The sequence below is a fragment of the Triticum aestivum genome, chromosome 1D (genome assembly GCF_018294505.1).
Source record: "Triticum aestivum cultivar Chinese Spring chromosome 1D, IWGSC CS RefSeq v2.1, whole genome shotgun sequence".
In the NCBI taxonomy this organism is placed as follows: Eukaryota; Viridiplantae; Streptophyta; class Magnoliopsida; order Poales; family Poaceae; genus Triticum; species Triticum aestivum.
Window position 1 is genome coordinate 252,412,150 of NC_057796.1, and position 72,089 is coordinate 252,484,238.

Genomic DNA, 72,089 nt, shown 5'->3' on the forward strand with positions numbered 1-72,089 from the left:
GAACAAAAGGAGAAGGTTTCTAGGAGCCCTATCTACGAGCGTCGCCGCCGACGCCATCATCAACAGTGGGCCACGGGAGGCCGACGCCAACCCCATCCAGATCTATGGCGGTGACGGGCGTACGCCGCTGCTGCGCTCCGGGCATGGCGAGAGCTCGGGGCACGTAGCTGTCATCGCTCGTCTACGGAGTCTCGTAGGGCTTGGGAGAGTCGCTGGACTCCCAAGCGCTATCGCTGCTGGCGAGGCCAGCGGCGGGCCCGGCTCTTGCCGCTATGTCGTCCCGACGGCCCCCTCCAGGGCAGCACTACAGGCGGCGGCCTTCCTCGTCAAAGACCTTGAAGAACATCATGGAGGTGCCATCGTATTCGAAGTGGATGGCGAGGGCGCCCTCCGCGCGGCAAGCTCGGGCGACCTCGCCCCATCCGCGGATCATGAAGATCTTGCCCGGGGAGACGACCTCAACCTCCGCCCCCGTAGCCGGGGCGTCACACTCGGCGTGCTGCAGCCACAGCTCGAGTGGACCCCTCAGTGGCATCTCGGCGGAGAAGAACGGCGGGAAGCGAATCCAAGAGCGTGGTGGCATTGCCGCCCACACCACAAGTTCATGCAAGGATCCCTCAGCGTGGGTTCCCGGGGCGGCGGCGCGCACCGGCGCGGCACAGCCACCGCGGCCGCGGTGCGATTGACACCGATTGTTGCCTCCTCCTCCGGAGCCCTCTGCCTGGGCGTACAAAGGTAGCGGGTAGCCGGGGGGAGGCCGTTCGTGCCAAGGCCTCGTCACCTCCGGCCTCGCGACGATGTCACGGGAGCGGGCCAGCCTCTTCTTCGGCAGGAGTGGCCCCGGCTCTTCGCGGGGAGCTTTCCCCTTTTCAGCAACAGAGAACCTTCGTATCGGTGCCATGAGTGTCGCGGCAAGGACGAAGAAGAAGAAGCGGGCGGAATGGAGGAAGAGATGAGCAATGGGGGCTCTGCCCCTCACCTCATTTACAGCCAGAGGGAGGCCAACCGCCGGCCTCCATGATTGAAGGTAATGATGGTTTTTCTGCATGCAGCAGGGACTCGTCAAGTCGGGTGGTTGCTGAGGCAGCGTGGGGAAGTAGAGACACCCACGTCCTATCAATCGCTACGCGTCAATCAAGGCCGCAGGCTATTGGGGCCCGCGGTGCTCCGCACTTGCCCCTTGGCTTCGCCCCGAAGCCAAGCCCGAGCGCGCCTTGGGCCCGGGGGCTACTGTCGGCGTTCTGGGAACGGGGGTACCCAGACTTGCCTGCCTGCGGCCTAGGGCGTGGCTCATCCAGCGGCCTGGTACGGCCCATCTTCATCAACAACCACTCAAGACCCTCGCGAGGCGGACGACACAAGACGTCCTCAGGGGCAGCCCCCCTAGGCTGGCTCTAGAGGAGCGGAGATATCAAGGCAAGGGGCACCTCGCGAGGTGCTCGTGATGTGAGCCATGACGACCAAGGCCGGTTGGGTGCCAGCGGGCGCAGAGTACCCGTTGCCTCTTTGGTGCTAAAGGGGCAAGCGCAGGGGAGGAGTCCCGAGGCATCAGGCAAAGGTTTCCATATTGGTGCAACGAGACCAAGACTAGCAGGACGGAGGTCACCACCGAGCCCACGACGGCGTCACCACCAGAGTCTTTGGCAGGCGAAGATGACCTTTTTTCAGGATAACTTGTACTAGTTGTCCCCCTTCAAATTGGCCGTTGTGGGATCCCTTCCCGCCTAATATTTGGGAAGAGGACCTAGGCCTCTATATATAGGACTAGCCACCACCGTGGGAAGCATCTCATCTTGGACTGGATCCATTCCACCAAGGCCACCACACAAGCTCACCGAGCTCAAGAACACCTCTCCTCAGGAGGCTATTCTTCCCTTGTACTTGTTCATCCTCAGCCTGCAAGGCAATCCACCACACCACACTGGAGTAGGGTATTACACCACAACGGTGGCCCGAACCAGTATAAACCCTCGTGTCACTTGTTCTTTGGGTTCAATGAGTTAAGCCTTGAGATCGTTGCGAGATAGAGAGAGCGAGAGAGAGAGAGAGAGAGATCTTCGTGCGCACCCCAGTATTCGAACCTCAAGGGTTTGCTGGAACCCAGAATCCGACAGCCATAGCAAGCATTCAAACTACTTAAAAAACTAAGAATTCAACATGCAAGCACATCTACCGCAACACAAGAGTTACTAATTATTCAAAGTATAAACCACTAAGACAAAAACTAATTGGACAAATGGTGGAGTCACATACCAAGCAACAATCCCCCGAAACAGTTTCGGAAATGGAGCTTCGAGTAAAGAGATCGAAATCTGCGGGTTTGAGCTCAAGAACACGGAAGAGAGAGCAATGGGGATTTTTTTCTGGAGGTGAGTGATGATGTGGGATGAAGAGGTAAGTGAGGGGGCCCACGTGGGGACCACAACCCACTAGGGCACGCCTGGGGGTCCTGGCACGCCCAGGTGGGTTATGCCCACCTGGTGCACCTCCCTCTGGTATTCTTTGCACCAAAAATTCTTAAATATTAAAAAAATCATATAAAAATTTCAGGGCATTATGAGAACTTTTATTTTTGGGTCATTTATTATTGCACAGAAAATTCACAAAAACAGACAAAACATGGCATTTTATTTTATTTAACTAGTAAAAACTTCATACCACTCAAAATGATTTATTAATAAGGTTGATGAGGTCTTATTAACAACCACTTTCGATTAGCATGAAATCGAAGAACTTTCGTAAATCACTAAGTTACCTCAATGGGGATATGAATTTCGCCAACAATAAGCATTTCATATTTCTTTTTGATAGTAGGTAGAGGTATTTCAAAACTTCCAATAGTGATTGTCGGAGATTTTTCAATAACATTAATACCATTCACTTGGAATTGTTTCTTCGGAAAGTGCACCGTATGCTCATTACCATTGATATGAAAAGTGACCTTGCTTTTATTGCATTCAATAACAGCCCCTGCAGTATTCAAGAAGGGTTTACCAAGGATAATCGACATTTTGTCGTCCTCGGGCATCTCAAGTATAACAAAGTGAGTCAAAATAGTAACATTAGCGACAACAACGGGCACATCCTCACAGATACCGATAGGTATGGCAGTTGACTTGTCAGCCATTTGCAAAGATATTTCAGTAGGTGTGATTTTATTCAAGTAAAGTCTTTTATATAAATAGAAAGGCATAACAGTAACACCAGCTCCTAAATCACACAAAGTAGTTTCCACATAATTCTTTTTAATGGAGCAAGGTATAGTTGGTATTCCCGGATCTCCAAGTTTTTTAGGTACTCCATCTTTAAAAGTATAATTAGCAAGCATAGTGGAGATTTCAGCTTCCGGTATTTTTCCCTTATTTGTGATGATGTCTTTCATGTACTTTGCATAAGGAGGCATTTTAAGGATATCAGTGAAGCGAGTATGCAAAAAGACTGGGCTCGGCATTTCAGCAAAGCGCTCGAATTCTTCATCATCTTTCTTTTTAGTTGACTTGGATGGAAAAGGCATAGGTTTTTGAACCCACGGTTCTCTTTCTTTACCGTGTTTCCTAGCCACAAAGTCTCCTTTATCATACCTTTTATTCTTAGGTTGTGGGTTATCAAGATCAACAGGTGGTTCTATCTCAACATCATTATGTGGTTCTTTATCATTATTTGGTTGAGTGTATTCATGAAACTCATCATTATCTTTTTCATTATCACTAGGTGAGTGTTCATTACCAGACTGAGTTTCAGCATCTGAGATAGAAGTTTCGTTTTCATTATCAGGAGGTTTTTCTATTTCAGGTTCACTAGAAGTGTGCAAAGTCCTATCATTTTTCTTCTTCTTTTTCTTTCTAGCAGGACTAGGTGCACTAGTGTTGGCTCTTTGTGAATCTTGTTCAATTCTTTTAGGGTGTCCTTCAGGATAAAGTGGTTCCTGAGTCATTTTACCTCCTCTAGTTGCAACTCTAACAGCAAAGTCAAGCATATTATGATTCATTTCATCAAGTAATTCTTTTTGTGATTCAGCAACTTGTTCTAACTAGGTTTGAACCATAGAAGCATGTTTTCCAACACCTCTAACATCATTTGGGATTCTAAATAACAAGTCACTCAAGCGAGCAATCATATCAGAATTATATTTCAATTGTTTCATCACATTTGCATTGAAGTGATTTTGTTTTCTAATGTAGTTTTCAAACTCATAAAGGCATTGACTAGGATGCATATTGTGAGGATTATCATTTTCATTAAACTTCATGGGAGAATTTACCTCTACCACCTTAGGTAGTGCTGGTGTGTTAAGCCCATGTATTTCTTCAATAGGAGGTAAATTTTTAACATCCTCAGATTTAATACCTTTTTCCTTCATAGATTTCTTTGCCTCTTGCATATCTTCAGGACTGAGATATAATATACCCCTCTTCTTTGGAGTGGGTTTAGGTGATGGTTCAGGAATAGTCCAATCATCATAATTTTTCAATATGTTATTCAATAATTCTTCAGCTTGAGCAATAGTTGGTTCCCTGGAAACACAACCAGCACAACTATCTAGGAAGTCCCTAGAAGCATCGGTTAGTCCATTGTAGAAGATATCAAGTATTTCATTTTTCTTAAGAGGGTGATCAGGCAAAGCATTAAGTAACTGGCAAAGCCTCCCCAAGCTTGTGGGAGACTCTCTTCTTTAGTTTGCACAAAGTTAAATATTTCCTGTAAGGCGGCCTGTTTCTTATGAGCAGGAAAATATTTTTCAGAGAAGTAATAAATCGTATCCTGGGGACTACGCACACAATCAGGAGCAAGAGTATTGTACCAAGCTTTAGCATCACCCTTTAATGAGAACAAAAATAATTTGAGAATAAAGTAGTAGCGAGTTTTCTCATCATGAGTAAAAAGGGTGCCTATATCATTCAACTTAGTAAGATGTGCCACAGCAATTTCAGTTTCACAACCATAGAAAGGAACAGAGTCAACCAAAGTAATTAACTCTGGGTCGATAGAGAATTCATAATCCTTGTCATCAATAAAGATAGGTGAAGTAGCAAACTTAGGATCACATTTCATTCTAGCATTCAGAGATTTTTCTTTATACTTTTGTAGTAATTTCTCTAGATCATCTCTATCATTGCAAGCAAGAATATCTCTAGTTGTTTCTTCACTCATAACATAACCTTCCGGTACCTTAGACAATTCATATCTAGGAAGGCTAGCTCTAGCAGGTATTTTAAGAGTTTCAGTTTCAAGCTCATCATCAGATTCAACAACATCATGTTGTATAACTCTAGCAATTTGTGCACCAAGAAAATCACCAAGTGGCACATCATCATTATCAAAGAAAGGTACTGGCATCATCATCAGCATTATCCATAGCAGAAGTAGCATTATCAATAACTTGCGACATATTAGAATTGATAGCATGTGGTGGTGTTGCAAGTTTACTCATAACAGAAGGTGAATCTAAAGCAGAACTCGATGGCAGTTCCTTAGCCCCTCGTCTTTGAGGGATAAAAACTTAGTCTTTGGATCCTTCAGATTCTTCATAGTGATAATATGATAATAATCCCAAGTGACTCAACAAATATAGCTATGCTCCCCGGGAACGGCGCCAGAAAAAGGTCTTGATAACCCACAAGTATAGGGGATCGCAACAGTTTTCGAGGTAGAGTATTCAACCCAAATTTATAGATTCGACACAAGGGGAGCCAAAGAATATTTGAAGGTATTAGCAGCTGAGTTGTCAATTCAACCACACCTGGAGATTAATTATCCACAGCAAAGTGATTAGTATCAAAGTAGTTTGATAGTTCTGATAGTGGTGATAGTAGCAACAGTAACAGTAATAGTGAAACTAATAATTTTGTAGCAAGTGTAACCGTGATGATAGCAGTAGTAACTTAGCAAGAACAATATAAGATAACTTCGTAGGCATTGGACCGGTGACTTGTTGGGTGATATTCATCATGTAACAGTTATAACCTAGGGCGATACGGCACTAGCTCCAGTTCATCGATATAATGTAGGCATGTATTCTGTAAATAGTCATACGTGCTTTATTAAAAGAACTTGCATGACATCTTTTGTCCTAACCTCCCATGGCCGCAGGGTCCATATTGGAAACTAAGGGATATTAAGGCCTCCTTTTAATAGAGAACCGGAACAAAGCATTAACACATAGTGAATACATGAACTCCTCAAACTACGGTCATCACCGAGAGTGGGCCCGGTTGTTGTCACTCGGATCATAATCATAGTAGTTGACTATAACTTGCAAGATCGGATCTAAAACATGGATATAATGATGAATTTATAAACGGTTCAGATCTGAGTTCATGGCACCCGGGCCCAAAGTGACAAGCATTAAGCATAGCAAAGTCATAGCAACATCAATCTAAGAACATAGTGGATACTAGGGATCAAGCCCTGACAAAACTAACTCGATTACATGATGAATCTCATCCAACTCCTCACCGACCAACGAGCCTACGAAGGAATTACTCACTCCCGGTGGGGAGCATCATGGAATTGGCGATGGAGATTGGTTGGTGATGACGAAGAACGAAGATCCCCCTCTCCGGAGCCCCAAACGGACTCCAGATCTACCCTCCCGAGGAAGAACAGGGCTTGGCGGCGGCTCCGTCTCGTGGATCGCGATAATTCTTTTTTCCTTTTTTTCTGGAATAATGTGATTTTATAGTATCAGGGGGGTCGTCAGCGGGGCCACCAGGTGGGTACAACCCACCTAGGTGCGCCCTGGTGGGTTGTGCCCAACCAAGGGCCCCTCTCTGGTGGGTCTTGGCTCTAGAAATTCTTATTATTGATATAAAAAATCTTCGCAAAGTTTCGTTCCATTCGGAGAACTTATATTTGTGCACAAAAACAACACCATGGAAGTTCTGCTGAAAACAGCGTCAGTGCGGGGTTAGTTTCATTCAAATCATGCAAATTAGAGTCCAAAACAAGAGGAAAAGCGTGAGAAAAAGTAGATATGTTGGAGACGTATCACTCATGTTCTTCTACGGGCTAGATTTCCATGATCTAGTCCCTAACTCCTTCCTGCACAATTTGGCTTTCATAGCCGTCTGTGAGGCCTTCCTGCAGGTCTACCCACACTTCGGCCTTTGGCTGAAGATTTTCAACGTCAAACCGAAGATAGTTGATGGCTAGCAGGCAGACTGCGGGGGAGCGATGATCAGCAAGCTCGCCCAAGTCGAGTGGCTAGAGGGTCTCTTCATAGAGACCATAAAGATCTGGCAGAAAGAGTGGTTTTATATCATAGAGCCCCGCGAAGTAAATTGGGCGGTGACTTTCGAATTCAGATCCCCCCACAAGGCTAATCTCGTGGACCAAGAAGGGCCTCGACTGGGGGTCTCCCACCAAGGTGGAGCTGTTGCAGAAATGGATCTCCAACATGATTAAAGCAGGCGCCAAGCTGACCAACGTGATCCAGGTTATGCTCCATGGCCGCCTCCTACCCTGCCAGCTCCGGGCCACCCCAATATGGTCTCGGAAGCCTGAAGATCCTATCACCGTGCAAAGCTTCTACGACACTACCCACGAGAAGCTGTGGAAGGTGTTGTCAAGCCGCAGAGGCGTGGCCGGGCCAGGAGGAAGACATCGGTCTTGACGCCGCAAACCCTCCAAGGGAGGTAATGAAGTTTTATCCGATGTATGCTTGCGTGATCATACTTCGTACAAATCTAATCCTTATTCTCTCACCTTCATAGGGTTGGCTCGAGAAGGCCAGGCAGATCGACGGTCCGGCCCCACTACCTGAAGACCCAGGTCAGCTCTGCTAGAGGAGATGGTGACTGTGGCACCGTACAAGGTGCTAGAGAAGAAAGAGAAAAAGAGGAAAAATGTAGCAAGGGTGGCCAGAGAAGGCTTCCGCCCAAGAGTACATCCGGACACCAAGTCCGGGGACACCCAAGCTCCCTCCGCTCTCGAGGGGGAGCAGGAAGATGATGGGAAGGAGAGTGACTCCTCCCGTACCAGGAAGAGGGCGACATCGGCAGATGCCGAGGAGGAACAACCTCCTCACGCCTCGAAGAAGTAGTGCAGGCCCAAGTTGGTCCCGCCTGATGATGGTTCGGACTCCGACGAGGAGTCCGCGACGTCGGAGGAGGTTCTGGAGAGGAATCGAAGGGTCAAGCCCCCCCTGACGAAAGGTACAAATATGAAGACTCCTTAGGTACTTGTTTTATTAGTCTATTGCTGTTGAGAGAATGCGCTTTACGTCGCAGCCCACCGTGCGATCTTACCACCGCCCTTACCTCGGAGGGGACCTCTCCGCCAGCCGAACTAGCAGAGAGTGGGACGACATCACACTCCCCGCCTCCTCCAGTCATCAGAGAGACTAGAGAGGCGCTGTCCGACCCCTCCCGGCCAGGATGCGGGAGGCGGTGGCGACGATGTTATGGCCGAGGTTAACACCTCGGTCACTGAAGACCAGGAGGGGGAATCCCTCCTGATGAAAAAGAGAGGGAGCTCAGTCAATCCGAGCACTCTTAAAAGACGGTTTCGGAGCCCCCAAGGCCCCTGGAGGCGTCCATTCCGCCTTCGACCGAAGGGGGAGCAGGGGCCCCGCTTCCAGCGCCGGACACCGGAGATCGGGTTGCGGCTGGGTGGCCGGACGTGATGGAGGAGGCCGTGAATAGATCCTCCATCATCGCGGAACACCGCACCTTGATGGGCGGGGTTTTGCAAAGTATTTTATCTATTAACGACGGACTGAAGGAAGACTTTAACGTCCTCCTGACGGGCTTCAAGGTAAGCCATGTAATGTGCTTTCAAAAGAGCAAATTTTATGAACAAAGTTTGAGAAGCCCTCGTATATAGCAGCCCCCGAGACTCTGTCAGGATTGAAAAACCTGGCAGAGGATCGAAAATCATTGAACCGGGAGTCTGAATGAGGTGATCATTTTATTTTTATAGGCTTCAGCATTGGTGGCGGCTACCAATGCCGCGGAGCTGGACGAGATGAATCAGAAGCTCAAAAGCTCCGATGAGGAGCTCGACCTCGTCAACAAGCGGTTTGACGAAGCGCAAGGTGAGGGAGTCCTGGATTAGGGGGTCCTCGGATAGCCGGACTATATACTTTAGCCGGACTATTGGACTAAGAAGATACAAGATTGAAGACTTCGTCCCGTGTCTGGATGGGACTCTCCTTGGCGTGGAAGGCAAGGTTGGCGATACAGATATGTAGATCTCCTCCCTTGTAACCGACTCTGTGTAACCCTAGCCCCCTCCGGTGTCTATATAAACCGGAGGGTTTAGTCCGTAGGACAACAACAATCATACCATAGGCTAGCTTCTAGGGTTTAGCCTCTATGATCTCGTGGTAGATCAACTCTTGTAATACTCATATCATCAAGATCAATCAAGCAGGAAGTAGGGTATTACCTCCATCGAGAGGGCCCGAACCTGGGTAAACATCGTGTCCCCCGCCTCCTGTTACCATCCGCCTTAGACGCACAGTTCGGGACCCCCTACCCGAGATCCACCGGTTTTGACACCGACATTGGTGCTTTCATTGAGAGTTCCACTGTGCCGTCACCGTAAGGCTTGATGGCTCCTTTAATCATAGGCAACGATGCGATCCAGGGTGAGGTTTTCCTCCCCGGACAGATCTTCGTATTCAGCGGCTTCGTACTGTGAGCCAATTCGCTTGGCCATCTGGAGCAGATCGAGAGCTACGCCCTGGCCATCAGGTCAGGTTCAGAAACTTGAACTATACTGCCGACATCCACGGAGACTTGATCTTCGATGGATTCGAACCCGTGTCAGGTGCGCCGCACAATCACGACGAGCATGACTTAACTCTGCCGTCGGACAGTGTTCGGGAGATCACACCTGCAACTACTCCGGCCCTTAATCCGGAACAAATTGCGCCATCGGAGGACGGGTGGATAGACCCCGCCACGAAGGCCGCACTCTCAGTGGCGATAGAGCCGAATACTGACTTCACCCCTTATGAGAGCCGTGTTGCCGAACCATTGGATTCGTCCCCAGCCACGGGCTCTGAGCCGCCTGCGTCCGTGCCTATGGAATCCGATTGGGCACCGATCATGGAGTTTACCTCCGCGGATATCTTTCAGCACTCGCCTTTTGGCGATGTGCTAAATTCATTAAGGTCTCTCTCCTTGTCAGGAGAACCTTGGCCGAACTATGTCCAGCTAGAATGGGATGCGGACGACGAAAAATTCGCTCCCCACCCACCACCCACTTAGTAGCCACTGTCGACGATTTAATCGACAGGCTGGACTTCGACTCCGAAGACATCGACGGTATGGACGATGATGCAGGAGACGAACAGGAACCACCGCCCACAGGGCGCTGGACCGCCACCTCATCATATGATATATACATGGTGGATACCCCCAAATAAGGCGATGGCGATAAGACAGCGGAGGATGACCCCTCCAAGAAGCAACCCAAGCATCGACGTCAGCGGCGCCGCTCTAAGTCCCGCCATAGCAAAAGTAGTGATACCGGCACAAGACAATAACACTCCGGATAGTGCCGAAGACAACGACAATCCCCTCCAGCCATATTTAGAGCGGGAGGATGAACAAGCTAGCCCTCCAGAACAGGCAGCAGATTGAGAAACGGAGGATGACAATTACATGCCCCTCTCCGAAGACGAGGTGAGCCTCGGCGACGAATAATTTATCGTGCCTGAGGATCCCGTCGAGTAGGAGCGCTTCAAGCGCCGGCTTATAGCCACAGCAAATAGCCTGAAGAAAAAGCAACAACAGCTTCGAGCTGATCAAGATTTGCTAGCAGATAGATGGATTGAAGTCCTGGCAGCCGAGGAATACAAACTCGAGCGCCCAACCAAGAGTTACCCAAAGCGCAGGTTGCTACCTCAACTCGAGGAGGAAGAATTGAAACCTACATCACCAGTGTATGATGCGGCTGATCGGCCACCTCGTGGCCGAGACAGAGAGGCATATCAGCCCGAAGTCCAGCCTGCACCCCGCCGCCATTCAAACAATAATACCAAGGCCCGGGGTAACACGCGGAACCTGCGAGACGTATTGGAAAACAAAGCAAAACATGCCAGATCGATCTACGGATCACGGGGGCGCGCCCCAACGCGGGACGATGACCGTCACGCCGGATATGCTAAAAGCAAATCCGGCCGGGCCGAATACAGCAGACAAGACTCATATGAACTGCGTCGTGATATAGCCTGGCATAGAGGCGCCGCACATCCCCTATGCTTCACTGATGAAGTAATGAATCATGAATTCCCAGAAGGGTTTAAACCCGTAAACATTGAATCATATGACGGTACAACAGATCCCGCGGTATGGATCGAGGATTTCCTCCTCCACATCCACATGGCTCGCGGTGATGATCTACATGCCATCAAGTACCTCCCACTAAAACTCAAAGGACCAGCTCGGCATTGGCTGAATAGCTTGCCAGCAGAGTCCGTTGGCAGTTGGGAGGATTTGGAAGATGCATTCCTTGACAACTTCCAGGGCACTTATGTGCGACCACCGGATGCTGATGACTTGAGCCATATAACTCAACAGCCAGGGGAATCGGCTAGACAATTCTGGACCCGGTTCTTAACTAAGAAAAACCAAATTGTCGACTGTCCGGATGCAGAGGCCTTAGCGGCATTCAAGCATAACATCCATGACGAGTGGCTCGCCCGGCACCTTGGCCAGGAGAAGCCGAAGTCTATGGCAGCCCTCACGACACTCATGACCTGCTTTTGCGCGGGCGAGGATAGCTGGCTGGCTCGCAGCAACAACACATCAAGGAATCCGGGCACATCAGATACCAAAGATAATAACGGCAGACCACGTCGTAACAGACATAAGCGCCGCAACAACGGCAAGAACGCCGAAGATACGGCAGTCAATGCCAGATTCAGTGGCTCTAAACCCGGTCAGCGGAAAAAGCCATTCAAAAGAAGTACTCCGGGCCCATCCAGTTTGGACCGCATACTCGATCGCTCGTGTCAAATCCATGGCACCCCCGATAAGCCAGCCAATCACACCAACAGAGAATGCTGGGTGTTCAAGCAGGCCGGCAGGTTGAATGCCGAAAACAAGGACAAGGGGCTGCAGAGCGATGACGAGGAGGAGCCCCGGCCGTCGAACACGGGAGGACAGAAGAGGTTCCCCCACAAGTGAAGATGGTGAACATGATATGTGCAACCCACATTCCCAAGAGGGAATGGAAGCGTGCACTAAGGGACGTCTATGCGATGGAGCCTGTCGCCCCAAAGTTCAACCCATGGTCCTCTTGTCCGATCACCTTCGATCGCAGGGACCACCCCACTAGTATCCGTCATGGCGGATCTGCCGCATTGGTCCTAGACCCCATCATTGACGGATTTCATCTCACACGAGTCCTCATGGACGGCGGCAGTAGTCTTAATCTGATATACCAGGACACAGTCCGCAAAATGGGGATAGACCTGACAAAAATCAGCCACAGTAATACTACCTTCAAGGGAGTAATGCCAGGCCCAGAGGCCCGCTGCACGGGCTCTCTAATACTAGAGGTTGTATTCAGTTCTCCCGACAACTTCTGAAGCGAAAAGTTAACCTTCGACATCGCTCCATTCCGAAGTGGCTATCAAGCACTACTCGGAAGAGCAGCTTTTGCTCGTTTTAATGCAGTACCACATTACGCTTCTCTTAAGCTTAAGATGCCCGGTCCATGTGGCACCATCACAGTTAGTGGAAATATTGAGCGTTCCGTACGCGCGGAAGAACATGCGGCGGCTTTAACAGCCGAACACTAGACGGCCTCCCCAACCAGAATAAATGATCGGTTGTCAAGACCGCGGGCATGGCTAGACGAGTCTGGCGCATCACTAGCTGTAACTGCCTAGATATACCTGAGATCGGTTTGCTGATTATACTTCCATAAGCGGTACCAGGGGCTTCCCGCATGTAAAAAGGACTAGTTCGGCTCAACTTTACTTACCTTGAATTTTAATGGTTTATTGAGAATAACCAATTTTTCGCACGACAACTTTGACCTAAGTTCTTCTCTTTTACAGATGACAATCGTGCTACACCCTTCCAGGATACGGCACAACGGAGACACAGGCGCAGACGTGCAGCAGGGACCCGCTCAAAGGTTTCTTTTTGAGATTAAGACCCTGCGTAAACCTTTTTTACTGTCTTTTGTTGCTTCCCATCCTCCGGATACTCAGTATAACCGAGAAGGATGCTGACGTTATTGGCATTTCGCCACGTCAGAACATTGCACGTACCTGGACACTCGGGGTTCATTATCAAGGGCATTGCTCAGCCCGGCATATGTTATAAAGACCGAATACCTTAGGGAGTGTTCGGCGTCGCGAGTTTGGCCTTATATGCATCAGTTCTGAATCATGTCTTTGGTCAAATGTTGGGTTTGCCCGGCTCCCGTGTTTTGCTACCTTACGTTCCGCTCTATCGGCTAAGGTGGCACTGGGAGAACTACTGCGATTGTTCCCTGGTTCATCCGGACGAGCACCTCAGTAGAGAAAGCCGAAAACTGACTGTCATGATAAAGCGCGAGACTGGTCAACCACTCGATGACTTTGCGGAATCTTCGGGATTCCTCCGCATTAACGAAGGGCCGGTTTTCCCGGTCATGTACGTACGCGCCCCGAATTCGGATGAGTGCAGAAATACCAGGGGCTATATAGTAGCCCCACTGTCAAACTCCTATGGTTAAGTGAAAGTGTTAAAGCAATATAGTCTGATTGCCTCGTTCGCCGTGCTACCACCTCCTTAATGGACCAAGACGTTGGATCAAGTGTGAAGACGCGCTTTTGCGAACACCCCCGCATTATATGCGTGGGGGCTGAAGCCGACGACTGCAAAATTTCAGGACATATATATACATATACATAAACGACCGCACAAGAGGCATAATAATACTTTCAGGGAAAAGTATAAACACAGCCTTTACAATTCAAATAACATTGTCCTTACAATGGAGATACATGTCACGAGAACATGATACTCTTCGAGCACTGAGCCTCTATTAAACGAGCGCCTTTGAGAAATTCTTCAAAGTAGTGCTCAGTCGATACTCGGCCTTCGGCCGAACTCTGGGTTGCAATAGCGGTGGCCTCCATCCCTTCCCAGTATGTCTTGACACAGGCAAGGGCCATCCGCGCACCCTCTATGCACGCCGACCTCTTCATAGCGTCGATATGCGGCACAGCACCAAGGAATCGTTGCACTAAGCCAAAATAACTATTCGGCCTTGGTCCTTCCGGCCAAAGATGGTCCACAACAGATCTCATGGCAAGCCCGGACAACCTATGGAGCTCGGCCCACTCGGTCATTCGCTCATTTAACAGCAGTGGCCGCACCAAAACATTGAACTGCGACCAGAACAACTTTTCCACTTCACTATCTTTTTGATCTTTGAAAAACTCGGCCGCATCAGCAGCACTCGCTGCCAAATCCATGTATGCGTCCGCAGAACTCCATAATTGATCGAGAAGGGCATACTTCGGACCTCCGAACTTCGTCCGCAACAAAAAGGGCTTCCCAGCCGCGATATCTCCAGCTTGACGCAGCTCCTCCTTCGCCGCTCTGAATTTAGAGCGGGCTTCCTTGGCTGCTACCATGGCCTTCTCCAGGTCCGTCGCCTTCGCTCGACTTTCCTTTTCAAGAAGCTCGTAACGATCAGCGGCATCTTTTAACTCAACGGCCATCTTGGCTATTTTATCCTTGCTTTGGCAATGCGTAGCTTGTTCGGCTCTCAGCTCTTCGACCGCCTTTAGAGCGGCCGCATCACTCTTTCTGGCTTGTTCCTTGGCTCGGGCAAGTTCCGCCCGAAGGGTCTCCACGGCAGCAGCTCCATCTGCAGTCGCAACATATTAAAGATACTAGCATCATGCTCCTCTTACTATGTGTTGATCACCGGAGAAATCACATACCCTGTGCCTCATCGAGCCGCTTGTTTACAAGCACGATGTCGGCATCTGCTGCATCAAGTTGCCGCTTCAGGTCGGCAAACTCACCAGTCCGGCTAGCCACCGGACCTTCCGCCACCTGCATATGAAGGCGGCATGATTATTACCTGGGACTATGATCCTCTGTTTGCTGCCATTTTCGACAGCAAACAGAGTCTCGGGGGCTACTATCTGCATATGGCACACCTAGCATGTGCGGTACCATAAAAAACAAATACTACTTTGCGTACCTCAAAGCCTCTCAGCAGGCTCATAAAAGCTTCATGCAGCCCGCTTTCGGCGGATGAAATCCTCTCAACCACCGTACCCATTAGCGTACGATGCGCTTCTGAGATAGCCGCTTGCTCCAGAAGATCCTTCAGTGCGTCGGGTCGCACACTGGACGGTCCCGGCCTCTTTCTGTTGCTCTCTTTAAGAGCCGAATACTCCGGACTTCGGGTGGCCGAAGGATTACCCTCTGGCCTTGGCGGATCACGAGAAATCCTCCGTGACGACACCTCAGGGTCGCCCGCCTCATGAGGCGGGGAGGCATGGGGAGGTGTTTCTCTCTCCATCATCTCCGGAAGAAGATCTCCCGAAGACGAACACTGTTGAGAAGGGCTACGATCCGAACTACAAGATATATGCTTCGGTTATTGTCCTCAGAAGAAAAGCAGGATATTTTTACTATTAAGTACTTTTTGTTTACTTACAGCTCGGTGGAGGGCTGATCCCCTTGCGGGCACTGTGCGGCAAGGGTACTTTCTGGGGCAGGACCCTCTGGCGAAGATTTCTTCCCTCGTTTGGAAACCATTGTTTCCAAGTCTTCAGAGGTGGTCCTCTTCCTTCCCCGGGGAGAGGGAATTTCAGATTCTTCTCCCCGGTTATCCTCCTTCGCGGAGGCGCTAATTCCCCCGGTTTGGATGAATAATGAGCGAGGCCCGCTTTCAGCCTCTTTATTCCCCCCTTTATCTTCCCCTAAGGGCGCCTAATAAGGCGCCAGCCCAAGCATTCTGGCTAGTACTGGATCTGCTGAGCCTTCGGGAAGGGGGGCCGAACACCTGATCATCTTCGCCTTTTTTACCCAGTCCTGGTCAAAGAGCAACTTTACAAAATGATGTTGTGATAAATAAAGAGACAACGTGTTCGGCTGAAGGACTACTTACTTGGGTATCTGGACGATTGCAGCTCAGACCCGCATCCTCGGTGGTGTCCGGACACCTTATTTGTGGTCCGAAGAACAATTTGTACATCTCTTCGAGTGTCATGCCGAGGAAGTGCTGAATAGCTCGCGGTCCTTCTGGGTTGAACTCCCACATACGGAGAGGTCGACGTTTGCAAGGCAGGACTCGACGAACTAGCATGACTTGCATTACCGTGACCAGGCTGACATCTCTCTCCAGGAGATCTCGGATGCGACTCTGCAATATCGGCACATCATTTACTGGCCCCCAGTCCGGCCCTTGTTGATCCATGACGTCAGTTGTGGCGGGGGGCCCGAGCAAAAGGCAGGGGCGGCCACCCACTTAGTACCGCGGGGAGCTGTGATGTAAAACCACTCCCGTTGCCATAAGCTGGATACCTCCAGGAAGAAACCCTTTGGCCATGGAACATCGGCGCCTTTGCTTATTACGGCTCCTCCGCATTCTGCGTGTCGCCCATTAATCGTCTTCGGCTCTACATTAAAGGTCTTGAGCCACAAGCCGAAGCGCGGGGTGACGTGGAGGAAGGCCTCACACACGACGATGAACGACGAAATGTGAAGGATGGAATTCGGGGCCAGGTCATGAAAATCCATCCCGTAATAGAACATGAGCCCCCTAACAAAGGGATCTAGAACAAGGCCTAGCCCTCGAAGGAAGTGAGAGATGAATACGACGCTCTCGTCGGGTTCGGGAGTGGGAATGACCTGCCCTCGAGCACGTAGCTTGTGCGAGATTTCGGCGGTCAAATACCTAGCCTCTCTTAGCTTCTTGATGTCCTCCTCTGTGACAGAGGAGGGCATCCACCGACCTTGAAGGTTGGATCCGGACATGGTTGAAGGTCCAAAGCGCCTGACCTGAGCCTTGGGTGTTGGAACTCGAGGTGGGGGAAGGATTCGATTGAGTGCGAGAAGAAAAAGGACAGGACTTGGCCTCTTTATAAAGAGGGTGAATATCAAGCGTCCTCCTCGTGGTCGTTTGGGACTTGCCTAAAATCGAGGAGTCATACCAACGGGCACGATTGGGTTACCCACATCCGTATTGATAAGAATCCCGTAATAAGGGGGACACGATCTCTGCTTCAACAAGACATGCCAATAAAATTGCCTCGCAAAGCGTGCAGCGGCAGGCTGATTGAGAAAAACGGTTCGAATGATGATCAGGCCGTGGTGTGATGCCACGTTATGAAAAGTCATCAGCAGATTAGATTTGTGGAAATATTATTCTCTCTACGGTGGTATGTGGAACTTGTTTTGCAGAGCCGGACACTATCCTTGTGTTCAAAATCTTCTTTGGAGTATTCGGAGGAGGAACCCGCCTTGCAATGCTGAAGACAATCTGCGCGACGGACTCATCGTCATTGAAGCCTGGTTCAGGGGCTACTGAGGGAGTCCTGGATTAGGGGGTCCTCGGACAGCCGGACTATATACTTTAGCCGGACTGTTAGACTAAGAAGATACAAGATTGAAGACTTCATCCCGTGTCCGGATGGGACTCTCCTTGGCGTGGAAGGCAAGGTTGGCGATATGGATATGTAGATATCCTCCCTTGTAACCGACTCTGTGTAACCCTAGGCCCCTCCGGTGTCTATATAAACCGGAGGGTTTAGTCTGTAGGACAACAACAATCATACCATAGGCTAGCTTCTAGGGTTTAGCCTCTACGATCTTGTGGTAGATCAACTCTTGTAATACTCATATCATCAAGATCAATCAAGCAGGAAGTAGGGTATTACCTCCATCGAGAGGGCCCGAACCTGGGTAAACAATGTGTCCCCCGCCTCCTGTTACCATCCGCCTTAGACGCACAGTTCAGGACCCCCTATCCGAGATCCGCCGGTTTTGACACCGACACAAGGTTAGTCTGCTTGAGACTTAGTAATTGTATTCCCCTAGTCAAGTAGGATATTCGGGGTTATCCCTAAGCAAGAGTTGCTTAATTGTGATTATAGCTACCGCCGCGGAGGTCGAGGGCCTCAAGGCCAAGCTGAAGAAGGCCAATGAAAAAGTGGCTGAACGGAAGGCAGCGACCGAGCAAGCAGCTGCCGAACTTAAGGCGATAAAAACCACTAGCGAGAAGCACGAGGCCAGAGTGGCCGAAGTGCAACGGGCGCTCAAGTATGCCGTCACTAAACGTGGGGACCTTGAGCATAAAAATAAGGATCATGCCACCGAGCTATTGAAGATGAAGCAGGAAATCCAAGAAGCTTGGACGGAGATGCGTGGCACCCTAGAATAGCTCCGTCAAGTAAAGCAAATTGCAGATGGTAACATATTTACTGCAGAGCGTCTTTGGCGGCCACAGATTCGCATTGCTCACATGAGTCTGGCGTTCCGCAGGTGTGTTTCCGGAGCTCCTTAGGAGTGCAGTGGATACAGCAAGGCACTATGCAGCTCGGGAGGGTGACACCAAAGACAGGCTGTTCTGGGCTCAGTTCCAGGCGCCCGAACACCCTCCCCTCCTGAGCAGTCAGATGAAGCAACTTATGGGCTGCACCGGATAGCAGAACCGGCCATGAAGGACCTTTGTGTCTGGCTGTGGCCTTCAGAGCAAATACCTAGCAACTACTTCAGTTTGGTGCAGAGGCTGCGCGACGTTGCCTCCTGGGTTGAAGTTGTTAAGTGCTCTATGTGCATCGAGGGGGCTCGGATGGCATTCTCGAAGACTATGGTGCACTGGCCGAAGATCAAGCCAGTCGAGATGGCCACGGGACCTCCGCCCACTAGAAAGGAGCACATGCGCCCCGAGTAGTATTTCTCTGTCATCATGGACGGTGCTCGGGCAGTAGAGGCCTAGTGTTCGAAGGATGTACTCCTTGAGTGATCGTGCTATCATGTATTAAAATATGGTTGAACCTTATGCTTTGTAATGCCGTTTTTTTGGTATGGTTTATCATACTCGCCTCTATTGATTTTATTTTGACTCCTGTGCGACCGTTTTATTCTGAAAGTTACCGGTCGTCGGCTTCAGCCCCCACGTTGATACTACGAGGGGTGTTTCGTCCTCCACACTATGACCCTTAGCCGACGTCTCGATGCCCGAAGGCAGTAGTGCGGGAGGGGAACAAGGCAATCGGACCATGCGGTTTTATTACTTTCACTTAGCCATAGGAGCTTGACTGCGGGGGCTGGTGACTAGCCCCCAATGTGTTGTGATATTCAGGAGATTCGAGGTACATACCTTAATCACGTGGTTTGCCCGAAGACAAAACCTTCGTATGACACGATATAATCTCCAACGATTGTTAGTTTAACACTTTTCATCGGATCGCCGATCAGTTCTCGCTTATTATGACAGTTAGTTTTCGGGTTTCTCCACTGAGGTACTTAACTGGGCTAGCCAAAGTATAATCGCAGTGGTTCTCCCTTTACCATCTTAGCCGAACGCGCGGAATGTCAGAGGGTAAACAAAGGAGCCGGGCAACCCCACTATTGAACCAAGACATAATTCGAAACCGATTCATATAATGCAATATCTGAGACGTCGAACACTTGATACAGAAGATAGTGCCAGACTGATGCTAGGGGCGAGTTTATACTCGAGCCCCCGGTCTATTAGCCGGTCGCATCTAAAGATAACATACCCCAGCTAGGTTGCTCTGGTGTCGGAGGAGTAGGAAAAATTATGCAACATGAAAGACTATAAGGGGACAATGAACAATGTCCTTCCTTTTCCAATGTGCTCGTGACGTTAACCATATGGTATAAACTACCGAGGCAACTGTTACAGGTACTTTGAGAAAAACAAGAATGAATAGATTTTACAGAAGAAAGGTTTACACAGGGCCTTAACTCGTAGTTTGACGTCCTATTGTGCCCTTCTACACGTCTGCGCCTTTGCTCCTAACGAGAAGAAGTCCTTGGAGGGGATGGTAATCGATCGACGAGCCTTTGACAAGAGGTCTTGAGAAGTCGCCTTGTTGTGCTAGCTTAATGCCGGATAGGTCCTAGATGGTACCTGTTTTTGTCCGAAGACGTGTATGACCACAGCTCGGATGACCCGAACACTTGGTTCTCAGAAAATTAGTCCCCACTGTTGCCCATGGTATTTTAAGCATGAAGTTGTGCACACGAGTCACGTGTTGTGCGACTGGGGTAGGCGTGTTGTGGGGCGCATATCTTTATTTATGTTGGGCATAGGGCGGTTCCTCAAATAGGGGCAGGGCTCGGCCCCGTTTACTTGCCTCCCGTGCCTTGACGACGGGCAGGCGTGTTGGCCCCTTGAGGCCGATCTGGACCTTGGCTGCCAGGGCCACTGTATGCTCCTCAGTCCGAAGTGAGCACTCTGTATTGCCGTTGACTGTGATGGCACCCTTGGGTCCAGGCATCTTTAACTTTAGGTAGGCGTAATGGGGGACGACATTGAATCGAGTGAATGTCGTCCAGCCTAGGACGACGTGATAGCCGCTGCGAAAGGGACAATATCGAAGATCAATTCTTCGCTACGGAAGTTGTCCGGAGAGCCGAGCACCAGTTCCAGGGTAAGGGTGCCCAAGCAGCGGGGTTCAACGCCTGGTATTACCCCTTTAAAGGTGGTATTACCCGATTTGATCCTTGACGGGTCGATACCCATTTTCCTTATTGTATATGCGTAAATCAGATTGAGGCTGCTGCCTCCGTCCATGAGGACTCTGGTAGGGTGGTACCCATCGATAATGGGGTGTAGGACCAGGGCCGCCAATCCTCCATGACGGATACTTTCGGGTGGTCCCTGCGGTCGAAGGTGATCGGACATGCCAACCATGGGTTAAATTTCGGGGCTACAGGCTCTATAGCGTAGACGCCCCAAAGTGCGTGTTTCCTCTCCTTCTTGGGTATATGAGTGGCGTAGATCATATTCACCATTTTAACCTCGGGAGGAAGTTGTTTCTGGTCTCCACTGTTCGGCCTGCAAGGTCCCTCATCGTCCTCGCTGCGAGGGCTTTTGCCCATGTCCTTGGTTGTGAGTTTGCCGGCCTGTTTGATTACCCAACAGTTACAGTTGGTGTGGTTGGCGGGCCTGTCAGAGGTGCCGTGGATCTGGCAGGGCCTATCCAGGATTATGTCCAACTTGGTGGGTCTGTCCTGGTTCCCTTTAGAGGGCTTCTTCCTCGGCCCCGATTTGGAGTTGCGGAATCCGGTATTCACTGCCACGTCATCGACATCGGTGCCATTGCGCCGACGCTTATTTTTATTGCGACGTGGCTTCCCGTTGCCATCCCGGACTTCTGAAGTGTCGGGGTCTTCTGGGTTGGTGCTTCTACGAGCCAGCCAGCTAGCTTCGCCCGTGCAAAAGCGGGTCATAAGGGAGGTAAGTGCTACCATTGTCCTTGGCTTATCTTGGCTGAGATGTCGTGCGAGCCATTCGTCCCGGATACTATGCTTAAATGAGGCTATGGCTTCGGCATCTGGATAGTCGACGATCTGGTTCTTTTTGGTCAAAAACCAATTCCAAAATTACCAGGCTGACTCACCGGGCTGTTGGACCACATTGCTCAGGTCATCGACATCTGGAGGGTGAACATAGGTTCCTTGAAAGTTAGCTCGAAAAGCATCCTCGAGCTGTTCCCAGCTCCCTATGGAGTTTTCGGGGAGGCTGTTCAACCAATGCCTAGCTGGTCCTCTGAGTTTTAATGGCAGATGTTTGATGGCGTGCAGGTCATCCCCTCGGGCCATATGGATATGGAGGAGAAAATCTTCGAGCCATACGGCCGGGCCTGTTGTCCCGTCGTATGGCTCGATGTTTACAGGTTTAAACCCTTCTGTGAATTGGTGTTGCATGACCTCGTCGGTGAAGCACATTGGGTGAGCGGTGCCTCTTGCTCGAGCTACATCGCGCTGGAGCTCGGCTTCCATCTTGGCCCAATGTTGCTCCCGGGCTCCATCATTTCGGTCGAGCCACGCTTGGTATCCATCCCGTCTATCGGGAGGGTATCCTATGGATCCATAGACGGATCTTGACTGACCTGCTCTAGCGGCCAGTTCATGTCGCAGATCATATTGATATTCTGACTACGGTGTCTCCTTGCCTTTTTGGCGAGGGGGAATGTGTCGGTATTCGGCCTCGAGCCGGCCTGTCCTGTCCTCGAGGGGGCGGTTTGGCTGGTCGCCTTGAGTTCATTTGGGTGGTGAGGGCTTAAGGGCCTCGCCGTCGAATTGTAGCAACAGTTTGCACTTGGGGTAGCTCTTGGTTTGCCGCTCGTAGCCATACCCTTCTTTGGCTGCTAGGACTTTCATACATCTGTCATTGAGGGTGTCTTATTAGGCTATTATCTGTTGTTGCTTGATACGTCTCCAATGTATCTATAATTTTTTATTGTTCCATGCTATTATATTACCATCTTGGATGTTTTACAATAATCTTATAGCAACTTTATATCATTTTTTGGGACTAACCTATTGACATAGTGCCCAGTGCCAGTTGCTGTTTTTGCTTGTTTTTTACTTCGAAGAATATTAGTACCAAACGGAGTCCAAACACAGCGAAACTTTTTGGAGAATTTTTCTGGACCAGAAGACACAAGATGGGGCCAAAGAAGTACCAGAGGGGAGCCCCGAGGGGGGCACAACCCACCAGGGCGTGCCTGGGGGCCAGGCGTGCCCAGATGGGTTGTGACCACCTCGGTGGCCTCCCGCACCGCCTCTTCGCCCTATAAATACCCAAATATTCGAGAAACCCTAGGGAGACAACGAAACACAATTCCAGTCTCCGCAAGTTCCAGAACCACGAGATCCCATCTAGACACCATCACAGAGGGGTTCTGATAACCCACAAGTATAAGGGATCACAACAGTTTTTGAGGGTGGGGTATTCAACCCAAATTTATAGATATGACACAAGGGGAGCCAAAGAATATTTGAAGGTATTAGCAGCTGAGTTGTCAATTCCACCACACCTGGAGATTAATTATCTGCAGCAAGTAATCAGTAGCAAAGTAATACGATAGTTTTAATAGTAGTGACAGCAGCAATGGTAACAATAACGGTGATAGCAGTTGTTTTGTAGCAAGTGTAACAGTGATGATAGCAGTAGTAACTTAGCAGAAACAATATAAGATAAATTCGTAGGCATTGGGTCGGTGACTTGTTGGATGATATTCATCATGAGACAGTTATAACTTAGGGTGATACGATACTAGCTCCAGTTCATCGATATAATGTAGGCATGTATTCCGTAAATAGTCATACGTGCTTATGTAAAGAACTTGCATGACATCTTTTGTCCTACCCTCCCGTGGCAGCGGGGTCCATATTGGAAACTAAGGGATATTAAGGCCTCCTATTAATACAGAGCCGGAACAAAGCATTAACACATAGTGAATACATGAACTCCTCAAACTATGGTCATCACCGGGAGTGGGCCCGACTATTGTCACTCCAGGGTTGCCGGATCATAACACGTAGTAGGTGACCATAACTTGCAAGATCAGATCTAAAACATGGATATAATGATGATAACATAAACGGTTCAGATCTGAGTTCATGGCACCTAGGCCCAAAGTGACAAGCATTAAGCATAGCAAAGTCATAGCAACATCAATCTAAGAACATAGTGGATACTAGGGATCAAGCCCTAACAAAACTAACTCGATTACATGATGAATCTCATCCAACTCCTCACCGACCAGCGAGCCTACGAAGGAATTACACACTCCCGGTGGGGAGCATCATGGAATTGGCGATGGAGAAGGGTTGGTGATGATGAAGAACGAAGATCCCCCTCTCCGGAGCCCCAAACGGACTCCAGACCTGACCTCCCGATGAAGAACAGGAGGTGACGGCGGATCCGTCTCGTGGATCGCGATAATTCTTTCTCCCTGATTTTTTTCTGGAAAAATAGGATTTTATAGCGTCGGTTTCAGGGTCTGCGGGGCCACCAGGTGGGGACAACCCACCTGGGCGCGCCAGGAGAGGGGGGCGCACCCTGGTGGGTTGTGCCCACCCAGGGGCCCCTCTCCGGTAGGTCTTGGCTCGAGAAATTCTTATTTATCATATAAAAAATCCTCGCAAAGTTTCATTCCATTCTGAGAACTTTTATTTCTGCGCAAAAACAACACCATGGTAGTTCTGTTGAAAACAACGTCAATCTGGGGTTAGTTTCATTCAATTCATGCAAATTAGAGTCCAAAACAAGAGGAAAAGCGTTAGGAAAAGTAGATACGTTGGAGACATATCAACTCCCCCAAGCTTAAACCTTTGCTTGTCCTCAAGCAATTCAGTTGATAAACTGAAAGTGAAAAAGAAAAACTTTTACGAACTCTTTTGCTCTTGTTTGCATAAATAAGCTTAAACAACACCCAGGTTTTCATCCAATATTATAACTAACCATGCCGACAATAACTCTTGAAAATTATAATGACTCATATCAATGATATAATTGGCTAGCGAGCAATAATAAGATATCTCAAACAGCAACACGTTGTCAAAACAACCATGATATAATATGACAATAGTGGTATCTCGCTAGTCCTTTCTAAGACCACAAAACATAAATGCAGAGCACCTCCAAAGTTCAAGCAGGGATTGTGCTCTCTCATTAGCACCCAACATTAGCTACGCACAATGCATAAATCAGGACAACTGTGCTCTCTCTGTTTCTGGCGCTTGTTTTAGAATATGATGACACAACATAAAAGTAAATAGATAGTTCCTTCGCAGAGGGAAGCTGTGATTTGCAGAGGTGCCAGAGCTCAAGTTTTTAAAACAGAGATAAATGATATTTTGAGACATGCACCCTTCTCATTTACTTCACGACCATCAGTTATGAACATCTTCCATGCTAAGCACGCTAGTGGCGGTTCCCAAGCGATAAAAGTAAAGGTTTTGACTCCATTGGGAGTTTTTGTTTGATTATTTGAGAGATTAACTCTTTTTCATGTTTGTAGTTTGGTACTAGGCATCCCTATTACCGCCCTTTTCTCGTGCGATGCGAGTGAATAAACACTCGACCTGAGAATAATCCGCTTAGCATGGAAGATACCGACCACCTCCTATCGTTCCATGAACGATCCAGGCACACAAAAAGGATAATTTTTAGAAGTTTTTAGAGGTGGCACATGCAAATTTACTTAGGACGGCAGGGTAATACCGTATATATGTAGGTATGGTGGACTCATCTGGAATAACTTTGGGTTCAAGGTTTTTGATGTACAAGCAGAGTTCCCAATTAGTATAGGCGAAAGCTAGCAATTAGATTGAGAAGCGGCCAGCTAGAGAGCAAAAACGGTCATAACCATGCATTATGCATGAGTAACATTGGACACTAGCATGAGTAGGATATGAACACCATGAACATAAATATCATAGAGGCTATGTTGGTTTTTGATTCAACTACATGCATGAACATGTGCCAAGTTAAACCACTCGAACGTTCAGAGGAGGATACCATATCATCATACTATATCACAATCATTTTAACGCTATGTTGATATCCAAGATAAATCATTATCAACTCCCAGCTACTTATGCATGGCATGAGAAACCATAATCTCTAATTGTCATTGCAAACATGTTTAATCATAATGGGCTGAATCATGGATACTAGGTTAAACATATTTACACAAACATAACAAGTCGAGTTCATACCAGTTTCTCTCTACCACAGCCAGTTCATCGAATGTCGTCATTATTGCCTTTCACTTGCACGACCGAACGATATGAAAATAATAGTAGTGCAAGAGTGTCGTGGACTAATCTGGAATCTGCAAACATTTTATTCAAAAGGAGAAGACAAGGTAAAATGTCCTCTTTATTAGTTCAGCAATTATTCATATGAGAGCCACTCAACATTTTCATCGTGGTCTTCTCCTCGATACAACTCGAATAAAAAGAAAAGAAATTCAGAGAAACACACTAAAATATTTTTGGAGTTTTTGGTTTTCTTGAACAAGGAAATAAAAGGGAAAAGCAAAAACGAGAAAAATTATTTACATGGGAAAGCTCCCAACAAGAAAAAGAAGAACAAGGAAATATTTTTGAATTTTCTTTTTAGTGCTACTACTAAGCATGCATAGAAAGTAAATTACTACAACTAATTTCTTTTGGTTTTTCTAAAGTTTTTCAAACACACAAGCAAGAAAATAAAGCTAAGCATGGATGATACAATGAAAAAGTGTGAACACCGACAAATAGAATGATATGTAGACATAAATATAATGTCGGTGAGAAACACGTACTCTCCCAAGCTTAGGCTTTTGTCCTAACTTGGTAGTCGGTCAGTAGCCTGGAGGATAGTAGTAGGAGTGGTAGCTCACGGAGGCTCTCGGTGCTGACGCCTCGGCCTGCCTTGTTGCCACCACTGCTGCGTTGTGAGCTCGGGCTTCACTCTCAAGAACAAAATATCTCCCCTTGCTGTGATAGTCAAAAAGAGCAGGAGCAGGCAAATATGTGTGCATAACAGATGTTTGGTTAAACAACAAATTGTACATGAAGTCATGAATCTTTCCTTTAAGGATTTTATGCTCTTTCGAGGTGTTAAAATCTAAATACTGCGTGGGTAGGATAGGATCAAAGGGCAAAGGTGAAACACCAAGCCCTCGTGCTAAACGCGTGGCATAAATTCCACCATAGAAGTAGCCACTATTAGCGTTATGCTGAAGTCTACGTGCAACAATAGCTCCAAGGTTATAGTTCCTTTCACCAGTGAGAGCTGTGCGTATGAGGCTCAAGTCTGGAGCACAAAGCATGCTACAGTCTTGCTTGCCTACTATACATTTCCCGTTAATAAAGCAAAGTACTGAATTGCGGGAAAACGAATGCTCTTTATTCTACCTTGTGTCACTCCCCTCCTTTCACCGTAACACAGACTAGTCAAGAAAGATTCGAACTCGGCATTTGGTGGTTCGTCAAACGAACCCCAAAATGGTAGTTTTCAATGGTAAGCAAAATTCTCCAGTGAGATTGTAAATGGATAATCATAAAGCATAAAAGACATTCTAGACTCACGAGGGAAGAATTTAAATCCTTTGACAAACGATTCAGTGAGAAGGTGGCGTTGTTCGCACTTATCTGAGATATAGGGACCGAGTCCGGCATTGTGAACATATTGCTCAAATTCCTCCTTAATGCCCACACACACCATATAATCATCGCAAGGCCATAAGCATGTTTTGGTGGCGGCATCTCGTGTGGAACTTTCACTTGGTTCTACGTAAGACCGGCGAGCAGAACTATCACTAGAAGATGCCCCGAGGATCGCCTCCTCGAAGAACTCCTTCCAAGTAGGTTTATCATGTCCGCGTACAATTTTCTGAAAATAAAATTTTTTGGGGTGACAAAAATTTGTTAACAAAACTTAATAAAATTGTAGCAACTACTCATAGGGATGCATAGAAGCCATAGCAAGCATTCAAACTACTTAGAACTCTAAGAATTCAACATGCAAGCTCATCTACAGCAACACCAAGAGTAGCTTATTATTCCAAATATAAACCATAAAACAAAAACTAATTGGACAAACGGTGGAGTCACATACCAAGCAACAATTCCCCGAAACAGTTTCAGAAATGGAGCTTCGAGCAAAGAGATCGAAATCCGCGGGTTTGAGAGCAAGAACACGGGAGAGAGAGCAATCGACATTTTTTTCTGGAAGTAACTGATGATGTGGGATGAAGAGGTAAGTGAGGGGGCCCACATGGGGACCACAACCCACCAGGGCGTGCCTGGGGGTCCTGGCATGCCAAGGTGGGTTGTGCCCACCTGGTGCACCTCCTCTGATATTATTTGCACCAGAAATTCAGAAATATTCGGAAAAAATCGTATTAAATTTTCAGGGCATTCTAAGAGCTTCTATTTTTGGGTCATTTTTTATTGCACTGGAAATTCAAAAAACAGACAAAACATGGCATTTTATTTTATTTAACTAGTAAAAACAAAAAACTAAAGTAGGGACAGAAGGTAGTGCTTACTAAATTCATCAACTTCATACCGTTCAAAAATGATTCATTAATAAGGTTGATCAGGTCTTATTAACAACCACTTTCGATTGGCATGAAATCGAAGAACTTTTGTAAATCACTAAGTTACCTCAATGGGGATATGAATGTCCCCAACAATAAGCATTTCATATTTCTTTTTGACAGCAGGTAGAGGTATTTGAAAACTTCCAATAGTGATTGTCGGAGATTTTTCAATAACATTAATACCATTCACTTGGAATTGTTTCTTCGGAAAGTGCACCGTATGCTCATTACCATTGATATGAAAAGTGACCTTGCTTTTATTGCAATCAATAACAACCCCTGCAGTATTCAAGAAGGGTCTACCAAGGATAATCGACATGTTGCCGTCCTCGGGCATCTCAAGTATAACAAAGTCAGTCAAAATAGTAACATTAGCAACAACAACGGGCACATCCTCACAAATACCGATAGGTATGGCAGTTGATTTGTCAGCCATTTGCAAAGATATTTCAGTAGGTGTGAGTTTATTCAAATCAAGTCTTTTATATAAACAGAAAGGCATAACACTAACACCAGCTCCTAAATCACACAAAGTAGTTTTCACATAATTCTTTTTGATAGAGCAAGGTATAGTTGGTATTCCCAGATCTCCATGTTTTTTAGGTACTCCATCTTTAAAAATATGATTAGCAAGCATAGTGGAGATTTCATCTTCCGGTATTTTTCTCATATTTGTGATGATGTCTTTCATATACTTTGCATAAGGAGGCATTTTCAAGATATCAGTCAAGTGAGTACGCAAAAAGACTGGCCTCAGCATTTCAGCAAAGCGTTCAAATTCTTCATCATCTTTCTTTTTAGTTGACTTGGGTGGAAAATGCATAGGTTTTTGAACCCACGGTTCTCTTTCTTTACCGTGTTTCCTAGCCACAAAGTCTCTTTTATCATACCTTTTATTCTTAGGTTGTGGGTTATCAAGATCAACAGGGGGTTCTATCTCAACATCATTATCTGGTTATTTTTCATTATTTGTTTGAGTGTCTTCATGAACTTCATCATTATCTTTTTCATTATCACTAGGTGGATGTTCATTACCAGACTGAGTTTCTGCATCAGAGGTTTTCATTATCAGGAGGTTTCTCTATTTCAGGTTCACTAGAAGTGTGCAAAGTCCTATCATTTTTCTTTTTCTTCTTCCTTTTAGAAGGACTAGGTGCACTAGTGTTATTCTTTGTGAATCTTGTTCAATTCTTTTAGGGTGTCCCTCAGGATAAAGTGGTTCTTGAGTCATTTTACCTCCTCTAGTTGCAACTATAACAGCAAAGTCATGCATATTATGATTCATTTCATCAAGCAATTCTGTTTGTGATTTAGCAACTTGTTCTAACTGGGTTTGAACTATGGAAGCATGCTTTCCAACACCTCTAACATCATTTGAGATTCTAAATAACAAGTCACTCAAGCGAGCAATCATATCAGAATTATATTTCAATTGTTTCATAACATTTGCATTGAAGTGATCTTGTTTTTTAATATAGTTTCCAAACTCATAAAGGCATTGACTAGGATGCATATTGTGAGGATTGTCATTATCATTGAACTTCATTAGAGAATTTACCTCTACCACCTTAGGCATTGGTGGTGTATTAAGCCCATGTATTTCTTCAATATGAGGTAAATTTTTAACATCCTCAGCTTTAATACCTTTTTCCTTCATAGATTTCTTTGCCTCTTGCATATCTTCAGGACTGAGATATAATATACCCCTCTTCTTCGGAGTGGGTTTAGGCGGTGGTTCAGGGAGAGTCCAATCATCATAATTTTTCAATATGTTATTCAATTATTCTTCAGCTTGTCCAACAGTTCCTTTCCTGAAAACACAACCAGCACAACTATCTAGGAAATCCATAGAAGCATCGGCTAGTCCATTATAGAAGATATCAAGTATTTCATTTTCCTTAAGAGGATGATCAGGCAAAGCATTAAGTAACTGGCAAAGCCTCCCCCAAGCTTGTGGGAGACTCTCTTATTTAGTTTGCACAAAGTTAAAAATTTCCTATAAGGCAACTTGTTTTTTATGAGCAGGAAAATATTTTTCAGAGAAGTAATAAATCATATCCTGGGGACTACGCACACAACCATGAGCAAGAGCATTGTACCAAGCTTTAGCATCACCCTTTAATGAGAACGAAAATAATTTGAGAATAAAGTAATAGCGAGTTTTCTCATCATGAGTAAAAAGGGTGGCTATATCATTCAACTTAGTAAGATGTGCCACAACAGTTTCAGTTTCATAACCATGGAAAGGATTAGATTCAACCAAAGTAATTAACTCTGGGTTGACAGAGAATTCATAATCCTTGTCATCAATAAAAATAGGAGAAGTGGAAAACTTAGGATCACATTTCATTCTAGCATTCAGAGATTTTTCTTTATACTTACATAGTAATTTCTCTAGATCATCTCTATCCCTACAAGCAAGAATATCTCTAGTTGTCTCCTCATTCATAACATAACCTTACGACACCTTAGGCAATTCATATCTAGGAAGGCTAGTTCTAGCAGGTGTTTCAGGAATTTCAGTTTCAAGCTCATCATCAGATTCAACAACATCATGTTGTATTACTCTAGCAATTTGTTCATCAAGAAAGTCACCAAGTGGCACATCATCATTATTAAGCAAGGTACTAGCATCATCATAAGCATTATCCATAGCAGAAGTAGCATCATCAATAACTTGCGACATATTAGAATTGATAGCATGTGGTGGTGTTGCAAGTTTACTCATAACAAAAGGTGAATCTAAAGCAGAACTGGATGGCAGTTCCTTACCTCCCCTCGTCTTTGAGGGATAAATCTTAGTCTTATGATCCTTCAGATTCTTCATAGTGATAAATTGATAATAATCCCAAGTGACTCAACAAATATAGCTATGCTCCCCAGCAACGGCGCCAGAAAAAGGTCTTGATAACCCACAAGTATAGGGGATCGCAACAGTTTTCGAGGGTAGAGTATTCAACCCAAATTTATAGATTCGACACAAGGGGAGCCAAAGAATATTTGAAGGTATTAGTAGCTGAGTTGTAAATTCAACCACACCTGGAGATTAATTATCTGCAGCAAGTAATCAGTAGCAAAGTAATATGATAGTTTTGATAGTAGTGACAGCAGCAACAGTAACGGTAACAGTGATAGCAGTAGTTTTGTAGCAAGTGTAACAATGATGATAGTAGTAGTAACTTAGCATAAACAATATAAGATAAATTCGTAGGCCTTGGGTCGGTGACTTGTTGGATGATATTCATCAAGAGACAGTTATAACCTAGGGCGATACAGTACTAGCTCCACTTCATCGATATAATATAGGCATGTATTCCGTAAATAGTCATACGTGCTTATGGAAAGAACTTGCATGACATCTTTTGTCCTACCCTCCCGTGGCAGCGGGGTCCATATTGGAAACTAAGGGATATTAAGGCCTCCTTTTAATAGAGAACCGGAACAAAGCATTAACACATAGTGAATACATGAACTCCTCAAACTACGGTCATCACCGGGAGTGGTCCCGACTATTGTCACTCCGGGGTTGCCGGATCATAACACGTAGTAGGTGACCATAACTTGCAAGATCGGATCTAAAACATGGATATAATGATGATAACATAAACGGTTCAGATCTGAGTTCATGGCACCCGGGCCCAAAGTGACAAGCATTAAGCATAGCAAAGTCATAGCAACATCAATCTAAGAACATAGTGGATACTAGGGATCAAGCCCTAACAAAACTAACTCGATTACATGATGAATCTCATCCAACTCCTCACCGACCAGCGAGCCTACGAAGGAATTACTCACTCCCGGTGGGGAGCATCATGGAATTGGCGATGGAGAAGGGTTGGTGATGATGAAGAACGAAGATCCCCCTCTCCGGAGCCCCAAACGGACTCCAGATCTGACCTCCCGATGGAGAACAGGAGGTGATGACGGCTCCGTTTCGTGGTTCACGGTAATTCTTTCTCCCTGTTTTTTTCTGGAAAAATAGGATTTTATAGCATCGGTTTTAGGGTATGCGGGGCCACCAGGTGGGGACAACCCACCTGGGCGCGCCAGGAGAGGGGGGCGCACCCTGGTGGGTTGTGCCCACCCAGGGGCCCCTCTCCGGTAGGTCTTGGCTCCAAAAATTCTTATTTATCATATAAAAAATCCTCGCAAAGTTTCGTTCCATTCCAAGAACTTTTATTTCTGCACAAAAACAACACCATGGTAGTTCTGCCGAAAATAACGTTAGTCCGGGGTTAGTTTCATTCAAATCATGCAAATTAGAGTCCAAAACAAGAGGAAAAGCGTTAGGAAAATTAGATACGTTGGAGATGTATCAGGTTCATCATAGACCTACGGGTCCGTAGGCATTAGCTAGATGGCTTCTTCTCTCTTTTTGATTCTCAATACAATGGTCTCTTGGAGATCTATTTGATGTAACTCTTTTTTGCGGTGTGTTTGTTGGGATTCGATGAACTTTGAGTTTATGAGAGTGTCTTGGTCACTTCCTACCAGAAGGTGGGCTTTGGGGTTGATCAAACGTCATCTGTAAAAAGGTGATCATAACGACAACTTTCAGGCACACCAGAAAGTTTGACAAGTGACCGGAAAACTCGAGAGTGGGATTTGCTCCTCCGACGATGGAGAGATATTCTTAGGGCCCTCTCGGTGTGACGACATCCATCATCATCTGGCCAGACACAGGTGAATACGTCACAGGGACACTGGAACACATCAACGAGAAAGAAGAACAAAACCGGTAACGGGAACAACGGTATAGTGAGCATGGTGATGACTCAAGAGGATACCGATGCACACCGGGTTTTTTAAAGTATCATGAAGCAAAGGTAACATTACATGATAACCAAAGGATCACTCAAATATCATTCGTGTAATCATAGGGACCGATATGTATGTCCACGGTTCCGCTATCGGTCATTGAACGAAGGGGTTTCGTTCATGTCTGTGGTTTACCGAACCTACAGGGTCACAAGCTTAGGGTAATCACGATCTGATGAGTGTTAGTAGGACGGGAGTGATGAGAATATATTTGTGGAATTGTTTCATTAATATCCGGAATAGTTCTGAGAGGTCACCGGAAGGGTTTCGGTGAATATCGGGTAATACCGGGTATTACCCATTAATATATACTAGTCGTCAACCCGTGCATCTGCACGGGCTAGTATGAAAAAGCATGTACAAATTGGTTTTAAAAAAGGAATTAAAAATTTAAAATGAAGGTAGAACTCAAACCTTCCACAATGTAGTGCATATAGATCTTTTGAGAAGTCAAACTTTATAAACTTTGACCAAGTTTGTAGAGTAAAACATATACCGCCATAATACGACGTGCTTTCATATTGTATATATTTGGTATTGTAGATATAAATAGTTTTCTTTAAAAACGTTGTCAAGAAAATATATATGCACTACATAATGGAACGGAGGTAGTCAGACATAACGGTTTAAAAACATTTACAAAAAATGTTAAGTTTAACCTAAGAGGTTGTTCTTAATGTATTGAACTTTTGCATGATAAGGCAAAACTGCTATAGATAGATTGGCCAATTAGTTGCAGCTAGACACAATTGAGGAGACCAAGGGGTTTCAGAGATATCTAGGCATAGTATGGTGAGGATATAGGTGAACCAACGGTGCAACAAAAAAACGCGTTGTAAATTATAAATCGTAATTGGTGCCCAAAGAATTAGTACCAAAAACCAGTAAGGTCATGGATGCTAGGAATGAGCCTCCTATATGTAAAGACAGAAGGTTTACAGCTGAAGAAATTCTTTCCCATAAAATAAGGTTATGAAGCAGAAGAAGGACAATTAAGTGAATGATTGTGACATATTATCTGTTATGAGCCTACTAGTATCATAGTTGAGTAGCAAAAAACTGAGATGTTCTCTTTTATATTAAGCTAAATACTGAAATTCCTTCGCATCATTATGCCGTTACTATGAGAACAGTAGACAGAATGAGATTAAGAGTCATAGTATATACGTGAATTGAATAGATACTATCGTGATCACTTAATCTCCCTTTCCATTGACACCATATCAAATTGAGAACATACTGTTGTATTTATTTACCAACAACAGCAAGTAAAATAAGCCCTATTATGCTAGAGCAACGCTAAGAAAACATCTAAACAAATATCAGCAATCAATAATTATTAGCATGCATGATCGTTCGCAGCATATCTGCAAGCAATACACTCAAACACAAAATTAACAAAAGCTATTGGAATTTTTTTATTTATAATATATAGGATTATAGGCGACAAATACTGATCCACGTGTACTCTGAATCTTCCCTCAACATTTCAGGTCTGGCCAGAAAAACAAAGAACGTATTATACACTCTATTTCATATTGTTCTAAAAATAGAGGAAGTCGTTATATTCTACATGACATAAGCATATGATTATATTCAGAGTCTAGGCATCATATATTAATTTAATTGTGAGATAATGATAAGATATCCATTGTAGATGATCCTAGTTTAAGCATGTATCTGGAATAAGTAGGATACATCATGAAAGTCAATTACATCAAAACATAACTAATCCTGTTGACTAACATGGTGGGACATGGAAAAGGATATATAGCTTGAGCCTCAAATAGACATCAAAGAAGCTGGCATGTGTTTCATTGTTGAGGTTGCTAACACAACTCTACTGTAGAGATTCAGCGGTGCCTGGATTACAGATATAGAGCACCAAGCTGATTCTTAGTAAAAATTATGATGACTATGGAATGACCTGTAACACTTGATAACCATAGAAGAAAAGACATCCGTTAGGCTTACTGAAACAAAAGGCTTGCTTGGAAATTTAAGATTCTTTTTAACACTTGTTAACCTGATAGAAATTTGTTCACCATTGAAAGTAATAACCGAAATTCATTATTTTTTCAAGATAACAATTCCTTTTGCGTGCCAATAAGAAATGCACTGTTTTTCCTACGAAAAGATGACTCTTATGCAGGAAAGGAATTACTGAACTAACAAAAAGTAAATTGTAGATCATCCAGAGTTCAGTGGCCTAACAGATAGAGGATGACTTTGAGTTGGCAATTGTCTGCATGGTGAAAAAATGAATAGTAGTTAAGCTAACCTTCACTGATCCTGATAGATTATATATTTGTCTAGGAGTGTATTCTACAAATATAAATGAGATCAAAGGTGGGCAATTGGATTTTCTATTTTCTTCAAACCACAGTTTGTTAGTCGTTTCCTCCATCAGTGCTTCGCCACATAGTACAATGTTTTAGACTCCATCGCCTATACTAATTAAGTAATATCATATAGCGTGGGAAGTAGATGTAGCATGGCATTGAAGATTTTGTGCATGCACCACACTAATTTTTAGTATCCACACTCATACATCAGCTCACCAAATAGCGCATATTTATTATGGCCATAGTAGACTCTAAAGCTATTTCCTGTAGTCTTATAAAGGATTTGATGTTTTTTGCATGAGAGTCAGATGAGTAATTTCAGGATAAACCGTGATTACTTGCTGCCAAAAAAATAAACTCAATGCGGCAATTTTCCATATGAAGCAATGAGAAACGTACCGTTCAAACTCAATGTACAACAAATGCTGCATCTTTGGTGAGGTAGTCAAACTGTCAAACCCTGCGAGTTGCATCTATGTGGAGCATCCTAACTGCCGCCACATATTGACCAAAACGGTAATCTGCATGTCGCTGTACACGGGCCATATCTTCGGTAAGCATGCCTGATGGCTAGATCCCGCAGATGCCGCATCAATATATGACCACCGTCTGGGATACCAATACATGAATCGAGATAATTGGGCTGATCTTCACCATGGCCGTTACCACATGATGCATGTTGATCGGACTGCAGAGAGCTAATCAACCCTGTTTGGACAAGGAGTGCTCGCCAATTAACTGAAGATGTCCCAGAGGATGGGACACAACTTGTTCAAAAATAGAGTGTGGCCTTGCTCATGCTACTTTAGAAATATATGAAGACTTCTTCGTGCCTCCCTGTGCCAAATTGTGTGCGTATAAGTTCTCTTCTCCCAACATGCTATGTCTCCATCGGTAGAACCCTCACCTTGCTGAGAGGTCGCCTCCTTCCTTCGCCTCAAATCCAACTTGGCTGAAATTCCATTTGAATATATGACAACTCCTCATTATATTTTCTGCAAGTGTCATCTATTAACATTTGAATATTGGACCTGCGATGGAAAGATAACATGTATTACTGCGCATACAACAGTACTAAAATCATAGATTCCACAATTCCAGGATTACAATTGCAGTAAATTTTATTATGAACATTTTGTATAAAACAGATCCTATATATAGATCTGTTGCAAAATACAACAAATGAACCATCTAAACAGTGACATGTATCACTTGATATGTCATAAATCTATCTAAATTTCTGCGCATACAACAGTACTAAAATCTCACAAATCCACCAAAATATATATTACAGATTATTAGACATGATTTTGAGAAATCCAAAAAGTTCGTAATATATTAAATCTCAAAAGTACATGAAAATATTTTATGCCAAGGCATCATATTTTTTTCTTAATGCTGGACATACAAATTATTTGTTGAACATGCAGATATTCTGAGATTTACCACATATTAGAATAAAAAACTGCAACATCTAATTCACTTCCTTATGAAAAATAAATCGGCTGACAGTGGTCAATTCCCAGATGTAGAGAATGCTACTTACCTAGCTTGCTGCAGGTTGGCAACAAATACGATTCAGATCCCCTCAGCTGGCCGGTTTTTGCTTCTCTTTCACTCCCTGGAATACATAATATGTTCACGACCTATGCACTACATGTACAAAATAAAAAATAAAAAACTTGATGAGACGTCATGGGCCTAGACAATTTATTGCGGGTGCTTGGATAAATTCATCAGGGTGGAGAACATAGGAGAGAATTAATGATGCAAGATTACGTGCCTGTGGCACATGAATTTACGGATGAACTTAAATAGGGTTTGGTGTCTGATCCGCCGTGTTGCCGCCTTGCCGCTCCATCACCAAAACTCCCGATCAATTTCTTCCATCACCAAGTTACCCAGAAGTTCCGACGACGGCACCTTAGTAAGTCAATCCGATCAATTAGAGCTAGCTCCACGCAAACTCTCGTACATGACGTCTGTCGAGAGGGCCGAGTCGTTCCGATCCCGTCGAGAAACTAATCAAGCGATTCCATTGAAGCTAGCTTCTCACGTGTACACAAGCTAGTGCTACTCCGATGGTAGAAGAATCATGTGTGGAATAGATCGCAAGGACTCCTATGAAGTAAAAATTAAAGGTCTAATCGCAAGCTAAAAAATAAGATCTAATCGTTTCAGCCGAGGATTACATAGACTAGTAGAATGCCCGTGCGTTGCCACGGGCTTTTTAAAAACTTACTTATTGCATATATAAACATAATGCATGTCAAATTTCAGATGTGTAGAAAAATTGAATTCCGCTTTAATTGCAATATATTTAGATTAAAAAAATGTAATTGAACAACCTATACTAACTCATCTGATGCACAAAATAAAAGAATGTCGTTCAAGAATATAGAACAGTTTTGCACTGCATTACAAACGATAGATAACACCTGGAAGCGTTTCTATACATGTGCTATCTACTCCCTCCATTCCTAAATATAAGTCTTTTTCAAGATTCCAGTGCGGACTAAGAAATAGTTTAACATGTTTATATATTTGGAGTATTAAGTACTTCAAACAAAAGGCAAACAAGCCATTACGTTTGCCCACATAGAATTAAATATCTGAACCATAAATTTCACATATTAACAGATGAGATTTAAAAAAATGTAGCGTTACTTATAAATATTACCATGTACAAATAGTTTAACATGTCACATATCATTCTAAAAAAAAAAGTACAGATAGATCAATGCCTTTCTATGGTAGCCATCTTATGGTAGACTAAAAAAAGAATCCAAATAAAAAAAAGACCCTAAGAAAGAGTCTAATCAAAATACATGTGATTATGTTCAATACCAAATGGAGAAGTCGGACTCCTGCTTCTTTCTTATAACTTACTCAGCTCTTTAAAAAAAACTTTGTGTACTTGGATTGGAAAATAGATTTGTAGTATACATACCAGAAAAAACGGGGCAAAGATCAATTGGTCTAGATTATAATGGTTGAGATCTAAAGTCTAATAATACTCCCTCCGCCCGAAAATACTTGTCATCAAAATGGACAAAAAAGAATGTATCTAGAACTAAAATACGTCTAGATATGTCTTCTTTTGTCCATTTTGATGACAAGTATTTCTGAACGGAGGGAGTAGTTATGTATCATGTAATTTTTTGGAAGGTAAAAAAAAAATTAGTTTTAGTTCTTCGCCTTCTGGGCAAAGGCCGTGACGCAAGACCCTTAGGTTCTTGTCGCTAGTCCTGGCCTTCTCCTTCCTGAGCCAAGCAAAGGAAGCAAGCAAACGAACCGGGCGATGCAGTGTTGAGCTACACAGGAAGAGCAAGTCAGGGGAGGAAATCCAAACCAGATCAAAGCACAAAATCGGTAAATAAGCCATCCATCTCACTGGTCCTGTCTACAAAAGCAATTTTCCTCATGTCCCAGGTTGGCAACCAATTTGTTCCACATACCAACACGAACCTCGAGCCAGAGCCTAAGATACCAATGTAAGATCTCTGAAATAATTATAGGAAATGGACATTGTAGGTTTTAAATAATGCTAAATTGCACGGTAAAACTCAGGAGCGTGTATTATTTCTTCTTGATATTCCTCAAAATTAAATTCATCTGTTGAACTAAGAGATACAAAATAAGGCATCAATTTGAGAAATCCAAACGATGAGGATGAGCCATCTAGCATAACGCGTACGCGCACACACACATAGAGAGAAGAAAAGCAAAGCATGAAGGAAGAGAAGTGAATATAAATCAACACATCCATAAGGTTGACTACATGGGAAAGTTGTACTTGAAATACATCCATAAGGAAGTTGACTAAAAGGTGAACAATCTACTAAAAATATGCATATATATTTTTACGATAAAGGGTGTTTTATTGACTCATAATATAGCATCGAGGGATACAATTACAATGAGCCACACCCGGCCTCTGCATAACTTGGATGCACACAGCCAACACACACCAAAGGATCACGTTGGCAAAAAGCTAAGTCATACAAGACCGAATTTATGCCTAAGTGAAAAGTAAAAGAAAGAAAAAAGAAGTCATGAAGCGATACAAACAGCGATTGACGATGTACAACGATAACCATCGGCACCAACTATGTCATGAGAACACAAGGACCACGAAAACGGTTCTTCAAAAGCGACGCCTCCAAGTCAGATAGTAGGTTTTCACCCTGAAGATCAAGTCCGACAAAATTCCGAGCAATGCCTTCGTCAAGGTAACGACGCCAAAAATGCCGTCATTGCCAGGCATAACCGATAAGAGGCTAGACCTAGGGTTTTCACCCTGGAGCTCAAGACCAGGTACTCGAGATGCACCACCCAATCGAATCCGTCCTGTGTTATCTCATCCACTTGCCACTGAGCCCAGTTGTTGCAAACACGCACTGACCTGACGGCAGGTGAGCATGCCCACATGAGCAAGCAACTAAACCGCTACAAGAGCTGCTCACCACGACACGATAGACATTGACGGAAGAGGAAGGTGACTGGCACCGCTTAAATCCCAATGGGATGCTCGAGAGGCCAAGTACTATCTTCCGAGGAGCAACTGATGGCTAATCTGAATTAGACAACACCACCATGGGTCGCCACAAGCTCCATCGTCCTTGCCCATGAAGGCCCAGATCCACGGCACGACGCCTCCTTGCCGGCGGCACGGGTGACGGCTGCGGCAACCGCTACTTGTTCATCGACACATCCCATCCAGCCCCTATGCGGGAGAGGGGGACCACCAGCCGCGTCGGTCCATGACGAGCTGGCTCTCCATGACGGGATGCAGGGAGGCGGTGGCTCCCTTTCCTCTGCCGCACGCAACGAGGCAGCGATTACTGCAGATCCATGTCGCCATTGCAAGCAGCACCTCCATTGCGTCAAGTTACTGGTCGCACAAGGTCTCATGCTGTCCGAAACGCATCACGGACAGAGCCCCCCCCCCCCCCGGCCGCCGCAGGTTGCAAGGGCCAGCCCGCCGGAGCTGGCCGGCGGCGGCGGCGAGGGACGGGCGCACAGAGGATGCCCCGAGAAAAGTGGATCGACTCACTTCCTGTGTCGCCCACGCGGACGACGCGGGGGCAGTTTCTCTTTATGCACAAATCGATTTCTCATCGTAACAACATGAAGGAGAAACTCAACCAAGCAAAACAGAAAAGAGAAACAAGATATAAAAACATGACTAAACCATACGTCACTTCAATGCAAATTAGGGATGATCGTGAGCATCCCACATTCACCCAAATGACTACATAAACACATAGTGGATGTAGCATTTGTCTTACCAAGATAAACGAAAACAGGGACCTGATCTTTGTTGCTCAAATCGGTAGCTTTTTTATACTGGAAAAAGCCTTTCCATTAACCAACAACCATAGCTAAATCATTGTTCATGCACCTTGCCAAGTAGAACAAACATTTGCTTGCCAAACAAAGCTCAGGGTTTGCATATTAAGCTGCAGTGCATTGGGCAACAGACAAGCAATTGGGTATTATTAATTGATGAGACTGTAGTATGTACCTCAGGTGTAGCATGGGCAGAAGAAGTTCCGACAGACGGTGGAGCACGGACAGATAGATTTCCAGCAAAGTCGATGGTGTATAAGCACGCGATGTTGGTAACTTGCGGCACGATTATATTGGGCAAGCAACTTGCGATGTGATCTATTTGCTTCCGGTCGAGGGGTTCCATAGAACCAAGAAACACGCCGGACTTCTCTTTTGGTGTCATATAAATCCCCATACATACTGAAGAAGGAAGTTTCCTAAAGAGAAGTAAGTTTATTTCAGAAAGAATGTGTAGCAAAAGCTGTTCGCTCTTTATAAGCAAGTGGCCAAGTGCAATGTGTGCCTCGGTTCTTCAATACTTGTATGCCACACATGAATATATTGGATGTTTGACTGAAAGTTAACTTGCAGGTCAATACATATCATTAAAATCTCTAAGATTTATGTTATAACCTACTGGTAGTTTTTGAGATTAAAGGTGAGATTAAGAGCATATGCCCTTCTGTTTCAATACCACTAAATTGTGTCTCAGTCTTTTGTGGGTAGCATCGAGAGTAAAAGACCAACGAGTGCAAGAATTGGAACATAGAAGAATCTTACCTGGGCATGATGCCATCAGGTTCTATGCCAAGATCGAGGTAGTAGAGCTCCCTCAATCTCTCTTGCCAAGCCCTCCCTTTGACCATCAATAGAACAGTCGCTCTCGCTTGCCCTGCTTTTGAAATCTCCTTCTGCACCGCTGCAGATCAGTTGGCAGCATAGGCCGAGCTCTCCCACCTATCATCACGTTGAGCGCATCTATGCTTACTTCCCTTGTATCATCACAACGGATGCTATAAATTTGCTTGTGTCCTTGTCATAAATCTGAGTTCTGCACAATATGAAAAAGAAAGAAAGTCTGTTAATACAACATAATGATAGTTCCAAGGAAACATGTACTACGCCGAAACTGGCCATGATAGTACGGATGTCATGTGGATGGACGTAATTGTGCAGGAATAACCGGGAAGAGTACTCGGATATCGACAACCACCGGAGAGATCAGTGCACCCTACTTTAAACGTAGTTTCCTGGTGTCGCCACGGTGGTTGATGTTGCAGCAGTACCTGAGTCTTACCTCGAACTCCAAAGAACATGGCGCCCCCGACAACGCCCGAGGATGCAGGGAGAGCACGGAGACCGCTCGGCCAAACGGGTTCAACGCCACGTCAGCAGGAACAGGTACTGCCGGCATTGGGCACGGGCCGAGAAGGCGTTGAAGCCGTCACAGAGCTGGACCTCGATGCACGCCCAGGCCCAAGCTCGGTCATGCACGGCCACCCGTGCGTGTCGGCAAAGTGGTCCAGGAGTGCCGCCGTGGAGCTAGCGAAACCGCAGTCTGCCTGCGGGCAATAGCACGGCGTCGTGAGGGCACGCCTTGAGGTGGTCGGGGTGGTCATAGTAGGCCGGCGTGGCAGTGCAGCCGTGGGCGGCGTTGGCGCACGGCACCCGGATGGACTCTATTAGCCTCTCCAGTGCGATGTTCCAGCGATAGCCGCCGGTCAACCGGATGTGACACACACGGCACCTCCTTGCCGCCACCATCTTGTCGTGGCACCGCGAGGATATGGTATGACCGACGCCACACTGCACCCGAGCAGAAATGATGTTCCAGTGTTATTGGTACACAAACTTGTAATGGATCGGCCTAGGATGGACGACGAGCGTACGCACCTAGAAGACTGGTGGCTTGAGAGGGAGGTAGCAGATGCCGCAGTTGAGGGTATCGTCGCCATCCACTATCACGTTTGCGAGCGCCATGCGCTTCGCCGCCGGCTCCATCGTACCTGGAACCCGAGATTGCCGTCGTTGTTCTTGTTCTTCTTCTCTTGTTTTTTTCCTATGGAAATACTAACATCGTCTCCTCCCTCGTCGGAGGTCTCGGGCCAACACCTTGAATCCGTGGGCGCTCCTCGTGATGCCACAAACCCTCGCCGCCGACTGCCTCACACGGATGGCCGTCCCATCCCACATCCTGACCTTGTACCGCACTGCCGACACCAGCACCACCGATCACCGTTCCCAGCCCCATCGCTGCCATCACAAATTAAATAGGTACATAAATGCTTTCATCATGAGGTTTATTTGTCATGATAGGTATATGCACGTGTGTTGCACCGGAAGTTGATTTTTTTAAGCAACAGGGGAACATATGGGCACACATCATGATGCAAATCAAATAACAAAAAGGAGATTATGTTTTGGTTATGAAGCATAGAGCTTCTGACAACTTTGTCCTGAGATATACTAAAGCCAAAGAATATCATAGAGGGAAATCAAATTATCTGAACGACATGATGTTATTTCACAAAATAAGTTAAATTTACATTTAAATTTTAAAATTACCAATTGGTCATCTTTACATGTAAATAAAAAGGTGGGAGTCAATATTACAATACGCTTACCAAAAATGTTCCTCTACAAAAAATTATCATGAAGAATCACCTGCCAAGAATAAAAACTGAGAGCAAGTCTGCAAAATAACAAATTGTTAACAATACATTCAGTAATATAAATCTCACTGTTCTTGCACACCCTTCAGAGCATACCAATTTTTCCCTTCAGACTATACTCTCGTCTATGAACAGAAAAAGAAAACCATAGAAACTAAGTTCAAGTCTGCAGAATAACACAAAGAATCACTAACAGTTCAGTACCATGTGAATGGAGACATACCATACCATCCTTTTTACCTTCTGACTGCACTTCTATTTGTGAGAATTCCAGTAAGTAGATGGCAATTTAGCAAAATACAACCATTGGAATATGGGAAGCCGTATAAACTGAATTATGTAGATAATATCACATGTGCATTATTGGCCTCTCAGATGGAACAAAACTGAATACTACCCAAAACAACACACAAATCTGACTAACAATTTTAAAATTTCATATCTCTTCTATACTACCTAATAAATTCAAGTTGTATACACCTTTTTCAATTGCACAAAAATTTAATTCAGTTTCTAAAGTCTGCAATACCCCCATAATTCTAAACAGTCTGCAATACCCCCATTACTAACTCTAGTTCAGCAAATCCCTGAGGAAGAGTCATTGGTGAGGATGGGCTAACTCCGCTATATACCATAACTATTCTCAACTACCATATCCAGAAAAAGTATTGTCAATTTGAGAGGATACCGAAATTGAGTTACAAATAGAAATAACAAAAGTAAAATGTCAAGCATAAGTAGTCTATTCAGAGGAATCATTCCCAAAAGAAATTCTGAGCTGAACACCAGAGCACAGCGAGTTGTGACAACTCACATCCCAAATGATAGCAGATTTATTTAAACTGCCAGTAGCATCACAGTACAGACGTTAAAACCAGTAGCATTATAGGAACACTGTACAGTCAGTTCCTGCATGCATACCTGCCGGTAACCTTGATACCATCACCGCTCACACTCCTCTGTGTGTCCTTCATCGTCATCTTTCCTTCGTCAAACAAATCCAGCAAACGCACACAATCGAATCACCTAATGCTTCGGCAACTCCAACAGCACGTTGTTGCTCCAAGCAATCAGTGAACACCACGGAGAGGGGCGTACTTGGATCCTAAACTCCAAGCAAACAATTAATTAAGATCCCTTGCACACACACACACACACACCGAGAGAGAGAGAGAGAGAGAGAGAGAGATCAGGGTATCCCAGGGTGAGGGATGAGAGGAGCTGACCTACGGAGCGCGGCGCCAGCAGGTTTGGGGATCGCGAGCAGGCGGCCTTCATCCGCGGCAGCGTGCGTGGGCGAGCAGGGGATCGGCGTTGTTTTCCGGAGGGGATCGGCGGCGGCGGCGATCCAGAACTGATGACGAGGGCGAGATCCGGCGGGGTCTTCTCGAGTCGTCCGCCAGCGGCGAGATCCGACGGGGCCGATGGGATCGAGAGACGCGGCGGCGGCGACTCCCCTCGAACGGCGGCGGCCACGAACGATGGGATCGAGAGGAGTGGGCAAGGAAGGTTGGGCTGGATGGAGTATTTTTTTTTCTGGGTGCGGGGTTTTTTGCGTGGCTTCGTGGGATGGGGTGGGGTGCGGAAAAACCAGTCGAAAAAAACCGGTTGAAAAAAACCAGTCGAAAAAAACCAGACGAAAGTGGGGGAACTATTCAACCAACTCGTCTATTAGGAGTAGAGAAAAAAAACCCAGACGAAAGTGGGGGACTATTCAACCAACTCGTCCATTAGAAGTAGAGATTAATCGCCACTGTTATAACTTGGTCCCACCAGATTAACGGCTCCTAATTACTGATTAACGTCGGAATTTTTAGGAAGTGCCTAATTAGTATAGGTAGGTATAGATAGATAGATAGATAGATAGGTGGAAAATGTTTCCGGAGATGTTAAATTATATATAGAATGGTCTGAAAATGTTTAGAACAAATATATATTTAATTTAATATCAATAGGCCTAATAAGGCCAAGAGGTGGAAGGAAACTTGGGCCATGAAGGCCCAAGTGGAGGTGGCGTCCCCCTTTCCTGTTGGGGGAGGCCGAATCCTACTTGGGGTGGGAGTTGGACTCCCCCCCCCCCATGGCTGGCGCACCAAGGGAGGCTTTCCACCCTTGGTGGTAGCCCTCCCCTCCCCTCCTAACCTATATATACTAGAGGATTTCTCCCTATTGGAACACAAGTTTTGGAGCCTCCTCTAGTTGATCTAGTTTTTGTTGGTCCTAGTTAACTAATTAGAGCTAGCCCCGTGTGGTTCTAATCTCCTCCCTCTAATTCTCTAGCAACGATTAGCTTTGAACAGGGAAGCGCTGCCGGATCGTGAAGACCGTACGCTTGCAACCAAGTAGAGTGGATGTGCTTTCGGTCTTTTCTTCGAGGTATCGTTCGTGGGCGGTTTGCGGGATCGTGATCAACGTTCAAGGGACTTCAAGTACGATCTACACCAACTCGTCTACTTCCGCTGCACTCCCGGAGTTGGTAACGGTCAATGATCACAACCCATTATGCATCTTCATATTGTTCCTGGGTGATCGTAGGGTGATTTTTTTACTACTATGTTTCCCAACACCTAGGCGTTTTAGTGCAACTTATAAGGGACTGTGGTAGTACAGCTCTCCGAAGCGATAGTACCGCTTAGTGCAAAAACTATGTAATGGTTGGATTTTTTAGGGGACTATAAATAGTAGGTCTTCTTCCCCACATTGAATTACCCATTTGATCTCTCTCCTCCATTGTTTCCCAAAGTTTAAACTTTCTTGATCTCTGTCCCTAGCCACTCAAACTTTTTGATCTTCTAGGATTTGAGGGAGACGACCTAGATCTACATTCCACCAAAGGAAATTTGATTCACCCCCACTTTCTCTTGTAAATCTTGTTACTCTTGGATGTTTGGGCACCCTAGACAGAAGAGGTCACCTAGAAGCTCAAATCATTGTTGTGGAGCCTTTGTGGTGTTGTTGGGAGCCTCCAATTAAGTCGTGGAGATTGCCCCAACCTTGTTTGTGATGGTTTAGGTTGCTTCCTCCAAGGGCACCTCATAGTGGAATCGTGATATCGTGCATTGCGCGAGGGAACGAGAAGAATAAGGTGAGCCATTGTGGGTTTTGGTGATGCTGCCACACCTCTCCAATACAGACGTACCTCCCAAAAGGAGGGAAGTCTTGGAACTACACCATCGTCTCCAGTTGCGGTTACTTCTTCCCCCGCTCACTTGTTCCAAGCTAGCTTTATTGTGTATCTTTTCTAGCTTGTTGTTTCTTGCGAGCTTGGAATATAGGTTGTCCATTTAGTTTCACATGTAGATAACCTATATTCTTGTTGTATCCCTCATAAAATTAAAAAAGATTAAAGATTGTTAATCACTTATTCACCCCCCTTTAGTCAACCATACCGATCCTTTCAATTAGTATCAAAGACTCGTCTCTTTATTAAGTGCTTTATCGCCTTGATAGTCCCCAAGTGCAAGGAATCATCGTAGCAATTTCAAAGGTGGAAGTGATAAGTATGGAGTGTCGAACCCACAAGGAGCTAAAGGTAAGATCCATTTTCTCTCAAGTCCTATCTGCCACTGATACGACTCTACGTACACCGAACGTTTGCTTCCATCTAGAAACGAGAAATAGAACTATGTTGTGGGTATGAAGAGGATAACTTTGCATGATATCGGAGAACTAAAATAAAAAAGTAGGTGCTGTTATCATAAAGTTAGAATATATTATAATATATTAGAAATAGCAAGTGTGGAATAATGATGGATCGGTGTGCGGAATTATCCTAGGTAATTGTTAACAAGATCGGTAGTCATTATTGCAACTTTATATGAGGGAGAGGCATAACCTAACATACTTTCTCTACGTGGATCATATGCACTTATGATTGGAACTCTAGCAAGCATCCGCAACTACTAAAGATCATTAAGGTAAAACCCAACCATAGCATTAAAGTAGCAAGTCCCCTTTATCCCATACGCAACAACCCCCTTACACAAGTTTAAGCTTCTGTCGCTCTAGCAACCCACTATAGGCGAATCATGAACGTATTGCAACACCCTACAGCGGGAATCCTTCACATGTGCGCGGCACGGAAGGCACATAGGACAGCACCAAAATAAAACATACAACTCAAACCAATCTAGATCATCAATCAACCCAAAAGACAAAATAAACTACTCAAAACATCATAGGATGGCAACACATCATTGGTACATAATATGTGGCATAAAGAACCATGTTCAAGTAGGGGATTACAGCGGGGTGCGGGAGAGTGGACTGCTTAAAAGAGATGAGGAAGGTGATGAAGATGGTGATGTTGATGAAGATGATCACCGCAGCGATGGTTCCCCCGGCGGCACTCCAGCGCCACCGAGAGAGAGGGGGAGAGAGTCTACCCCTTGTGCTTCCTCCTCCATGGCCTCCCTCCTAGATGGGGAGAGGTTTACCCTCTGGTTCTTGGCCTCCATGATGATGATGGCCCTTTCCAGCTTCCTCCTCCAAGGCCTCCGGTGATGATGGCCCCCTCTGGCAGGGTGCCGGAGAGGGCCTAGATTGCTTTTCGTGGCTCTAGAGGCTTGCAGCGGCGGAGCTCCTGATCTAGGTCTCTTTTGAGGGTTTCGGGATTTATAGGAATTTTTTGCGTTGGTCTCATGTCAAGGGGGTCCACGAGGCAGCGACAAGCCAGGGGGCGCGCCTTAGGGGGGCCCTCCACCCTTGTGGTTGCTCGGGACTCTTCTGACCCAGATCTTGTGCTTCGGGGGTCTCTTTAGGTCCATAAAAAATTGCCGCAAATTTTCAGCCCATTCCGAGAACTTTTATTTCTGCACAAAAATGACACCACGGTAGTTCTGCTGAAAACAGCGTCAACCCGGGTTAGTTCTAACAAAATCATACCAAAACCATATAAAATTGTTTTAAACATGGCATGAATACTTTATAAATTATATATACGTTAGAGACGTATCAGCATCCCCAAGCTTAATTCCTGCTCGTCCTCGAGTAGGTAAATGATAAAACAAATAATTTATGAGGTGTGAATGCTAGCATAGTGCATAAATTTGATCAATGATAGTTCCAAACACTTTTTCTAGCATCATTATATATCATAAATAGTAGCTCATCTCATAAAAATTATCATGATCAAGTAACAAGTTGTCAAGATGTTAAAGTATAGACCATAAAGTTTCTTGAAAACTAACAAAATATGCTTTCAGTCACCAAACAATTGCAATTCATCTTATTTTCAGGAAGGGTCTATGTAAGAGCTTTGATTTAGCAAATTCCACATACTCAACTATCATGTAGTCCTCCTTGATTGCTAACACTCAAAAGCTTATTTTTCGAACAAATAGCATCCGTCGAACACAGAGAAAGATAGGGGCTTAATGTTTCGCCTCCCAACTTTATTTATCATATAGATAATTGTCAACAATAATAATTCATGATAAAATATATTTGAATGACAATATATGCTTGGATCTTTCCCCACCACAAGATGCTTGCCAACTAAAGAATAAATGAGGTTGAACTAAGAAGGAATACTACTGACTCTTGCATAAAAGTAAATACATAAAAGTAAAAGATAGGCCATTCATAGAGGGAAGCAGAGGTTGTCATGCGCTTTTTAATTTTGGATGTGCAAACCCTTAATGCAAAGGAACATCACGTTGTATTGCCCTTTGTGATAGCAACCTTTATTATGCAGTCTGTCGCTTTTATTTCTTTACCATCACAAGTTCGTACAACGGTTATTTTCCCTCACAATAAAAGATCATACATACTTAGGAGAAATTTTTATTGCTTTTTGCACCGATGACAACTTACTTGAAGGATCTTATTCAATCCATAAGTAGATATGGTGGACACCCATGGCATGAAACGGGGTTTAAGGGTTTTGGATGCACAAGTAGTATCTCTACTTAGTACAAAATTTTGGCTAGCAAAAGATCCTAAGCAAGCACCACATGTTGGAGGATCCATAACAATATAACTTCTATACAAATATACCCAAACATAACTCATTACGTTATCTTCCATGTCCAACTTCAACTAATTTGATCATGTTTGAAAATAATTAATGGGGCTCACAATCATAGAAGATGTCCAAGATAGTATATTTATATGTGAAATCTCTCTTCCCTCAATATTCTTTCATGAATTGTTCAAGTGACCAATGTTGTGTTTGCTAACTTTACCATCTATACTTCTTATATGTGAAGTCGTTACTCCCCATGGGATAAGCATATGAAACATATATAATTTCAGATTTGTGATATTCAATCCATTCAACCATTTACTCATAGGATGTAAGTGAAGCACGAGAGTAAATGACAAACTACTCCAAAAAGATATAAGTGAAGATCAATGAGTAGTCAAATTATTAAATAGCCATGTGAGGACTCTCTCTCATACAAGATTTTAGATCCAATGATTTTATTCAAACAACTATTAAAATGAAAATATGCTCCAAGAAAAACACATATCATGTGACGGATAAAAATATAGCTCCGAGTAAGGTATACCGATAGTTTTGAAGATGAAAGAGGGGATGCCTTCCGGGGCATCCCCAAGCTTAGGTTCTTGAGTCTTCCTTGAATATTACCTTGGGGTGCCTTGGGAATCTCCAAGCTTAGAGTCTTTCCACTCCTTATTCTCCTCGTATCGATATCTCACCCAAAACTTGAAAACTTCTATCACATAAAACTTAACGAAACTTTGTGAGATGGGTTAGTATGATAAATAGCAAATCATTCACTTTGGCACTGTCAAGATAAGAATCATAATTGTTCTCACACAATGCCTGTTGTACCATATCATTTCTACAATTTATATTGAGCAATATAAGCCATAGAAACTAGAAAATGAGCAAACTATGTATTGAAAACAGAATCTATCATAAATAGAACAATCTGTAATGATCTGAACAACAACCATACTTCTGCTAAAATTCTGAAAAATTAGGACAACCTAGGCAATTTGTATATCAATCTTGTGTAAACAATTCAGATCAAAAGCAATCTTCTGTGATTTTTAAAATTCCGGCAATTAGCGCCAAAGTTTCTGTTTGTCAACAAGATCAATATCAACTATCACCATAGATCATCGCAAAGGTCTTATTTGGCCCAAACTCTAATTGAAACACCAAACCAAAATTACTACAGAGGTAATAATGTATTTTTATTAAAAAACAGAACCAAAAACCAAAAACATTAAAATAAAATTGGGCTGCCTCCCAACAAGCGCTATTGTTTAACGCCGCTAGCTAGGCATGATATATTAATGATACTCTTCCAAGCCCAGTTTCGATGATAGTCTTATTCATACTCCAAAAGATATAAGTGAAGTTCATGGAGCATTCTAAAATTAATATAGGTTTACCAACATCCAAGCTCAAAATATATAAGTGGAGCACATGAAGCATTCTATAAAGCCATACTCAAAAGATTTAAGTGAAGCGCAAAGAGCATTCTATAAAGCCATACTCAAAAGATTTAAGTGAAGCGCATGAAGCATTCTATAAATCAATGAAGGACTATCTCATACTAGCATGGTGCATAAAGGAAAAGAAAGGAAAAATAAACTCAAAAGACACATATCATGTGAATAAAACAAAAATCGAGGCATACCGATAATTGTTGAGGAATAAAGATGGGATGCCAACTGGTGCATCCCCAAGCTTAGATGCTTAAGTATCCTTAAAATATTTACTTGGGGTAACTTGGGCATCCTCAAGATTGAACTCTTGCCACTCCTTATTCTTCTCATATCGATAACACTTCGATCTTCGAACACTTCATCCACACAAAACTTAACAAAAAACCTTGTGAGATCCGCTAGTATAACAAAGCAAATCACTACCTTTAGGTACTATTGTAAACTCATTCCAATTTCATATTAGCATTATATCTACTGTATTCCAACTTCAGCATGGTTCATACCCCCTGATACAACCCATAGATTCATCAAGATAAGTGAACAACACATAGAAACCAGAATCTATCAAAAGCATGACAATCTGTAGAAATCTTGAAACTTCGTATACTTATGTAACTCCAAAAATTCTAAAAAATTAGGAAAAAAATAAAAAATTTGCATAGCAGTACTGTGTAAAAATTTCAAGATTTTATCATGCTCCAGTAAAAAACGCAAATTCAATTACTACAACAAAAGTTTCTGTTTTTTCTGCTGCACACACCAAACAAGCAATCTAATCATCCTAAAACCAAAACATGGCACATTATTTTTATAATACAATGGATATAGACAAGGGGATAAATATTTTGAGAAACTTCCATGAAAAATTCTACATTGTTTCCGTGAGGATGAATACAAGTGTTCAACGTCGACCCTCACTTCTCCAATGCATAACCTTAAAATCACTTCTCTTTATGAAAAAGTTTTTAGGCATAAGAGGCAAGTAATTTTTTTGTATTTTCATTCTTAATTTTTTTGTTTGTTACACCCACAACTAAAGAAAACAAAAACATAAGGGAAAACAAAAATCTACTTAGTGAAGAAACCAAACAAGCACACAAGAGAATATCAACCACACGCTATTGCTCCCCGGCAACGGCGCCAGAAAAGAGCTTGATAATCCCCAAGTGCAAGGAATCATCGTAACAATTTCCAAAGGTGGAAGTGATAAGTATGGAGTGTCGAACCCACAAGGAGCTAAAGGTAAGATCAGTATTCTCTAAAGTAATATCTGCCACTGATACGACTCTACGTACACCGAACGCTTGCTTCCATCTAGAAACGAGAAATAGAACTAGGGTATGAAGAGGATAACTTTGCATGATATCGGAGAACTAAAATATAAAAATAGGTGCTGTTATCATAAATTTAGAATATATTATAATATATTTCAAATAGCGAGTGTGGAATAATGATGGATCGGTGTGCGGAATTATCCTAGGCAATTGTTAACAAGATCAATAGTCATTATTTCAATTTTATATGAGGGAGAAGCATAAGCTAACATACTTTCTCTACTTGGATCATATGCACTTATGATTGGAACTCTAGAAAGCATCCGCAACTACTAGAGATCATTAAGGTAAAACCCAACCATAGCACTAAAGTATCAAGTCCCCTTTATCCCATACGCAACAACCCCCTTACTCAAGTTTAAGCTTCTATCACTCTAGAAACCCACTATTGGCGAATCATGAACGTATTGCAACACCCTATAGCGGTGCGTGATACGTCTCCGTCGTATCTACTTTTCCAAACTCTTTTGCCCTTGTTTTGGACTCTAATTTGCATGATTTGAATTGAACTAACCCGGAATGACGCTGTTTTCAGCAGAATAGCCATGGTGTTATTTTTGTGCAGAAATAAAAGTTCTCGGAATGACATGAAAATCCACGGAGAATATTTTGGAACATATAAAAAGTATTGGCGAAAGAATCAACCGAGGGGGACCCACCACCTGTCCACAAGGGTGGGGGTGCACCCCCTGTCTTGTGGGTCCCACGAAGCTCCACCGACCTCAACTCCAACTCCATATATTCACGTTCGGGGAGAAAAAAATCAGAGAGAAGGATTCATCGCGTTTTACGATACGGAGCCGCCGCCACCTCCTTTCTTCCTTGGGAGGGTAGATCTGGAGTTCGTTTTGGGCTTCGGAGAGGGGAAATCGTCGCCATCGTCATCATCAACCATCCTCCATCACCAATTTCATGATGCTCACTGCCGTGCGTGAGAAATCCCATCGTAGGCTTGCTAGACGGTGATGGGTTGGATGAGATTTACCATGTAATCGAGTTAGTTTTGTTAGGGTTTGGTCCCTAGTATCCATTATGTTCTAAGATTGATGTTGCTATGACTTTGCCATGCTTAATGCTTGTCACTAGGGCCCGAGTGCCATGATTTCGGATCTGAACCTATTAAGTTTTCATGAATATATTTGTGTTCTTGATCCTATCTTGCAAGTTTTAGTCACCTACTACGTGTTATGATCCGGCAACCCCGGAGTGACAATAGTCGGGACACTTCCCAGTGGTGACCGTAGTTTGAGGAGTTCATGCATTCACTAAGTGCTAATGCTTTGGTCTGGTTCTCTATTAAAAGGAGGCCTTAATATCCCTTAGTTTCCATTAGGACTCCGCTACCATGGGAGGGTAGGACAAAAGATGTCATGCAAGTTCTATTCCATAAGTACTTATGACTATATTCGGAATACATACCTACATTATATTGATGAATTGGAGCTAGTTCTGTGTCACCCTAGGTTATAACTGTTGCATGATGAATGCCATCTGACATAATTATCCATCATTGATCCATTGCCTACGAGCTTTTCACATATTGATCCAGGGTCTAGGGTTCGTACTTTCGCTAGTGCAACCTCTCAAGAATGCTATTATAATTGGATCATATAACCATCCCTCAAAGTGCGATGAAGAATCACTCCAAAGTTCCTATCTAGCGGAGAACATAAGAATAAATTGTTTGTAGGGTACGAAACCACCTCAAAGCTATTCTTTCCGTCCGACCAACACAAAGAATCTCAAAGAGTGCCCCAAGATTTCTACCGGAGAAACAAAGACAAGAACGTGCATCAACCCCAATGCATAGATTACCCCAATGTCACCTCGGGAATCCGCGAGTTGAGTGCCAAAACATATATCAAGTGAATCAATACGATACCCCATTGTCACCACGAGTATTCAATTACAAGACATATATCAAGTGTTCTCAAATCCATAAAAGTATTCAATCCGATAAAACAAAATGTCAAAGGGAAAAGTCAATTCATCACAAGATAGAGAGGGGAAAACACCATATGATCCAACCATATTAACAAAGCCCGCGATACATCAAGATCGTGACATCTCAAGAACACGAGAGAGAGAGAGATATTAAACACATAGCTACTGGTACAAACCCTCAGCCCTGAGGGTGGACTACTCCCTCCTCATCATGGTGGCCGCCGAGATGATGAAGATGGCCACCGGAGATGATTCCCCCCTCCGGCAGGGTGTCGGAAAGGGTCTAGATTGGTTTTCAGTGGCTACAGAGCCTTGCGGCAGCGGAACTTCTGATCTAGGTTAACCCCGAAGGGTTTCGGAATATTTGGGAATTTATAGTGCAAAGAGGGTGTGCGGGAGGCCACTAAGGTGGGTACAACGCACCTGGGCACACCAGGGGACCCTGGCGCGCCCTGGTGGGTTGTGCCCCCCTTGGGGCACCCCCCAGGTGCTTGTTTGGCCCAATGGATGTCTTCTGGTCCATAAAAAATCTTCGTGGAGTTTTGTTGCATTTTGACTCCGTTTGGTATTGATTTCCTGCATGTAAAAAACAAGCAAAAAACAGCAACTGGCACTAGGCACTGGGTCAATAGGTTAGTCCCAAAAATGATATAAAGTTGCTATAAAATGATTGTAAAACATCCAAGAATGATAAAATAACAGCATGAATACTTCATAAATTATAGATACGTTGGAGACGTATCAGCATCCCCAAGCTTAATTCCTACTCGTCCTCGAGTAGGTAAATGATAAAAGAAATAATTTATGAAGTGTGAATGCTAGCAAAGTGCATAAGTTTGATCAATGATAATTTCATTCACTTTTCCTAGCATCATAACAACAAATGTTTCTTATAAAACTTCTCATTTTATAGTGGCAACCAATTCACATGTTAAGGTTCAAACAACGAATTCTCTTGAAACCCAACAACCTATGTTCTTAGTCACCAAGCAATTGCAATTCAACTTATTCAACAGAGTTTAATTAAGAGCTCCACATACTCAACTATCATATAGTCTTCTATGATTGCTAACACTCACCGCATACACATGAGCAAAACGTTTCAACCGGACACATAGAAAGATAGGGGCTTATTGGTTTGCCTCACAACGTATTCACCTCAATGGTGATGTAAAAAATAATAACTCATGCCACCCATATTCAACTGGACATATGTGCCTAGATCTTTCCTCACCACATGATGCTTGCCAAAAGAGAAAAATAAAGTGGAATATAGGGAAAAACTTTGACTCTTTGCATAAAAGTAAATACTGAAAAGTGAAATATAGGCCCTTCGCAGAGGGAAGCAGAGGTTGCCATGCGCTTATTTGTTTGCACGCTCAAACCCTTAGTGCAAAAGAATGTCACGTTATATTGCCCCTTATGATAGCAACCTTTATTATGCAGTCCGTCGCTTTTATTGCTTTGCCATCACAAGTTCCTACAACGCTCAATTTTCTCTTACACTAAATGATCGAACACTTTTAGAAGCAATTTTTATTGCCTTATTGCACCGATGACAACTTACTTGAAGAATCTTGCTCAATCCTTAGGTAGGTATGGTGGACTATTGAAAATAAGATTTGGGTTTAAGGGTTTTTGGATGCACAAGTAGTATCTCTACTTGGTGCGGAATTTTTGGCTAGCACAGATGGGGGGCAAGCACCACATGTTGAAGGATCTATGACAATATAACTTCTATGTGAATATGAACAAACATAAATCATTACGTTGTCTTCCTTGTCCAACCTCAACAATTTTGGCATATAATATTTTGATGGGGCTCACAATCACAAAAGATTTCCATGATAGTGTATTTGCATGTGAAAGTTCTCTTCCTTATAATAATTATTCGTGAATTGCTTGTATGACCAAAATTGTGATTGTCAAGCCTCAAAAGATTTCACTTTCTAAACCCAATGTGAAGCTACCACTAGGAATGATAAGATTTCAAATACATGACATTCAATTCATTCAACAATTTACTCATAGGATATAAGTGAAGCACAAGAGCAATTCCAAAGAAAAGAGCTTCGTTGACGGGATGTGAATGCCACTTACTTAGCCTCCTTGGCAACTATTTGAGGACTCTATTTTATTTTAAAAAATCAGATATAAATATTTTATTAAAATAGAAAATAAAACAAAAAATAAAATGACATTTCAAGGATAGCACAACTCGTGTGAAGAAGCAAAAACTTTGGCTCAACCGTACTAACCGATAATTGTTGAAGAAGAAAGGTGGGATGCCTACCGGGGCATCCCCAAGCTTAGATTCTTGAGACTTCTTGAATATTATCTTGGGGTGCCTTGGGCATCCCCAAGCCTGAGTTTTTGTGTCTCCTTAATTCCTCTCATATCACGGTTTTCCTAAATCTCAACAGCTTCATCCACACAAAACTCAACAAGAACTCGTGAGATAAGTTAGTATAAACCAATGCAAAAACCTTATCATCCTCTACTGTAGAAAATCACTAAAACTATTATTAAACATTGCATACTAAATGCCTCTGCAAATTTAATACTCATGTCCTCAAATAGAATCATTAAACAAGCAAACATATGCAAACAATGCAAACATAACAGTAATCTGCCAAAACAGTACAGTCTGTAAAGAATGCAAGAGTATCAATACTTCCCTAACTCAAAAAATTATGAAACAAATTACACACTATAGAAAATTTATCAGAGCTTATTTTTCAAAAAGTTTTAGAACTTTATCATATTCTTACTTTTCTAGGGAATGTTTGCAACATCGATAACCTTTCTGTTTTCAAACAGCACCATGTATACTTGCAAGATAAGCGTGACAAAGGCTACCAATGCCACTTTTATTGAAATAAAAGATGCAAAACATCATTCTAAATAAAAGAAAGGAAATCCTAGCAAAATAAATTGACGCTCGAAGCAAAATACATATCATGTGACGAATGAAAACATAGCTCCAAGTGAGGTTACCGATAATGTTGGAGACGAAAGAGGGGATGCCTTCCGGGGCATCCCCAAGCTTAGTTGCTTGGATATTCCTTGGATATTAACTTGGGGTGCCTTGGGCATCCCCAAGCTTAGGGTCTTGTAACTACTTATTCTCCTCATCTCGTGATCTCACCCAAAACTTGAAAACTTCAATCACACAGAACTTAACGGAACTTTGTGAGATAGTTAGTATGATAAAGAGAAAACCATTTCACTTTGGTACTGTTAAAGACAAGACAAGATTCATAATTGTTTCCACACAATTCCTACTGTAGCTTATCATTCCCACGATTTATATTGAGCAATATAAGCCATAGAAACTAGAAAGCAAGCAAACTATGCATTGAAAACAGAATCTGTCAAAAACAGAATAGTCTGTAATGATCTGGATAGCTACCATACTTATTCTACTCCAAAAATTGTGAAAAAATTAGGAGCACGTGAGCAATTTGGATACTAAACTTCTGCAAAAATAATCATCTCAAAGTCACTCTTCTGTTAAAAATGATACTCATTTTTGGGAGCGCAAAAGTTTTTGTTTTTCAGCAAGGTCAAATCAACTATCACCCAACATGATCCCAAAGGCTTTACTTGGCACTTTATTGAAACAAAATCAATAAAACATGATTACTACAGTAGCATAATCATGTGAACACACAAAAACAGTAGGTAAAAGTGTTGGGTTGTCTCCCAACAAGCGCTTTTCTTTAATGCCTTTTAGCTAGGCATGATGATTTCAATGATGCTCGCATAAAAGTAAAGAATTGAAGCACAAAGAGAGCATCATGAAGCATATGACTAGCACATTTAAGTCTAACCCACTTCCTATGCATAGGGATTTTGTGAGCAAACAACTTATGGGAACAAGAATCAACTAGCATAGGAAGGCAAAACAAGCATAACTTCAATACTTCCAACACATTGAGAGGAAACTTGATATTATTGCAATTCCTACAATCATAAGTTCCTCCCTCATAATAATTAAAAGTAGCATCATGAAGAAATTCAACAATATAACCATCACATAAATCATTCTTTTCATGATGCATAAGCATAGAAATTTTGTTACTCTCCACATAATCAAATTTATTCTGATCAATAGTGGTGGGAGCAAACTCAACAAAATAACTATCATGTAATTGAAAATTAAAATCATGATGACAAGTTTCATGGTTATAATTATTCAGTATAGCATACATGTCATCACCATAATCATCATAGATAGCAACTTTGTGATCATATTCAATTGTAACCTCTTTCAAAATAGTGGAATCATCATTAAATAGAGCCATGACCTCTCCAAATCCACTTTCATCAATATAATCATCATAAATACGAGGCATGCTATCATCATAAAAAAAATTCTCATCAAAACTTGTGGGACAAAAAATATCATACTCATCAAACCTAGCATCCCCAAGCTTATGGCTTTGCATATCGTTAGCATCATGGATATTCAAAGAATTCATACTAACAACATTGCAATCATGCTCATCATTCAAATATTTTGTGCCAAACATTTTATCGACTTCTTCTTCTAACAATTGAGCACAATTTTCCGATCCATCATTTTCAAGAAAGATATCATAAAGATGATCAATAATATGTTGCAACCTCAATTCCATTTTTTGTAGTTTTCCATTTTTTAACCAAACTAGTGATAAAACAAGAAACTAAAAGATTCAATTGCAAGATCTAAAGATATACCTTCAAGCACTCACCTCCCCGGCAACGGCGCCAGAAAAGAGCTCGATGTCTACTACGCAACTTTATTCTTGTAGACACGTGTTGGGCCTCCAAGCGCAGAGTTTTGTAGGATAGTAGCAATTTTCCCTCAAGTGGATGACCTAAGGTTTATCAATCTGTGGGAGGCGTAGGATGAAGATGGTCTTTCTCAAACGACCCTCCAACCAAATACAAGAAATCTCTTGTGTCCCCAACACACCCAATACAATGGCAAATTGTATAGGTGCACTAGTTCGGCGAAGAGATGGTGATAAAAGTGTATTATTGATGGTAGAAATATATTTTTATAATCTGAATAAATAAAATCAGCAAGGTATCAAATAATAAACGGGCACAAAAACGGTATTGCAATGCTTGAAAATGAGGCCTAGGGTCCGTACTTTCGCTAGTGCAACCTCTCAACAATGCTATTATTATTGGATCCTATAACCATCCCTCAAAGTATGATGAAGAGTCACTCCAAAGTTCCTATCTAGCGGAGAACATGAGAATAAATTGTTTGTAGGGTACGAAACCACCTCAAAGCTATTATTTCCGTTCGATCTATTCAAGAGTTCGTACTAAAATAACACAAAGCTATTCTTTTCGTTCGATCTATCCTAGAATTCGTACTAAAATAACACCAAAGCAAATTCAGATTCATAATATTCAATCCAACACAAAGAACCTCAAAGAGTGCCCCAAGATTTCTACCGGAGAAACAAAGACAAGAACGTGCATCAACCCCTATGCATAGATTACCCCAATGTCACCTCGGGAATCCGCGAGTTGAGTGCCAAACATATATCAAGTGAATCAATACAATACCCCATTGTCACCACGAGTATTCGATTGCAAGACATATATCAAGTGTTCTCAAATCCATAAAAGTATTCAATCCGATAAAATGAAATCTCAAAGGGAAAACCCAATTCATCACATGATAGAGAGGGGAAAACACCATATGATCCGACTATATTAACAAAGCCCGCATTACATCAAGATCGTGGCATCTCAAGAACACGAGAGAGAGAGAGAGAGAGATTAAACACATAGCTACTGGTACAAACCCTCAGCCCCGAGGGTGGACTACTCCCTCCTCATCGTGGTGGTGCCGGGATGATGAAGATGGCAACCGGAGATGTTTCCCCCCCTCCGGAAGGGTGCCGGAAAGGGTCTAGATTGGTTATCGGTGGCTATAGAGCCTTGCGGAGGCGGAACTTCTGATCTAGGTTAACCCCGAAGGGTTTCCGAATATTTGGGAATTTATAGTGCAAAGAGGGGGTGCGGGAGGCCACCGAGGTGGGCACAACCCACCTGGGCGTGCCAGGGGGACCTGGCGCGCCCTGGTGGGTTGTGCCCCCCTCGGGGCACCCCCAGGTGCTTCTTTGGCCCAATGGATGTCTTCTGGTCCATAAAAAATCTCTGTGGAGTTTCGTTGCATTTGGACTCCGTTTGGTATTGATTTCCTGCCATGTAAAAAACAAGCAAAAAACAGCAACTGGCACGGGGCACTGGGTCAATAGGTTAGTCCCAAAGAATGATATAAAGTTGCTATAAAATGATTTTAAAACATCCAAGAATGATAAAATAACAGCATGAATACTTCATACATTATAGATACATTGGAGATGTATCATTGATTCACCTTCTGTTTTGAGTAAGCTTGCGACACCTACACCTGCTATTGATTCTGATACGTCGCAAGTAATTGATAATGCTACTTGTTCTATGCATGATGCTTATGATGATACTACTACCATGCTTGGTAATACTATGCCACTGGGTGAATTTCTTGATGAACAACTCGCTAGAGCTAAAGATATTGAGAATGCTAAAACTGATGAAATTGTTGAAACTTAAAACTTTGAAACACCCATTAGACCTAGCGCTCCTAGATATGAATTGCCTATAATACCTGAGGGTTATGTTATGGATGGAGAGGTAGCTAGGGACTTTCTTGTTTGTAAGGATAGAGAGGATCTGAAGAAATTACTAGTCAAGTTGAAAGAAAAATCTTTGAATGCTAGAATGCAATATGATCCTAAGTTTGCTACTTCACCTATCTTTGTTACTGATAAGGATTATGAATTCTCTATCGACCCCGAGTTAATTACTTTGGTTGAATCTGATCCTTTCCATGGTTATGAATCTGAAACTGTTGTGGCACATCTTACTAAATTAAATGATATAGCCACCCTATTTGCTCATGAGGAAAAAATTCATTATTACTATATTCTTAAATTGTTTCCTTTCTCATTACAGGGTGATGCTAAAACTTGGTATAATTATCTTGCTCCTGGTTGTGTGCGTAGTCCCCATGATATGATTTATTACTTATCTAAAAAATATTTTCCTGCTCATAAGAAACAAGCTGCTTTACAGGAAATATTTAAATTTGTGCAAATTGAAGAAGCGAGTCTCCCACAAGCTTGGGGGAGGCTTCTCCAATTACTTAATGCTTTGCCTGATCATCCTCTCAAGAAAAATGTAATACTTGATATCTTTTATAATGGACTAACCGACGCTTCTAGGGACCACCTAGATAGTTGTGCTGGTTGTGTTTTTAGGGAACGAACTGTTGAGCAAGCTGAAGTACTATTGAACAATATATTGAGCAATGATAATGATTGAACTCTTCCCGAACCACCACCTAAACCAACTCCGAAAAAGAGGGGTATTTTATTTCTCAGTCTCGAAGATATGCAAGAGGCAAAGAAATCTATGAAAGAAAAAGGTATTAAAGTTGAAGATGTTAAGAACTTACCACCTATTGAAGAAATACATGGTCTCAATACCCCGACACAGGTAGTAGAGGTAAATTACCTCTATAAATTTGATGAAGGTGATATTCCTCATAATAAATCTGCTAGTCAATGCTTGGATGAATTTGATAACTTTATTGTGAAACAAGAGAATTTAAATGCATATGTTACTAGACAATTGAAATGAATTGCTTATATGTTTGAACACTTGAGTGATTATATGTTTAGAACTGTTAATGACCTCAAGTTTGTTAGTAAACATGCTTCCATGGTAAAAACTCAAGTAGAACAAGTTCTTACGGCACAAAATGATTTGCTTAATGAGATGAATGATAAAAACTACGATTATGCTATTAGAGTTGTGACTAGAGGTGGTATAATGACTCGGGAACCTTTGTATCCTGAAGGCCATCCTAAGAGAGTTGAGAAAGATTCATAGAGAATTAATACTGATGCACCTAGTCCTTCTAATAATAAGAAGAAAAAGAAATATGATAGGACCTTGCATGCTTCTAGTGAACCTACTATAGACACACCTGAGAATCCCAATGATATTTCTATTTCTAATGCCGATACACAATCTGGTGATGAACATTAACCTTGTAATAATGTTAATGATGATGTTTAGGTTAATTCTCAACCTAGTAATGATAATGATGTGGAGATAGGACCTGCTATTGATCTTGATAACCCACAACCCAATAAAAGATATGATAAGAGAGACTTCATTGCTAGGAAACATGGAGAAGAAAGAGAGCCATGGGTTCAGAAACCCATGCCCTTTGCTCCTAAACCATCCAAGAAAAAGGATGGTGAAGAATTTGAGCTCTTTGTTGAAATGCTTAGACCTGTCTTTTTGCGCTTACGTTTGACTGATATTTTGAAAATGTCTCCTTATGCTAAGTATATGAAAGATATTGTTACTAATAAAAGAAAGATCGATACCGGAGGATGAAATTTCCACTATGCTTGTTAATTATACATTTAAGGGTGGAATACCAAAGAAACTAGGAGATCCAGGAATACCAACTATACCATGCTCCATTAAAAGAAACTATGTTAAAACTGCTTTATGTGATCTAGGAGCCGGTGTTAGTGTTATGTCTTTCTCTTTATATCTTAGACTTGATTTGAATAAGTTGACACCAATTGAAATATCTTTGCAAATGGACGATAAATCAACCGCTATACCCATCGGTATTTGTGAGGATGTGCCTGTCGTAGTTGCAAATGTTACTATCTTAATGGACTTTGTTATTCTTGATATACCCGAGGACGATAATATGTCAGTATGTCGATCATCCTTGGTAGACCCTTTTTGAATACTGCAAGGGCTGTTATTGATTGCAATAAAGGCAATGCCACTTTTTATGTTAATGGTAATGAGCATACGGTACACTTTCTGAAGAAACAACCTCAAGTGAATAATATCAAGTCTATTGGAAATTTTTTAACAATTACTATTGGAGCTTTTAAATTCCCTATTCCTACTATCAAAAAGAAATATGATATTCTTATTGTTGGGCACATGCATATCCCCATTGAGGTAACCTAGTGCTATACGAAGATTCTCCAGTTTCATGTCATTCAGAAGAAGTTTGTTAATAAGACTTGATCAACCATGTTAATGGATTCCTTTTGACGAGCATGAGATGGACGAATTTAGTAAACACAACCTTTTGTACCCACTTTTTTACTTTCTGTTACTTAGAATTAATAAAGTAGAAATGCTATTATTTTTCTGTTTTCTAAATTATCCGTGCAATAAAAAAATTGACCAGAAAATAGAAGTTCTCCAAATGCCCTGAAAATTTAGTATGATTAAAATATTAGAGAATTTTTGGCGCTAAGCACACCCCAGGGGGGTGCACCTATGAGCCACAAGCCCAGAGGGCACGCCTAGGTGGCATGTCGGTCCCACGTGGGTCCCCTCACTTATTCCAGCAACCCATTCACTTCGTCTTCCTCCAGAAAAAATCAAACCATTGCTCAAACCCGTGTTCTTGATCATTTTGCTGCCATTTTTGATCTCCTTGCCTCCGTTACCGAAACTGTTTCGGGGGATTGTTCATTAGTATGTGATTCCTCCGTTGATCCAATTAGTTTTTGCTATAGTGCTTTATATATTGCAAATTTTGGCTACTGTGTTGACCATCTTCTTGAGTTTGCATGTAAAATTTATATGGTCCAAAGTAGTTTTGTTGCTTGATATAGCCTCTAGACACTTGTGGGAGTAGTTGCTATTAGTTTTGTTGAGTTTGGTTCACTTTTATTTTGTGTCACTAAAATTTTTAGAAAATTTTCAAAGGGAGAAAATGTTTAGGAGAATGTACCAAGGTGGTTCCTCAAAGAAGAAAGCCCCAAAGCTTGCGATATGTGAGCCAGACCTTGAACCACCGAGGGAAGCTCTAGTGCGGCCTTATGAATGGCCGTCGGATCATTTCATGACTCGTGCAGGTTTTAAGGAAGAATTTGATATGTATGTACACAACGCTGGTCTTGAGGACTTCGTGTCAGATAAGTGCCAGCAATACTATAACCTTACCGATTCCTTTGTGCGGAGATTTAAGTATACATTCCAGCGCAATACACATTATGTTTTATTTGATCTATTTGATAAATCTTTTCGCATGGACCTTGAAGATTTTAATGAAGTATGTAAAATTCCACAATGGGGCATTTATAGTGAACCTCGTAAATCTGATTGCATTGATTTCCTTGCTAGCATCACTAGGGTAGAAACTAGAAATGCAACACGAGCTACTATAGGGAGCATTCACTTTCCTGCTTTACATTATTTTGCTCTCTTTATAGGTAGATGCATTAATGGTAAACATGACCATAGCCACCTTTGCGCATCCGATCTTAGTGTCTTCAAGAGTGTGATAATGGGTGATAGACGATATAACTTGGGGGCTATTGTTGTAAGGCGGTTACATAATAATACTTTAGATGGAGATTTCTTTGGTGGAATTTATGCCACCCGGTTAGCTAACTATCTCGGGGTACCCATAAGAGAAAACGATACTCAGTTACCACCCGCTTACCTTGATTATGATGCTATGGAACGCTTCCAATTTATTGAGAGGGGCGAACAGCCCCTCCAGTACAGACTAATCTTTGACAGGGAATGCGTCTTCTATATTACACTTCCCGCTCCGGCCTTCTTTGACTTTTAGGTAAAACGAAGATACTTCCTAACCAGAGAGGAGGTGGACGAATATGAGAGAGCAAGGGAGACCGCTCGCCTCCACGAGGCAGCCCTCCAAGCGGTAGTGGACGCAACTCAGTACAACCCCAACTACAACTTTGGATATCCGCTAGGCTAGCCGTGGCCCTAGACCAACTTAGGTCAAAAGCCTAAGCTTTGGGGAGTACGCATTTCTCACCGACATTACATTCATGCATCACACATTCATTCCAGCTGTCGGTGTTCATCCTTTTTCACTATATAATCCATGTTAGTTTTTTTCTTGCTTTCTTCTTGTGTGTTTGATAAACTTTGAAAAATCCAAAAATATGTCTCGCTTCTTTTTAGCATTTTCTTCTAGTTTAATTAGCTGTAGTACTAAAAGAAAAACCAAAAATATTTCTCGTTCTTCTTTTGCTTGTTGGGAGCTTTCCCATGTAAATAGTTTTTTTTTCAGAAAAACAAAAACTCCAAAATATTTCAGTGTGTTTCTTTGAAATTCTGTTCTTTTCTTTGGGTCGAAAGGAGAAGACCACGATGAAAATGGTAAGTGGCTCTCATATGCATTATTGATAATCTGACAAAGAGCCCATATTACCCTATCTTCTCCTTTGAATAAATATTGCAGATTCCAGCTTAGCCCATATATAGAAAGCAAAAATGTGTATGTTTGGATAATCTTTCTAGCATTTGATCGATAAAAGGTAAGGGGTAATGATATTTTAGTAGCCTTATTTAATTTGCGGAAATCAATTACCATCCTATAACCTGTAATAATTCTTTCCGGGATCAACTCATCTTTATCATTTGGAACGACGGTAATACCTCCCTTCTTAGGGACACAATGGACAGGACTTACCCACTGACTATCAGCAACGGGATAAATTATACCTGCCTCAAGGAGCTTTAGTATTTCTTTTCTTACCACTTCTTTCATCTTAGGATTCAGCCGTCGTTGATGATCACGAACTGGTTTGGCGTCTTCCTCCAAATTTATTTTATGTTGACATAGAGTGGGACTAATGCCCTTAAGATCATCAAGAGTATATCCAATAGTAGCACGGTGCTTCTTTAGAGTTTTCAATAATCTCTCTTCTTCATGCTCTGAAAGGTTAGCACTAATAATAATAGGATATATCTTTTTCTCATCAAGATAAGCATATTTAAGAGTATCAGGTAACGGTTTGAGCTCAATTATGGGACCACCCTTGGGTGGAGGAGGATCCCCTAGGATTTCAACAGGCAAATTGTGTTTCAGGATGGGTTCCTGTTTAAAGAATACTTTATCTATTTCCCTTCTTTCACTCATAAACATATCATTTTCATGGTCTAGCAAATATTGTTCTAAAGGATCACTAGGAGGTACGGCAATAGAAGCAAGACAAATTATTTCATCCTTACTAGGTAATTCCTCTTCACGGTGTTGTCTATGAAATTTAGAAAAATTAAACTCATGAGTCATATCACCTAGAGCAATAGTAACAACATCCTTTTCGCAGTCTATCTTACCATTAACAGTGTTCAAGAAGGGTCTACCAAATATAATGGGACAAAAGCTATCTTGTGAGGAACCAAGAACAAGAAAATCAGCAGGATATTTAGTTTTCCCACACAAGACTTCAACATCTCTAACAATTCCCATTGGTGAAATAGTATCTCTATTGGCAAGTTTAATTATGACATCAATATCTTCTAACTCATTAGGTGCAATATCATGCTTAATTTCTTTGTATAAGTCAATAGGTATTGCACTAGCACTATCACCCATATCACATAAGCCATGATAACAATGATCTCCTATTTTAACAGAAATAATAGGCATGCCTACCACAGGTCTATGTTTATCTTTAGCACAAGGTTTAGCAATTCTAGCAGTTTCATCACAGAAATGAATAACATGCCCATCAATATTATCAGACAAGAGATCTTTAACAATAGCAATATTAGGTTCAACTTTAATTTGCTCAGGGGGTGTATAAGTTCTAATATTGCATTTACGAACCACAGTTGAAGCTTGAGCATGATCCTTTATCCTAACAGGGAAGGGTGGTTTCTCAACATAAGAAGTAGGAACAATAGGATCATTATAAGTGATAGTCTTTTCTTCAACTTTAATAGGTATAGCTACTTTTACTTCTATGGGAGGATGATATTTAAACCACTTCTCCTTAGGGAGATCAATATAAGCAGCAAAAGATTCACAAAAGGAAGCTACTATCTCAGAGTCAAGTCCATATTTAGTGCTAAACTTACGGAAAACATCGGTATCCATAAAAGATTTAACAGAATCAAACTTAGGTGTCATACCTGACTCCTTACCTTCGTCGAGATCCCAATCTTCAGAGTTGCGTTTAATTCTTTCCAATAAATCCCATTTGAATTCAATAGTCTTCATCATAAAAGAGCCAGCACAAGAAGTATCGAGCATGGTGCGATTGTTATTAGAAAGCCGAGCATAAAAACTTTGAATAATTATTTCTCTTGGGAGCTCATGATTGGGCACGAATATAACATTGATTTAAGCCTCCCCCAAGCTTGAGCGATGCTTTCTCCTTCGCGAGGCCAAAAATTATATATATAATTGCGACCACGATGAACAAGATGCATAGGATAAAATTTCTGATGAAATTCCAATTTCAATCGTTTGTAGTTCCATGATCCCGTGTCATCACATAGCCTATACCATGTCAATGCATGTCCCTTCAAAGATAAAGGGAATACCTTCTTCTTAATAACATCACCGGGCACACCTGCAAGCTTAAATAATCAACAAACTTCATCCACATATATTAGGTGCTCATCAGGATGCTTTGTTCCATCTCCTTCAAAAGGATTAGCTAGCAGTTTTCCTAACATACCCGAAGGAATTTCAAAGTAGAGATTTTCATCTTAAGTAGGTTCAGTAGGTTGAGGAGCAACTCTTTGCTCTACTGGTCGGGGTGAAGATACCCCGAACAAGCCCCTCAGAGGATTACTTTCCATAGTAACAAGTGATAGTAAATTTCAGCACACTATATAAATTTTTCCTTACCAAATTCCACCTACCAAAGGTGCTTCACTCCCCGGCAACGGCGCCAGAAAAGAGTCTTGATGACCCACAAGTATAGGGGATCTATCGTAGTCCTTTCGATAAGTAAGAGTGTCGAACCCAACGAGGAGCAGAAGGAAATGATAAGCGGTTTTCAGCAAGGCATTCTCTGCAAGCACTGAAATAATAGGTAACATATAGTTTTGTGATAGGATAATTTGTAACGAGCAACAAGTAACAAAAGTAAATAAAGTGCAGCAAGGTGGCCCAATCCTTTTTGTAGAAAAGGACAAGCCTGGACAAACTCTTATATAGAGAAAAGCGCTCCTGAGGACACATGGGAATTATCGTCAAGCTAGTTTTCATCACGTTCATATGATTCGCGTTCGGTACTTTGATAATTTGATATGTGGGTGGACCGGTGCTTGGGTGCTGCCCTTACTTGGACAAGAATCCCACTTATGATTAACCTCTATTGCAAGCATCCGCAACTACAACAAAAGTATTAAGGTAAACCTAACCATAGCATGAAACATATGGATCCAAATCAGCCCCTTACGAAGCAACGCATAAACTAGGGTTTAAGCTTCTGTCACTCTAGCAACCCATCATCTACTTATTACTTCCCATGCCTTCCTCTAGGCCCAAATAATGGTGAAGTGTCATGTAGTCGACGTTCACATAACACCACTAGAGGATAGACAACATACATCTCATCAAAATATCGAACGAATACCAAATTCACATGACTACTAATAGAAAGACTTCTCCCATGTCCTCAGGAACAAACGTAACTACTCACAAAGCATATTCATGTTCATAATCAGAGGAGTATTAACATGCATAAAGGATCTGAACATATGATCTTCCACCAAATAAACCAACTAGCATCAACTACAAGGAGTAATCAACACTACTAGCAACCTACAGGTACCAATCCCAGACTTGGAGACAAGAATTGGATACAAGAGATGAACTAGGGTTTGAGAGGAGATGGTGCTGGTGAAGATGTTGATGGAGATTTCCCTCTCCCGATGAGAGGAGCGTTGGTGATGACGATGGCGATGATTTCCCCCTCCCGGAGGGAAGTGTCCCCGGCAGAACAGCTCTGCCGGAGCCCTAGATTGGTTCCGCCAAGGTTCCGCCTCGTGGCGGCGGAGTCTCGTCCCGAAAGCTTGCTTATGATTTTTCTTCGGACGAAAGACTTCATATAGCAGAAGATGGGCATCGGAGGGCCAACATGGGGCCCACGAGGCAGGGGGCGCGCCCAGGGGGTAGGGCGCGCCCCCACCCTCGTGGACAGGTGGAGGCCCCCTTGACGTATTTCTTCCGCTCAGTATTTTTTATTATTTCCAAAAATAACTTTCGTGGAGTTTCATGACTTTTGGAGTTGTGCAGAATAGGTCTCTAATATTTGCTCCTTTTCCAGCCCAGAATTCCAGCTGCCGGCATTCTCCCTCCTTATGTAAACCTTGTAAAATAAGAAAGAATAGGCATAAGTATTGTGACATAATGTGTAATAACAGCCCATGATGCAATAAATATTGATATAAAAGCATGATGCAAAATGGACGTATCAGGTATGCAAGCCAATCTTCGTTGGCACCGACCCAGATCTATATATAAGATGGTGGGCAGCGGAGAAATTACGGGATGGAAATGGAATAACTAAGTACTACATGATCAAACTCCATGACTGACCTGCTCATCGGACAAAATCCGACTACCTCTCAACGTCGGCAACTCTAGCGGAGTCAACGTGCAACCATGGCCAGGGAGCGGTGGACTGTTCCAAGGATTATCCCATAGAAGAACCTTCTCCTCGAGGAAGCATGGAAGACCAACAAGCATGGCCTTTTCCCAAGCATGTTTAAGCACAGTCTTGAAAAAGTTGGTGCAGGAAGCACCGAGTCTTGTGGCGGTGAGGACGTCAGAGCGGCATGCGATTTCTCCCAGAGGATCGCCGTCCAAGGTCTCCCAGCCCCGACGAGGAGGAGAACCGCCTGACGAATCCATGGGAGCAGCGACGAACTGCCTTCTCTTCGGGGGGAGGGGAACTGACGAGGAGGAGGTAAGAGCGTAGTAATCGCAGGGCCTCGTCCCTTCCAACTGTAGCTCCTCGATCGTTCCTTAGCGAAGGGGTGAGGATATTATTTACTACGTACTCGTACTGTAGCAGTACTAGTACTACTTTCTGAACTAGTAGTGCGATGTACTGTACTTCTAGTATAGTGCACCAATTTTGAACTCTTGAATCTCAGGGCCAAGGAGCTACAGTTGGAAGTGGAGGGTACTACTGTTCTCTAGAACCATCGCTGTACTATCAATGCAGGGAAAGTACACCTGCGTAGTGGGTATTCTCAGTGCTCTATTCAAGCGCGTAGCTGGCCTACTCAGCTGTCGGATCATGGGTTCCGGCAAAACCCTTAATGTTCGAACACTAGGGTGCACACGAAGATTTCATCCCTACCGATCCACGTCCTAACTAGCTAAGCTCTCAAGAACGAACTCGACGAACTCGCAACACAAGGGACACAAGATTTATACTGGTTCGGGCCACCGTTGTGGTGTAATACCCTACTCCAGTGTGGTGGTGGTAGATTGCCTCTTGGGCTGATGATGAACAGTACAAGGGGAAGAACAGCCTCCTGAGGTTGAGGTGTTCTTGTGCTCGGTGTGTGGCTAAGGATTGGCTCTAGATCCCATCATCCCCCCTCTACTGTGGTGGCTAGTCCTATTTATAGAGGCCCTGGTCCTCTCCCCAAATATTGAGCGGGAAGGGAGCCAACAACGGCCAATTTGAAAGGGGACAACTAGTATAGCTGATCCTGACAAAAGCTGTCTTCGCCTGCAAAAGGCTCTGGTGGTGACGCCGCCTTGGGCTCCATGGTGACCTCTGTCTTGCCGTCCTGCTGGTCTTGGTCTCGTTGCACCGATATGGAAACCTTTGCTTGATGCCTCGGTACTCCACGCCTGCGCTTGCCTCCTTTAGCACAAAGAGGAAACGAGGACGCTGCGCGCGCTGGCGCCCGCCTGGTCTCGATCGTCATGGCTCACGTCACTAGAACCTTGCGAGGTTTGCCTTGCCTTGATCTCTCCGCCCCTCGCGAGCCTGCCTCGCAAGGCTGCTCCTGAGGAGGTCTTGCGTCGTCCGCCTCGCGAGGCTTGGCCCCTCGCGAGGGTCTTGAATGCCTTGTTGATGAAGATGGGCCGCATAGGACTCCTAGCACAGCCACGCCGTGGGCCGCACGCAGGCAAGTCTGGGGACCCCCGTTCCCAGAACACCGACAGTAGCCCCCGGGCCCAAGGCGCGCTCGGGCTTGGCTTCGAGGCGAAGCCAAAGGTCAAGTGCGGAGCGCCGCGGGCCCCAATTGCCTGCGGCCTTGGTCGTCGCGTGGCGGTTGATTGGACGTGGGCGTCTCTGCTTCCCCATGCTGCCTTGGAGTCCGCCGGGCTATGCGGCCCCCGCAACCTACACAGTTATTCTTCCATCACCCGCGCCATTCTTTCCCGATTCCTCTACTTCCCCGAGACTCTGCTCCTCCTCCCAATCTGGCATGCGCTCTGCCCACTCCATCGCCATGGCACTGAAACAAGATGACAAGGGGAAGAAGCCTCTATCTTCTGCCGGCGCGCCCTCGGCCGTCGAGCCCGCGGTTGGGCGATCGCTGGTGCTCAATGATGAGGCCATGGGCAAGGTGCGCCCCATGCTCGCCTCCAGTTTCAATGAGTGGGGGAAGACGGCGGCTTGGCCGGCGTCTCGTGCTCGTATTGACCGGGCAGCCACCGAGGTCCCAAACTTCATCAACGCAGTGCTCGAGCATTACCAGATCCACATGCTGCATCTCGACCCCCAATCCGTGACTCTTCTTGCCATCTTAGCCTTTGTTTGTGAGGCCATGGTGGGCATTGCCCCTTCCATGGCCCTTCTTCGCCACTTCTTCTCATTGCACCTGATGGATCCCCGGTAGAGCTCGGGATGCGTGAGCTTCCAGGCTGTGGCTGCGACGGCAGGCGCGGGGATCGACTTCGAGCTTCCTCCATCTACGAGCAAGTTTCGAACATGGTGGGTATTTGTCAATGCCGGAGTGCTCAGCCCTCTGCTCCATTCTTCATCGGCGCCTGCCGTTCCCAACCCTGGTTGGGGCCATGAGAAGCTCGCGAGCCCTTGTCTTGTCCCCATCTGGCTCATGTTAAAGAGGCTGAAAGACAGCGGCGTGACCGCGCCCATGGTTGTGAAGGAGTTCGTCAGGCGCCGAGTCGCTCTGCTCCAGCGCCATTCTCGCCCGATGTGGGCCTTGCTCAACAGTCAGGACCATATGAGACTTCAGTAGTCCGGGCTTCCTCTTGAGATGCGGCAAACTGTGCTTGAGGTCCTGACGGATGTCGCATCGCCAAACGACATGCCCGGGAGGAGCTGTCTGCTGTACCGCTGCAGGA

General features: G+C 43.7%; 1 long non-coding RNA gene across 5 annotated transcripts; it reads right to left on the reverse strand.

Annotated features, from left to right (window-relative positions):
* Window positions 1-35,617: 35,617 nt before the first annotated feature.
* LOC123181287 (uncharacterized) lies at window positions 35,618-44,779 on the reverse strand. Of its 5 annotated transcripts, none has more exons than XR_006491621.1 (9): window positions 44,450-44,779; window positions 44,145-44,328; window positions 43,176-43,215; window positions 42,445-42,804; window positions 41,849-42,357; window positions 41,332-41,602; window positions 40,745-40,988; window positions 36,764-38,531; window positions 35,620-36,248 (listed from the first exon to the last, which is right to left on the reverse strand). It is a non-coding gene; the product is annotated as an uncharacterized lncRNA (long non-coding RNA). The 5 variants fall into 5 exon arrangements; XR_006491619.1 differs by having other exon boundaries at window positions 35,621-36,248; window positions 43,176-43,243; XR_006491618.1 differs by having other exon boundaries at window positions 35,621-36,054; window positions 36,125-36,248; window positions 43,176-44,328.
* Window positions 44,780-72,089: the final 27,310 nt, after the last annotated feature.